The sequence below is a fragment of the Schistocerca americana genome, chromosome 5, assembly GCF_021461395.2.
Source record: "Schistocerca americana isolate TAMUIC-IGC-003095 chromosome 5, iqSchAmer2.1, whole genome shotgun sequence".
In the NCBI taxonomy this organism is placed as follows: Eukaryota; Metazoa; Arthropoda; class Insecta; order Orthoptera; family Acrididae; genus Schistocerca; species Schistocerca americana.
In genome coordinates this window covers 22,211,359-22,283,447 of record NC_060123.1, presented here as the reverse complement: position 1 = coordinate 22,283,447, position 72,089 = coordinate 22,211,359, and positions in this window count along the sequence as shown.

The following is a 72,089-nucleotide window of genomic DNA, read 5'->3' as shown; positions in this document are numbered from 1 at the left end:
TGATCTACGGTGCTGTGGAACCTCAGTGGAAATAAACTAACGTGATTACAGCTGTTTAGTTCTTATAGCCCTAACAAGCCGAAGCAACTTGCGATATCACCGTATGTACTGCGGACGGTGCGTCGAAGTGATGGTTCTCGTACTCGTCTCCGACGATCGAAGAACTCCAGCCACAAATAAACACTTTCAGACACTAGGACGGCAGAAGGTGGTCCTCTGACTAACATACTCTAATACTGCCTTGTCCTCTCTGTGTTCTACAGACAAAAAACGCGAACTCCCAGCCACAAGGACGGAGTTCAGATAACGTCTCAACGTAAGTAAAGGCAGGCGAAGTGCTCTCAACTACTGAACGCTGCGTACTCAACGACGACTTCCAATCCGGAGGTTAAGTCCAGAATCGTATAGGTTCGCAACAGTACAGTGCCTAACTGCTCTAACTATAAACTCTCCTGAGAGCAAAGACAGCAAGTCCGTCTGTACCAAAAAAGCTGATACTCAGCGACCGTCACGCACGGGCGCTCACAACGGAAGACCACGTCTCTCCAGCGCCGGCTTCCCAGCAAGGCTTGGCTCCCCACCATGGTAATTCCGAAAACGAATCATATTCCTGAAACCACGGAATATTCTCCCTCTCTACAGATTCTTCCGAACGCCGACCAACCATATTTTAGTCTTTTGTCGTCCAGCGCGGAAATTTGGGAGGAAAAACCTATACTCGTACAATCTATACTTCTGATTGAAAATCCTTGGAAATAGCCCAGCCTGCGTGGTTTCCGAGGTGCCGCTTCTGCGTTCCTCGCGCCTGCGTCCAAAATTTGCAGAGTTCGTAAGTACTATCCGGTTATCTTTCGGGCCCTACTACAATAGCGGCCGGTCGCCCCTGTATTGTGTCTTCGCACTCAGGTGACACGACGTCCGTCTAGCTACTTCCTGTGTTAAAGCAGGACCAACACACCTGTGTAGGCATTCCATCCAGGACTCAAGTTCCGCCTGCCGTTTCATCTCCACTGGCGTTCCAACCTCTGCTGGTACAGGCAACCATTCATTATGCCACTCTGATAATGAAGACACTCCGTCACCTTTCATGCAATAAGCGTTAACAATTATTTACAAGGCGTACGTGAGAATGTCAGTCTCCTTTAGGTATTTATACAGGGTGTTACAAAAAGGTACGGCCAAACTTTCAGGAAACATTCCTCACACACAAAGAAAGAAAATATGTTATGTGGACATGTGTCCGGAAACGCTTAATTTCCATGTTAGAGCTCATTTTAGTTTCGTCAGTATGTACTGTACTTCCTCGATTCACCGCCAGTTGGCCCAATTGAAGGAAGGTAATGTTGACTTCGGTGTTTGTGTTGACATGCGACTCATTGCTCTACAGTACTAGCATCAAGCACATCAGTACGTAGCATCAACAGGTTAGTGTTCATCACGAACGTCGTTTTGCAGTCAGTGCAATGTTTACAAATGCGGAGTTGGCAAATGCCCATTTGATGTATGGATTAGCACGGGGGAATAGCCGTGGCGCGGCACGTTTGTATCGAGACAGATTTCCAGAACGAAGGTGTCCAGACAGGAAGACGTTCGAAGCAATTGATCGGCGTCTTAGGGAGCACGGAACATTCCAGCCTATGACTCGCGACTGGGGAAGACCTAGAACGACGAGGACACCTGCAACGGACGAGGCAATTCTTCGTGCAGTTGACGATAACCCTAATGTCAGCGCCAGAGAAGTTGCTGCTGTACAAGGTAACGCTGACCACGTCACTGTATGGAGAGTGCTACGGGAGAACCAGTTGTTTCCGTACCATGTACAGCGTGTGCAGGCACTATCAGCAGCTGATTGGCCTCCACGTGTACACTTCTGCGAATGGTTCATCCAACAATGCGTCAATCCTCATTTCAGTGCAAATGTTCTCTTTACAGATGAGGCTTCATTCCAACGTGATCAAATTGTAAATTTTCACAATCAACATGTGTGGGCTGACGAGAATCCGCACGCAATTGTGCACTCACGTCATCAACACAGATTTTCTGTTAACGTTTGGGCAGGCATTGTTGGTGATGTCTTGATTGGGGCCCATGTTCTTCCACCTACGCTCAATGGAGCACGTTATCATGATTTCATACGGGATACTCTAGCTGTGCTGCTAGAACATGTGCCTTTACAAGTACGACACAACATGTGGTTCATGCACGATGGAGCTCCTGCACATTTCAGTCGAAGTATTCGTACGCTTCTCAACAACAGATTCGGTGACCGATGGATTGGTAGAGGCGGACCAATTCCATGGCCTCCACGCTCTCCTGACCTCAACCCTCTTGACTTTCATTTATGAGGGCATTTGAAAGCTCTTGTCTACGCAACTCCGGTACCAGATGTAGAGACTCTTCGTGCTCGTATTGTGGACGGCTGTGATACAATACGCCATTCTCCAGGGCTGCATCAGCGCATCAGGGATTCCATGCGACGGAGGGTGGATGCATGTATCCTCGCTAACGGAGAACATTTTGAACATTTCCTGTAACAAAGTGTTTGAAGTCATGCTGGTACGTTCTGTTGCTGTGTGTTACCATTCCACGATTAATGTGATTTGAAGAGAAGTAATAAAATGAGCTCTAACATGGAAAGTAAGCGTTTCCGGACACATGTCCACATAACATATTTTCATTGTTTGTGTGTGAGGAATGTTTCCTGAAATTTTGGCCGTACCTTTTTGTAACACCCAGTATATACGATGTACAACCTATGAAATGATACTTAAGTGTGTTTATAGATCACAGCAAAGTATGTGGATGGGTGGTTGTAAGGTGCGAAATTATAGCCGCCTTAAAACTATAGTGAATATATTGATACCAATACAATCGGTTCCTCGCACTTTAAGGTCAGTGGTATCTGTGTTTACCAGTGTTACTTAAGGGGTGAATCCTAGTAGTGGGGACGACTGACTGAGTCGCCCGCAGTCCAGAAGCGGCGACAAGTGACGCAGATTTGCGGCGGAGCGGCTAGCAGGCGGGTGCCGGGATTCCGGTAGCGGCGCGCGCCGGCGTCGTCTTGTTTTTGTGCGCGTAATTGCCGGGCAGCGCCTCCGCCGTAATAGCCGGCCGGCGAGCGCGCCAGCGCGGCACACTCCCCAATTGACCCCTGACCCGCGGCGCTGGGCAGGTGCCGCTGGCGGCCTGAATAGCGGGGCTGGGCCGGCCGGGGCACTGAGCGGCCGCGCCGACAGGTGCAGCGCCGAGCGCCTGCCTCCAGCCGGGACAGCTGGACACGGCGCCCGCTGGCCGACTCCAGCGTGGGCGGCGGCTGCGGCGGCGGCGCTCGGTGCGTCGGCACACGGGACGAGAAATCAGTCACCTGCACGAGGACATCGGCTGTAGCCTTGACAATGGCCTCAATGAGGCACAGAACAGAGTGTAACGTATATTTTCCTGGCAGCCCATGCGTGCTAGGCCTGTCCGCTGCGGTCCTCTCGTACGGAGGTCGTGTTGCCACACCTAAGATGGCAACGCAGATCGATATCACATACACTACTGGCCATTAAAATTGCTACACCAAGAAGAGTGCAGATGCTAAACGGGTATTCATTGGACAAATATATTATACTAGAACTGACATTTGACTACATTTTCACGTAATGCATAAATCATGAGAAATCAGTACCCAGAACAACCACCTCTGGCCGTAATAACGGCCTTGATACGCCTGGGCATTGAGTCAGACAGAGCTTGGATGGCGTGTACAGGTACAGCTGCCCATGCAGCTTCAACACGATACCACAGTTCATCAACAGTAGCGACTGGTGTATTGTGACGAGCCAGTTGCTCGGCCACCATTCGCCAGACGTTTTCAGTTGGTGAGAAATCTGGAGAATGTGTTGGCCAGGGCAGCAGTCGAACATTTTCTGTATCCAGAAAAGCTCGTACAGGACCTGCAACATGTGGTCCTGCATTATCCTGCAGAAATGTGCCATTTCGCAGGGATCGAATGAAGGGTAGATCCACAGGTCGTAACACATCTGAAATGTAACGTCCACTGTTCAAAATGCCGTCAATGCGAACAAGAGGTGACCTAGACGTGTAACCAATGGAACTCTATACCATCACGGCGGCTGATACGCCTGTATGGCGAAGACGAATACACGCTTCCAATCTGCTTTCACCACGATGTCGCCAGACACGGATGCGACCATCATGATGCTGTAAACAGAACGTGGATTCATTCGAGAAAATGACGTTTTGCCATCCGTGCACCCAGGTTCGTCGTCGAGTACACCATCGCAGGCGCTCCTGTCTGTCATGCAGCGTCAAGGGTAACCGCAGCCATGGTCTCCGAGGTGATAGTCCATGCTGCTGCAAACGTCGTCGAACTGTTCGTGCAGATGGTTGTTGTCTTGCAGACGTCCCCGTCTGTTGACTCAGGGATCGAGACGTGGCAGCACGATCCGTCACAGCCATGCGGATAAGATGCATGTCATCTCGCCTGCTAGTGATACGAGGCCGTTGGGAACCATTACGGCGTTCCGTATTACCCTCCTGAACCCACCGATTCCATATTCTGCTAACAGTCATTGGACCTCGACCAACACGAGCAGCAATGTCGATATACGATAAACCGCAATAGTGATTGGCTACAATCGGACCTTTATCAAAGTCGGAAACGTGATGGTACGCATTTCTCCTCCTTACACGAGGCATCACAACAACGTTTCACCAGGCAGAGCCGGTAAACTGCTGTTTGTGTATGAGAAATCGGTTGGAAACTTACCTCATGTCAGCACTTTGTAGGTGTCGCCAACGGCGCCAACCTTGTGTGAATGCTCTGAAAAGCTAATCATTTGCATATCACAGCGTCTTCTTCACGTCGCTTAAAATTCGCGTCTGTAGCACTTCATCTTCGTGGCGTAGCAATTTTAATGGCCAGTAGTGTATGTTTGTGAGGTCTCGCTGCAATCCGCAACGACGTAGTGTTGTTAATGTTGGACATTGTACTTCAAGACAACAGTTTCTTAATAAGTGCCACATGTCATGTTTTATCCAGTACTGGTGTGGCAAAGAACGTGGCAAAGTTAAGTAAATCTTTTATTCATTTATGAAACAATCAATAGTCCAGGATGGAATGTAACAATATAATGAAAAGGATAGTTGCTACTCACTGTTCTAAGTGAACAGTATCCTTTTCATTATATTATTTTATTCATTTATGAAATATAATGAACTACGATTTCATGTGTTCACTTGTGATGACCTTTCTCCCAGAGCAATAGAAGAACCCACAGTTGTGGCTGGACGAAAGTAGTTTCGGCTCGTCAGAACAGCTACTGTAGTCGCCTGCGCCAGGGACTCAGGGGAAGGCTACTTTTCTTCAGTCTGCAGTTGATGTGCCTATCTTTCCCAAATCCTTCTAAATGGGTTGTGGCCGGAGCCTACATGGCGGACGTACAAGAAGAGTAATATCCGCACGACGAGCATTAAGCTGCGTCACATTTATTTGATGATATTTACGGGCGGCGTACTTGCCCTACGAAAATAACAAAAACTCAAATGTGTTCTTCGAATTACCAAAAATTAATTAGAAGTCACAGAAAGGTTGGAAAAGGGAGAATCTGCAATAAAACTTCCCAGGATTGTGGGATGGTCATATGTAGTATTAAGGCCCCACACGATCAGACTTTTTGTCAAATTCGCTCTTATCTATCCACAGATTCATTCCAAAAGCCTTACACGATCCAAGATTTCCCATTTAATCTCACTTTCGAAGCTGACGCTGTTCACGTTTGCTGTATACTGACACACGTGGAAATGGCTACAAATACAGATAACGCATTTCTAGCATTGACTCTGGCACAGTGTTTAACATGAGAGGGAGATCCAGTGTAGGCAATAATTATATGATGCCAGCAAAGCTTGGTAGATATTCGAGTGCGTTAATGCGCAACCGATTTACGTTGGAAAAAAATTGGTTCCAATTTTGGCCACCAAATGCAAATCTGGTGCTGTGAATAGAAGACAGATGTATAGAAATGTTTCCATATACAATGGCTTAGGAATGTGACATAGGCAGAACTGGTCAAACAAGTGAGAAGGCGTAATGTTCGTTTTATTATTAACCTCCACTTACACAATTTCTTCAATACGACCACTGGAGACTCTGAGGTCCTGTACAGCGCCAAATATACTGATAAGCTCTGGCCATGTTTAAGACGTAGCGTAGTTGATAGCATCGTGTACTTCAAAGGGAAAGGCAGCAGGTTTCCTTCTGATCACTTATAAATTCTCTTCACCTTTTTTTTTTTCTAAAAGAGTGTGCAGCTTCTTATTAATGAAATAGGAGTATTATGTGCTATGTGGGCGCCGATGACCACGCTGTTTAGCGCCCGAAAACCTCAAACCACACACACATGTGCTATACTCTATGTTACTTATTAAAAATAATATATTTGCTGCAATTCTTGTTGCATGAGCTAATGACAGGAATGTTTCGCCATTGGTCAGAAACCTTAACGTGGCTGTTGGTCTGTAAGAAGGTAAACACAGGTCTCACACTAGAAATTTTTGCTTATAAATACCTATTTCTTGGTTACATGGGCTGCCTATTATTTGTGTCTTGCCGGTAAATAATTTCTTCAGTGGTGGTCAGCGACTTCGAAAAATATTTTCCTCCATTTGTATGAAATTACGAAACGAATCACGATCTTGAAAGCTATATGAAGTTCGTTGCTTCAGAGTGACGGTAGGCAACAGAACACTGAGGATACATATACACAGGGTGAAGCGAAATTCGCGGACTGGGGCTTCGCAGCGTGACACCTCACATGCCAGCGATAAAAAAATCTCTCACAAAATTTCGTCCGGCGAGTACATCCGACAGAGAAAGGACATTAAAGAGTGGCAATCTGGCAACACTGTAGCCACATGTCCAGTAACTACCTCTGTCACGACATATCACTTGCGTTGTACAGTTGGTGCAGTGGATAGTGTTAACCAACTCTAGGAATTTAATAGGTTAAAAGAATGAAAAGTTTTTTTTTAAATGTATCGTTGTTAATATATTTAAATAAATATATATGGTTACAAAAAAAAATATCCGTGGTACGGTATCTGGAATCTTAATCGACAACAGCGATTGCAGCGGGTCCTCTGGAAAACATACTACAATCGTAGAAATGGAAGATTGGTCAGCTTTGAAAGAAGCCCTTTCCACGTCGTGGGCTCCAATTTATTCGGACCACTTCATCTAATAGGTTCGAAACCTGTTTTCTTTCTACCTTCCTCTAACGTTCACATAGATTAGTACCACCTATTATTCTTTCCTCGTTCAGGTCCATTACATTTCGTTAGGGCCTTACGTTATCAGTAGGACTAGAACGTGCTTTGCAAATAATGTCCAAACTCGGTTACTATTCCTATGTGTTATCACCATGGTCCCATTAATTTTTTCAACTGTCTATTTCTTATTTGTCTAACCACGTATCTGTTGTTTTGAGCATTACAAAATGTTGTAAATTTACATGTGACATAAGAAACGGTATATATTACAGTATGAAATGTCAGAATGAAATTAGCGAATAAAAAAAGGCGCCTCAACCCAGCGTTTTTTTTTGTAACTATATATATTTATTTAAATTTTTAGCAACGATACTTTTTTAAAACATTTCTTTATATTAAGGTAATATTCTTACAGTTGGTCAACATTACAGTCCTTTTTTATAGGTTTTCGTTTGTATATTCTTTTCTTTTGCATTTTTCTCTTATTGTTGTTCCATGGCCAATTGTCGTCTTTTTTGTGGGTAAACCATTGCAGAACAGGCATAATACTTTATATCCAGCGTCAAAAAATTGATTATGAGTTCAAATTTGTGTATGTGATGCGCTTTGTGGTGCTACAGGCACGATGTGCATGCGGGTTTGATATCTTCCTCTAGTCAGCATTGTTAGGTGGGACAGTATGAGAGAAAACATCAGCATGGCAGATGGGGCAGAAGTCGGAGAAATTTTTGCATATACTACAAACTAAAGGCAAATTGAAGAAGAAAGCAGAAATAATGTCATATTATATAAGAGAAGCAGAGAGGAGAGTATAAATTTTATAAAGCACATAGTAAAGGAAACCTTCATTATTTTTATGTGTAGTTGCTGCTTTTCACTAAGTAGTGCTAGTATCCTAAACAATATAGTACAAATAATGAGGTATATCTGGATACCATGCGACAGCGCATAACCGAAATATCTGTAGTCTTTCTTTTTTTGTCACAAACACACGTTTAGAAGCACTGCTACTTCTATTAGACGTACTTTTGACTCTGATTTGGATGTGAGCATGACAGAGGTTTAGTGGGATGCACTTTATAACGCTGATTTCACTGAGAAGAAAAACTGAGAAGAAACACTTCAGAGATTATACTTGACTATTTTGAGACGAGAGGAGAAACACTTTCTCTTTTATGGTGTACCTATTCACTTTCACTTCACGCTTTCTTCTTGTGGTGAGTGTGGTGAGGTGGCTGGTGGCGGTGCTGAGGGTCACAGGCTTGGGAGGACTCTGTCGATTGTTGTCTGCAGTGGAATCTGCAGGAAGTTTCTGAAGTTCTCGCGGTATCGCCTGTGCTGTGGGCTGTCTTGTTCTCCTCCCAGAGTTCCATCAGGAAGGCCAGCTGGTCGGTCTGCCTCCGCGCTACGATGGCGTGTGCCGTCGTGGCGAGGATGCAGAGAGTCGCCAGTCGCTTGGGCCGTGGAAATGGGATGGAGTCTGGGGCGGTGATTGCTTCCACTGTGATGCTTCCCGGCGTCATTCTGTTGATGTGGGCCACCATCTGCTGGCACGCTTCCCATATGTTGGTGGCATTCCCGCACGTGAAACGATGCTGGAGGGTGTGGTCCATGGCACATACGTCGCAATTGTCACTTGCGACGAGTTTTACCTCCGCCTGTCTTTGGTTGGTTGGTACCGTTCTGCTTACTATTTTGTACCATGTCTCCTTTGCGTCTTTAGGCAACACGTTTTCCGAGACATTTTCCCATATTTGTTTACAATTGTACTGCGGAAGTTTGTTTTCAGTTTTGTTTTTCGCCGTTTCCCCCTGAGGACACAGTATATTCTCTTGGCTGTTCTGTGGCCAGGGTTCGCTCGACCTCCTGCGTGCTAACTCAAAACTCTGTCCACTGCACCAACTGCACAGCACAAGTAAACTGTGCTGTCAAAAGTAGTTACCCTTCATGTGGTTACAGTGTTGCCAGATTGCCACTCTTTAACGTCATTTTCCTGCCAAATGTACTCGCCGGACAAATTTTGTGACTTTTTTATGGCTGACATGTGAGGAGTCGCGTTGCGAATCCCGAAATCGCGAATTTCGGCTCACCCTGTATATTACGCGTGTGCAGACCGACACTGAACAGTATGCTTAATCTATATTCAAATGGTTCAAATGGCTCCACTATGGGACTTAACTTCTGAGGGCATCAGTCCTCTAGAACTTAGAACTAATTAAACCTAACTAACCTAAGGACATCACGCACATCCACGCCCGAGGCAGGATTCGAACCTGCGACCGTAGGGGTCGCGCGGTTCTAGACTGTGGTGCCTAGAACCACTCGGCCACCCTCATCTATATTCAATTTAAAACCGAAAATGAGATGGAGATTACATTGAGTTGGAATATCTCCTACTGGTATGTATCCCAGATCCTTGTACAGCATTATCAAGTGTTCCTCTATCAGCAGTCCGGGAGCTCAAGCCACCGACGAGTCAGGATCCTCGTCGCCGTTTTATCCGCTCTTCTTGGACAATCAGTAACAGATTCAAACGCAGTTATTTTACGTGCATCCATTTTCATAAAGTAACTGCGTGATCTGCGCGCCAGTTGTAGCAAAGAACTGCCGCTGGAGAGCGCTGCTGTCTCAAATCACGTTTAGAAGCACGTTCTGTGAGATGTAGCTGCACGATTCAGAGCATGCAGCAACCACGGCGGACACCACTCACGCCGCGCTTCGTGATGAGAAACACGTCTCATGTGAATACGGTTTTAAGTGTGGATTTCAAAATAGTCATACAGACCTAGATGTACGAGGTATGATCCAAGGATAACGGTGGCTTCATGCATCCGATTTTCAATTTTAGTTTATTGTTGACAGTTGAAAAGGTTGTACGTGTTTTCGAGTGCTCGCTTTCGAAAAAGATAGATCAAAGAATTTGCATTAAATTTTGATTGAAAAATGAAAAAAAGTGCAGCACCGCTTTCAAAAGCTGACTGTGGCTTTTAGCGAGCCTACTATGAGTGAGACAAGGGTTCAGGAATGGTATAAACGTATCAAAGCCAGCCGAGAAGACGTTGAAGACGACGGTCACCATGGATACGCTAGCATACCAATTACTGACTACAGTGTGGGGAAAGTAAAGAAAATGGTTCTGGAAAATCACTGAATCACCATCAGAGAGGTTGTTGATGATGTCGGCTCGTGTAAAGCAATTCTTTCGGATGAATTGGGTACCAAACGATCAGCAGCAAAGGTTTTTTTTTCCGAAGCTGATGAATATGGACCAAAAACGACGTCTGGTAGCCATCACCCAGGAATTGCTGAATGCAGTCGACAACTATCCATAACTTCTAAAGAAGGTTATAATATGTGACGAAACGTCGATTTAGAGATATGTCGTCGAAACAAAGACCCTATCGTACCAACGGAAACTACCTGAAGAGCCAAGACCGAAAAAAAAAAAATGAGGTTCTCGCTGTTTTCTTCGATTACAGTTGGATAGTACATCATGAGTGCCTGCCTCAATAAGTTAATAGCCGGCCGGAGTAGCCGAGCGGTTCTAGGCACTACAGTCTGGAACCGCGCTGCCGCTACAGTCGCAGGTTCGAATCCTGCCTCGTGCATGGATGTGTGTGATGTTCTTAGGTTAGTTAGGTTTAAGTAGTTCCAAGTTCTAGGGGACTGATCACCTTAGAAGTTAAGTCCCATAGTGCTCAGAGCCATTTGAACCAATAAGTTAATAAGGAATACTACCTAGAAGGTATGCGCTATTTACGCGAAGCAATTCAAAGAAAACTACCAGAAATGTGGCGGAACCACTCGTGGAAATCGCATCACGGTAATGCTCCCGCTACACCTCAATGCGTATTCGTGATATTTTTGGCAGAAAACGAAACCGTTATGCTGCCTCAGCCAGCCCTGCGAGTTCTTTCTATTCTCGTGCGTGAGAACGTCGTTTTGCCGCTACTGACGAGATGAAGTACACTACTGGCCATTAAAATTGCTACACCAAGAAGAAATGCAGATGATAAACAGATACTCTTTGGGCAAATATATTATACTAGAACTGACATGTGAGTACATTTTGCCGGCCGAAGTGGCCGTGCGGTTAAAGGCGCTGCAGTCTGGAACCGCAGGACCGCTACGGTCGCAGGTTCGAATCCTGCCTCGGGCATGGATGTTTGTGATGTCCTTAGGTTTAACTAGTTCTAAGTTCTAGGGGACTAATGACCTCAGAAGTTGAGTCCCATAGTGCTCAGAGCCATTTTTTTAGTACATTTTCACGCAGTTTGAGAGCATAGATCCTGAGAAATCAGTACGGAGAACAACCACCTCTCGCCGCAATAACGGCCTTGACACTCCTGGGCTTTCAGTCAAACAGAGCTTGGATGGCGTGTACAGGTACAGCTGCCCAAGCAGCTTCAACACGAAACCACAGTTCATCAAGAGTAGTGACTGGCCTATTGTGACGAGCCAGTTGCTCGGCCACCATTGACCAGACGTTTTCAATTGGTGAGAGATCTGGAGAATGAGCTGCCCAGGGCAGCAGTCGAACATTTTCTGGGATCCAGAAAGGCCCGTACAGGACCTGCAACATGCGATCGTGCATTATCCTGCTGAAATGTAGGTTTCACAGGCATCGAATGAAGGGTAGAGTCACGGGTCGTAACACATCTGAAATGTAACGTCCACTGTTCAAAGTGCCGTCAATGTGAACATGAGGTGACCGAGACGTGTAACCAATGGCACCCCATACCATCACGGCGGATGATACGCCAGTATGGCGATGACGAATACACGCTTCCAATGTGCGTTCACCGCGATGTCGTCAAACACGGATGCGACCATCATGATGCTGTAAACAGAACCTGGATTCATCCGAAAAAATGACGTTTTGCCATTCGTGCACCCAGGTTCGTCGTTCAGTACACCATCGCAGGCTCTCCTGTCTTTGATGCAGCGTCAAGGGTAACCGCAGCCATGGTCTCCGAGCTGATAGTTCATGCTGTTGCAAACGTCGTCAAACTGTTCGTGCAGATGGATGTTGTCCTGCAAACATCCCCATCTGTTGACTCAGGGATCGAAACGTGGCTGCGGGATCCGTTACAGGCATGCGGATAAGATGCCTGTCATCTCGACTGCTAGTGATACGAGGCCGTTGGGCTCCAGCACGGCGTTCAGCATTACCCTCCTGAACCCACCGATTCCGTATTCTGCTAACAGTCATTGGATCTCGACCAACGCGAGCAGCAATGTCGCGATACGGTAAACCACAATCGCGATAGGCTACAATCCGACCTTTATCAAAGTCGGAAACGTGATGGTACGCATTTCTCCTCAGTACGCGAGGCATCATAACAACGTTTCTCCAGGCAACGCCGGTCAACTGCTGTTTGTGTATGAGAAATGGGTTGGAAACTTTCCTCACGTCAGCACGTTGTAGGTGTTGCCACCGGCGCCAACCTTGTGTGAATGCTCTGAAAAGCTAATCATTTGCACATCACAGCATCTTCTTCCTGTCGCTTAAATTTTGCGTCTGTAGCACGTCATCTTCGTAGTGTAGCAATTTTAAGGGCCAGTAGTGTAGAACCGCTGTAGGAGCTTCCGAAACTGGAAAATGCGCAGGTCCAAGTATATTTTATCTAAGGGGTATTACTTTGAAGGGGACCCAGTTGATTTTGATGAATAAATAAAGACTCTTTAAGAAAAAGGGAACTTGACGTTAGTTTTCGATCACATGTCTCAGGTATTTGCGAAGAAGAGGCATCGACACAATCAGTTGTGGAAGGAGAATTGTAGAATTGACTCCAGACTGTACAGTCACACACGGATATGGAAGCACGGAGAGAACAGGCAAAATGCAGGCGGCACTTCAGACCGCGTGAACAGCAGAAAACGGGCAAACAACGAAACAGAAAGCAGAGCGCGCGCGCCCGTGCTCTTTGATCGGCGGCGGCCGCCAGCCAGCCAGCCAGCCAGCGCCGTTCGGCCCATTTCCGGCCGCACGCACAGAAAGGGCGTGGCCCGCCGCCCTTTGTCTCGCCAGATCCTCTCAGCGCGCCGGCGGCCGCACCGGTTTCCGATTGCAGCGGAACGAGAGTGCGGCCGCCCGCCGAAAACAGTCAGTGTTCGCCTCCTCGCCGCCACCGAGCCGTACGTGCCAAACGGAAGCCAATCTTCTGCAACAGCGGATACACCCAATACAGTAGAGTGTTCACAGATAATTGTGTGACAAGAAAAGATAAATTAAAACAATTACCTATGTCAGTCACTTTTTATTTAATCCCAGGACGCGTTTCGAATGTTTACATCCTGATCTTAAGGTGCATCACTGGATTACATTACACTTTTTGTTTGCTGGATGTGGCCTGTTGTCTGTTTTGAAATGCCACTACGATTACAAATTTTTAAACAGCAATAAACCTACGTACAATATGTTCCAGCAGCTTTAGACAACATAGAGAGTAATCTAATAATTCTTCAGAAACTAAACGAAAGTCATAAGTTGAATCTCTACAAAGAACGTTGTAAGAACTAAGCCAATTTATACTTGTAATATATATCATTAATTCACAATGTAAGCTAGTAACGAACGCTCTTTGACCTAGAAAACACTGTACCGCTACATCTGTAGAATATCTGGATTGTTTATGTTACTGGTTTGAGTTTGTGTGACATCTGGATATGAAAATGCGTATTTATCAACAGCCTTAGCTTTTTCTGCTGTAACATACAATTAGGTGACAAATGTCATGCGATGGCGATATGCCCATATGCAGATGGCGACATTATCCCGTACACAACGTAAAAACTTGCAGTGCATTGGCTGAGCTGTCCTTTGTACTCAGCTGACTGATACGAAATGGTTTCCGACGTAATTATAGCCGCACAACGGGAATTAACAGGTTTTGAACGCGGAATCGTAGTTGGAGCTAGACGCGTGCGACATTTCATTTCCGAAATCGTTAGGGACTTGAGTTTTCCGAGATCCACAGTCTCAACAGTGTACCGAGAACACGCAATTTCAGACGTTACCTCTCACCACGGACATGGCAGTGGGCGACACCCTTCACTTAACGAGTGAGAGCAGCGGCGTTTGCTTAGGGTTGTCAATGCTAACAGACAAGCAACACTGCGTGAAAAAACCGCAGAGCTCAGTGTAGGCTGTAAGATGAACGTATCTCTCAGGCTAGTGCGGCGAAATTTGGCGTTAATGGGCTATAGCAGCAGACGACGGACGCAGGTGCCTTTGTTAACAGCACGACATCGCCTGCAGCACCTCTTCTGGGCTCGTGATCATATCAGTTGGTCAATAGACGACTGGAAAACCATGGCCTTGTCAGATGGCCGGCCGGTGTGGCCGTGCGGTTCTAGGCGCTTCAGTCTGGAACCGCGTGACCGCTACGGTCGCAGGTTCGAACCCTGCCTCGGGCATGGATGTGTGTGATGTCCTTAGGTTAGTTAGGTTTAAGTAGTTCTAAGTTCTAGGGGACTGATGACCACAGATGTTAAGTCCCATAGTGCTCAGAGCCATTTGAACCATTTTTGAACCTTGTCAGATGAGTCCCGATTTCAGCCAGTAAGAGCTAATGGTAGGGTTCAAGCCTGGAGGAAACTCCTCGAAGTCACGGACCTAGGATGTCAACAAGACACTGTGCAAGCTGGTAGTGGCTCCTAATGTACGGGCTATGTTTACATGGAACGGACTCGTCCTCTAGATGTTCGGCTACTTGGAGATTATTTGCAGTTATTCAAGGACTTCATGTTCCCAAACAACAATGTAATTTTTATGGACGACAATGCACCATGGCACCGGGCCGGCGATGGGTTTGAAAAACATTCTGCACAGTTTGAGCGAATGATTTAGCCAACCAGATCGCCCAACATGAATCCCATCGAGCATTTGTGGAACATAATCGACAAGTCAGTTCATTCACAAAATCGTACACATGCAACACTCTCGTAATTATAGTCGACTATTGAAGCATCATGGCTCAATATCACTGCAGGGGACTTCCAAAGCCCATGCCTCGTAGGGAAAAAGTGGGTCCGATAGATATTAGCAGGTATCCCATGACTTTTGTCTTTTCAGTGTATTGTAAGTAGCTTTTTTATTATTTACAGTTTGTAGGCCTAGTGCCGTATTACGGAAGCAAGTATTGATTATACCTTATCTCCCGCCCAGCTAGTCGCGCAGTCTAACGCGCTGCTCTCCGACCGGGAAGGCGTGCCTGCCCGCGGCACGAATCCGCCCGGAGCATCAGTGTCGAGGCCCGGTGTGCCGGCCAGCCTGTGGATGGATTTTAAGACGGTTTTCCATCTGCCTCGACGAAAGCGGATTGGTTCCCCTTATTTCGCCTTAGTTACACCATGTCAGCGATTGCTGTGCAAACACTGTCTGCGCGTACGTAATTACTCTACCACGCAAACATCTGGGGTTGCACACGTCTGGTATGGGACGTTCCCGGGACATCCACTGGGGCCGAACCGCACAATAACCCTGGGTTCGGTGTGGGGCGGCGGTGGGGTGGGTGGACTGCTGTAACCTGTTGTGGGGCTCTGAACCACTGAGGGCTACGGCGGGACGAAGCCTCTCCGTCGTTTCTAGGTCCCCGGTTTAATACACGATACACAATATTTTTTCCGCAGCGAAATGAAACTCAAAAACAGACAGATGACTGTATCCAGCGAACAAAAAACGTAATTCACTGATCCACCGGAGAATGAGGGTGTAAGCCGTCGAAACGCGCAGTTTTGCAAGAGTTGTTGGTCGACGAGTCCCCCGACTCACTTCTCGGACCATCATATCCTTCCTATACGTACTCGAGTGTAGACGTGTCCAGAGATCGTTCTGGCCAGGGAAGTTGCTACACTTCTAGCAGAGAACTTTAGTTTCACGGGCAGTGTATGGACGAGAAATAGCCTGTTGGGCAACACATCATCCCGCTGTTGCATGAAAAGGAAAAGAACGGGTCTAAAAACATTCTGCACGTACCGAGCGCTGGTCAGCGTCCCCTCCAGAAACATCAAAGGTCACTTCTTAAGTAATAGAACCCAGTATGTTGTCCTCAACGGTGAGTGTTCATCGGAGGTGAGGGTATCATCTGGAGTGCCCCAGGGAAGTGTGGTATGTCCGCTGCTGTTTTCTATCTACATAAATGATCTTTTGGATAGGGTGGATAGCAATGTGCGGCTGTTTGCTGATGATGCTATGGTGTACGGGAAGGTGTCGTCGTTGAGTGACTGTAGGAGGAATCAAGATGACTTGGACAGGATTTGTGATCGGTGTAAAGAATGGCAGCTAACTCTAAATATAGATAAATGTAAAATTAATGCACATGAATAGGAAATAGAATCCTGTAATGTTTGAATACTCCATTAGTAGTGTAGCGCTTGACACAGTCACGTCCATTAAATATTTGGGCGTAACACTGAAGAGCGATATGAAGTGCGACAAGCATGTGATGGCAGTTGTGGGGAAGGCGGATAGTCGTCTTCGGCTCATTGGTAGAATTTTGGGAAGATGTGGTTCATGTGTAAAGGAGACCGCTTATAAAACACTATTCTTGAGTACTGCTCGAGCGTTTGGGATCCCTATTAGGTCGGATTGAGGGATGACATAGAAGCAATTCAGAGGCGAGCTGCTAGATTTGTTACTGGTAGGTTTTATCATCACGCGAGTGTTACGGAAATGCTTCAGGAACTCGGGTGGGAGTCTGTGGAGGAAAGGAGGCGTTCTTTTCGTGAATCGCTACTGAGGAAATTTAGAGAACCGGCATTTGAGGCTGACTGCAGTACAATTTCACTGCCGCCAACTTACATTTCGCGGAAAGACCACAAAGATAAGATAAGAGAGATTAGGGCTCGTATAGAGGCATATAGGCAGTCATTTTTCCCTCGTTCTGTTTGGGAGTGGAACAGGGAGAGAAGATGCTAGTTGTGGTACGAGCTACCCGCCACCGTATGGTAGATTGCGGAGTATGTATGTAGATGTAGATCAAAGATGAACGAGAGTTGTAGCTTATCGCACGCTAAACCATAAGCCTAGGTGGGGCCGATGTGTCTCGGAAGAATGCACTCTGCGAGACGGCGCTAACAATGTCTTCACTGTTGGCACAGACGACCGTCAGCAGCTTGCACCGCTGAAGACGATGCCGCGCCAATCCCTCTTCCAAGCGATCCTCTGACGGCAGCAGTCGAGCCGCACACATCGATGCTATGCCGTGAGTGGTCCCACTGCTAATAACCGGTCCGCGACAGTTCGTGTTGACACACCTGGGTTCACAAGCCTTCCTATCTATGCTGTGGTAGAAATTTTGGAAATTTGTGCTAAGGTACTACGAGACCAAACTGCTGAGGTCATCGCTCCCTAGGCTTACACACTACTTTAATCTAACTTACGCTAAGGATAACACACACAGCCATGCCCGAAGGAGGACTCGAACATCCGACAGGGGGAGCCACGCGAACCGTGACAATGCGCCCAAGATAGGGCGACTATTCCTCCTTGGCATGCTGTGGTAGTTGCAAGATTTGCCACTGGTGCCCTGGGTAGCGACTTGGCTACTTGGTTGTTCAGAACTTGTCCACAGGTGTGAGAATGTTTACATGACCCCTGCACACCTGACGCAGCACGTCAAACATGTGTGGCAGTTCTCCGAAAGGACCATCCTGCCACTCGTAATGCCACAATTTGACCCATTTCAAATCCACTGAGTTGGCCGTTAGAAGCACATGTGCGTCTCCGTGGCATGCTTGCCTACTTGCTTCACACGTTTGCACCACACTGTGTCTTCTGGCTGTGAGCATTCCCTATTAAAGGGTACGTACAGACACTGCGCTATCTGCTGGCGGACGACGTTGAAAGCATTATCAATACATCCACTGTCCCGCAGGTGGCATTCGCCGTTATCGGATCAAACGTCGTCATTCCAGGTGTACTAGTTTTCTCAAATCGTAGATGTACAGACGAGGAGGACAAAGCGAAGGCCGTGTTGAGGTAGGAGCTGGCCCCAGCAGTGATGAGACGTGACAGATTTACACACAGGGCCCCGCCTCCAGCAGGGGTTCCAGACCAGCGCCGCGCAGACCGGCAATTATTTGCGCTGCCTGCTGCGCGCCGCTGCGGATGTGGCGGCGATCACCGTAATCAGGCGCGCTCTGCTCGTTCCGCTGCCGAGGTAAGACACACGGCGGCTGCTGCTGCTGCTGCTGCTGCAAGTACACAGGGGGAAGGCGCTGGAGAGCCAGCAGCAGCTGCCGATATCACGGCACGTCGAGCCTCTGTTCTACAACACTCTGCATGAAGCCCGAGTTAAGCTCTCACTTAACATTATATCGATACTCGACAGAACTGTCTTATGAGGGGTCCACGTACATTATGACGAGGAATTCTTCCGGAACTGGAACAATACATGATGACATGCACTGGTGGATGCTCTGCAGCTTGCAGAAATTTCAAATATGTATTTGAGGTAATCTGCTTTATAATACACTACTGGCCATTAAAATTGCTACACCACGAACATGACGTGCTACAGACGCGAAATTTAACCGACAGGAAGAACATGCTGTGATATGCAAATTATTAGCTTTTCAGAGCATTCACACAAGGTTGGCACCGGTAGCGACACCTACAACGTGCTGACATTAGGAATGTTTCCATCCGATTTCTCATACACAAACAGTAGTTGACCGGCGTTGCCTGGTGAAACGTTGTTGTGATGCCTCGTGTAAGGAGGTCGGATTGTAGCCTATCGCGATTGCGGCTTATCGTATCGCGACATTGCTGCTCGCGTTAGTCGAGATCCAATGACTCTTCGCAGAATATGCATTCCGTGGGTTCAGGAGGGTAATACGGAACGCCGTGCTGGATCCCAACTGCCTCTTATCACTAGCAGTCGAGATGACAGGCATCTTATCCGCATGGCTGTAACGGGTCGTGCAGCCACGTCTCAATCGCTGAGTCAACAGATGGGGACGTTTGCAAGACAAACCTGGGTGCACGAATGGCAAAACGTCATTTTTTCGGATGAATCCATGTTCCGTTTACAGCATCATGATGGTCGCATCCGTGTTTGGCGACATCGCTGTGAACGCACATTGAAAGCGCGTATTCGTCGTCGCCGTACTGGCTTGTCACGCGGCGTGATGGTATGGGGTGCCATTGGTTACGCATCTCAGTCACCTCTTGTTCGCACTGACGACACTTTGAACAGTGGACGTTACATTTCAGATGTGTTACGACCCGTGGCTGTACCCTTCATTCGATCCCTGCGAAACCCCACATTTCAGCAGGACAATACACGATCGCATGTTGCAGGTCCTGTACGGTCCTTTCTGAATACAGAAAATGTTCGACTGCTGCCCTGGCCAGCACATTCTCCAGATCTCTCACCAATTGAAAACCTCTGGTCAGTGGTGGCCGAGCAACTGGCTCGTCACAATACGCCAGTCACTACTCTTGATGAACTGTGGTATCGTGTTGAAGCTGCATGGGCCATCCAAGCTCTGTTTGACTCAATGCCCAGGCGTATCAAGGCCGTTATTACGGCCAGATGTGGTTGTTCTGGGTACTGATTTCTCAGGATGTATGCACCCAAACTGCGTGAAAATGTAATCACATGTCAGTTCTAGTAAAATATATTTGTCCAATGAATACTCGTTTATCATCTGCATTTCTTCTTGGTGTAGCAATTTTAATGGCCAGCGGTCTAATAATTATGTATTAGAGGTAATCTGCTTTATAATAGTAATTTATCTGCATGGCTACTCTGCAAACCGCAGTGCCTGGCAGAGGGTCACGGAACCACCTTCACAATAATTCTCTATTATTCCATTCTCGAACAGAGCGCGTAATAAACGAACACCTATATCTTTCCGTGCGAGCTATGATTTCCCTTATTTCATTACGATGATCATTTCTCCCTGTGTAGGTCAGGGTCAACAAAATATTTTCGCATTCGGAGGAGAAATATAGTGATTGAAGCCGCCGCAACGAGAAACGCCTTTCTTTTAATGATTTCCATCCTAAATCCTGTATCATTTCAGTCATCCTCTCTCCCCTATTTCTCGCTAATACAAAATGTGCTGCTCTTCTTTGAACTTCGTCGATGTACTCCGTTAGTCCTATCTAGTAAGGATCCCACACCTCGAATCAGTACTCCAAAAGTGCACGAACAGGCGTAGTGTAGGCAGTCTCTTTAATAGATCTGTTGCATCTTCTAAGTATTCTCCCAGTGAAACGCAGTCTTTGATTCGCCTTCCCTACAACACTTTCTATGTGTTCTTTCCAATTTAGGTTGTTCGTAATTGTAATTCCTAGGTATGTAGTGAATTTACGGTTTTTGATTTGATTGCTTTATCGTGTAGCCGAAGTTTAACGGATTTCTTTTAGCACCCTCGTGGATGACCTCAAATATTTCATTATTTAAGTCAATTGTCAATTCTCTCACCAAACAAATATCTTATCTAATTCGTTATGCAATTGGTTTTGATCCTCCGGTGATTTTACTAGACGATAAACGACAGCATCATTTGCTAAAAACCTAAGACGGCTGCTCAGATTGTCTCCTAAATCGTTTATATTCACAAGGAACAGCAGAGGGCGTAAAACACAACTTTGGAGAACGTCAGAAATCACTTCTGTTGTGAACGGTGACTTCCGTCAATTACTACGAACTGTGGCCTCTCTGATAGGAAATCACGAATCCAGTCACATAACTGAGACGATATACCATAAGCACGCAGTTTGATTACAAACCCCTTTTGAGGTACGGTGTCAATAGCCTTTTGGAAAACTAGGAAAACTCAAATCGATTTGATGTTCCTTGTCGATGGCATTCAACATTTCGTGTGAGTAAAAATCTAGTTGTTCACAAGAATAATACTGTCTGAATTCGTGTTGACTATGTATCAATAGACCGTTCTCTTCGAGGTAGTTCATAATGTTCGAACACACTATATATTCCAAAATCCTGCTTCATATCGACGTTAATGATAAGAGCCTGAAATTTAGTGGATTACATCTATTCCCTTTATTTTATCGGACTACTTGCCCGTCATCGGCGGTATCTGTATTAAAAGAGACACATACGATTATTTCAAATAATACGTTATTTATAGTCGGTAAAGTAGTGTTTTATAAGTATTTGATTTTTCATATTATCGCAATGTGGCCTTATTTATATAATTTATATTTTAGTGTGTGCTGAACACGATGTATTGCAATAATCATATAATATTACGACTGCATGATTTATATATGCGTATATATGCAAACAACGTGAGAAATTTTTATGAAAATGCGCAGTTGTAAATACAAAGATGATTGTTTTTACATATCACAAGCTATATATAACGCTATTTCTAATTTGTATTATCTATTAACAGAATAAAGAATGTGTTTTATGCTGAGGAATATTGGTTAAATTTTCGGCGACATTTGTTTTTCAGATCGGCGTGTTCATTTAAAATACTGTTAGGATGTTTCATTACATATGTGAAAGTTTTTATTTCCTGCAATATATTTAGTAATTTCCCTTTGTCGGTAATATATTACTGAATACATTGGAGGAAACAGAAATGTTCACATACGTAATGAAACATCCTGACATTATTTTAAATGATCTAATAAACAAAAAGTTCGTCGCTAGTATTGTTTAATGTACAACACATTTCCTTGTTGTATTAACGGAAATAACACAAATGAGAATTAACGTTGTATACAGCTTATTATATGTAACAAATAACAATCACTGCATTTTCACCAATTGCCACTGACAAATCCGCATTTTCATAACATTTTCTTATGCTATTTGCTCATGTGCACATATGCAAATCGTATAATGGTAGTATTACACCATTATTACGAAACATCATCTTCGGAATAGATTAAAAAGCAGTACATATAAGGCAAGTCACATTATAACACTATGACAAATCGCATACTCATACAACACTACTACATATATATAACATAAATAACTTACTATACGACATGTATTCCTTTTGTAATATAGGCACTGCCGTTGATGGACAAACGTCATAGATTGTCTGGTAAAATAAACTACTATCAAAAAGCGGGTTGCGTCAAATACACAATTATTAATATGATATATCTGCAACTGTTCATCTTACAGAAGACATAGCTGTCATCAAAAACTGCCCAATAAATTTGGTTTGTCAAACAAGATCTGAAACGGTAATAATGAATATTATACTCGATTAGCATACCTCATACTGAAAAGTGACGCAGGTAAAAGATTACGATGATTCAGCCCAAATATCCCAGTAAACGTGGATATCATGCCAATGTGTGGTTACGCGCCGCCACTGACTTAAGTATTAAGAAATGTGCCTCTGAAAAATGATTTATGTCAAATGGACAGGTTACGGCAGATGTAGACAGTTCTTATACAGACCTGGTGTAATCAGATTGCACTGAAAAGAGAAAAAAATAGCGAAACTGCAATGACCGTACAACGAGTATATCATTGTTGTTAGGATAACAATTTTTCACCGTGAGACTAAGAAAGTTTCGATTGATCACGTTTTTATATACCAGACTGGAAAGTTAGTGACCACTGATTCATTATTCCATGTACCCATAGAGATCCCCCAAAAAATACCGCACGCAGTATTCGGAACATGATCAACTACCATTGGTGCGATATCCCTGCCAGAATTTAAGCTTCTTCTGGTGTCCATCTAGGGTGACAATGGCCAGTTCCCTTATCTCAGTCTCAGAAATACAAAACACAACCATTTAAAATATATGTATGTAATGATGTGGTGTTACATATATAATAATGCTGCAAAAATAATAATGCTGGGCAAGTGTCAGTGACGTATGAACCGCAAATAAAAGGGGAAGAAGGAAAAGAAACACGATAACTCTAGTTGATAGACATGTAAAAATCGGATTACAGATAACTGGAAGGAAGGATAAACATTAGAGTTTAATGCCCCGTCTATATAGGAGCCGTCACAGACTGTGAACTAGCTCGGTTGGACAAGGTTGTTGGAACGGACTAACCTATGGATATTCACTCGAAATTACTTAAAGAAACTAAGGAAACTTATAACGACTACCGGGGTTACTATGTCACACCCCGTGAATAACCGTATAGTACCTTAAACACCGCACCACCTTAGTCGGTTCAAGCGTAGCTCAGCTGCACACACAGATACTCGTTACATTCAGCAGAAACAGAAGTTCTGTAGAAATATACAATATTACCAAAACATTTTCGTATTGTCCTAATTCGTTCAGAGGTCATGCTTAAAAAGAAACCATTGTTGTCAAGAACGCCCATCAAGGGATGAGGGAAGGGCGGGACTTAAGCGACCTCCATAACCGTCAATAAAACCAAGATCACGCAGTAGGACAAAAATGACAGATCAATGTATACACTGATAACACTGTATTTCCTTTAAACCAACTGAAGTGCATTACACAACTGGTTAAACATCTTCATGGACTAAGAATGTCGCCACTGAAGGAGGCATATATTTCCAGATGGCGCCTCGTCAAAGCAAACAGTAGATGAGAAAAACAAGCTCAGTTTTAAATGCAGCTCTATTGTACAGTGTGTAGACAAATTCGCGAAATAGTTAAATCACTGAATTTGTCTCATCAAGAACGACTCCTCTCTGGGTATTTGTAACTTCATTATTTTTGTATTCGACTGTTCATGGAATGAAACTTACTGGCACGGTGTGAATGTATGAATACAGAGAGTATATAAGAGATGAGTGTGGAAGACTTGCCTCCTGCTAAGGTTTCTAAAACCAAACGTAATCTCCAGTGTGCTTTTTGTCAGAAGTGTTGGCGTATTTTTCACTTTCCTAATAATGTTCTCCAAAACTGGATAATATCTTTAATTTTATGGTTCAGTTATAACTTCCGCATCACCAAATAAATTTGGCACAAAATTTCAATTAACTTCAAATGTGGTTTTTCTGCAGCATCTAACATTTAATACTAAATTTCAGAAACAGTTATTATTATCATCTATAGAATTTGTTCTTTTTTATTGTGTGTGTATGCATGTGTCGAGTATAAATAAATGTGAGTTTGTGGTTCTTGCGCATTATAAAGTGTGGTATTAGTTACTTAATTGCTAATTATCGATTAATATTATTTATTGTTCGTAACTTCCAGTACTTTGTATATTACTAGTACTTGAACGAGTTAAGTATGTTTCTTAGCGTCTCACCCCTATTTTGAAGGAAGTAATAGTTCATGCTTTTACAAGAACCTTGAGCCTTGAAACCAAAGTAGGTTACTTTGTTAAGTACAGTGTCAAAACTGAGTCCATACTAGTTTATTTGCTCCTTTGGTGGAGTGTTTAGTTATGAAATTCAAGAAAATAAGTATTTCAAAAAACACATTTTTAAACCTAGTAAGAAATCTGATCGAGGACAATACCAGTATTAAAAAGAAAGCTAGAGATTCAAGCCCATGATAGCGTCCTATTAAATGTTATATAATGAATAAAAAATTACTCGGAAATGTCTCTGAGTGGATGGAAGAAGATGCTATGAGCAGATAGTGAAAGAAGAAATTGATTAGAGGTAGTGTATGAAGAGAACAAAACAGGAACTTGATGTCGGGTGGACATATAATTTCACCAGTTAAGCTGACTTATGAAATAGTAACTAACACAGACAGAAAATCGTACAAACATTCAAAGATTTACTAAAAAAGTTTTTATATTTCAAGGTATGAGTCAGAAAGACAGGGAGCCAATGAAGCAAAATAACATTTAGAAAGTAATGCTAGATGAGATTTATGGAGCCAAGCAAAGGGTGTCAAATGGCTAATGCAAACTGCTTCTGCATCAGTCCCCTAGACTTAGAACTACTTAAACCTAACTAACCCAAGGACATCACACACATCCATTCCTGAGGCAGGATTCGAACCTGCGACCGTAGCAGCAGCGCTGTTCCGGATTGAACCGCCTAGAACCGCTCGGCTACAGCGGCCGGCAGGCAATTACAATTTCTAATGTTGAAATTGTGTTATAAAGGAAGCGTTCAAAAAACTGCTGCGCGGGTGAGTTATTTCCCTTTATACCCAGACATTTAGTGAGATAAACACGGCACATTTATTCCTCAGTACGAAAGAGGAACTAAGAAATGCGTTCCTGAGTCGCGGGCGATTCAGGAAAAGTCCAAGTAGGACAGTACGTGGCTCATTATAGCATGGTTTGCAAGTAATGCGGTGGTACTGGAATTCCCAGCAACCGGAAAGGTATATAGCGTGTAGAGATATGACACACTCTCTTTTTGCTTCGCATTCTACGCCACTCGACGCAATAAAAACGTGTTTTTATTAGCCAGGAACCACTGGGGAGAGCCATATCTTGCGGCACACCCCGTCATCGCGTAACTTGTATTTGAAACCCACCGGTGTCTTCTCGTCTTACGGTTTCTTCACTGTCCTCATTCCCACATAATAATACAATTACCATCTAAGATAAACGGACAGCAATCGTCCATGGAGAGTGCTGGAATTGTTTGTATAAATTGCCCGCATATTGAGACACGGGGAAAACTCAGACACAGAGATACAACATTTTTAGAAATCGTGTCAAACAGCTGATATACAGGGTGAGGCAAAAATATTCATACGATTTTACAAGACTATATGTTCTACATGAAAGAAGTAGAAACCTGGAGTAATTTTAAAGTTTACATAGAAACTAAAAGTTTATTTTGGCACCATTTGTTAGACGCCAGATCGTGAGTTTGCCGGCAGGGGTCTCCGTTGTACAGTTATCTCGCTCGTTCACTCATTACCCAGTCTTCATAGAGTGGAGCCCGCATCTCGTGGTCGTGCGGTAGCGTTCTCGCTTCCCACGCCCGGGTTCCCGGGTTTGATTCCCGGCGGGGTCAGGGATTTTCTCTGCCTCGTGATGACTGGGTGTTGTGTGATGTCCTTAGGTTAGTTAGGTTTAAGTAGTTCTAGGTTCTAGGGGACTGATGACCATAGATGTTAAGTCCCATAGTGCTCAGAGCCATTTTTTCGTAGAGTGGAGAACAGTCGAAAACATATTCCAAAAGGACGGAGCACTATGTAACTCGTACCTACATGACAGCATTTCTTAACAGTGAAATGCGTCAAAGATACTTCACCCGTATGTCGCATTACACTTTCGGCCTCCAAGGTCACTGTGAATGACCCCGTGTATGTGCCTCGCCTTTGAACTACTTTGGGTGAACCGCGACGACGCACAGTAGCCGAACTGAATGCTGCAACTCCGGACGTGTTCGCAGAAGGTATAAGACGAATTTCACTACAGTCCAGATATTTGTCGCACGTCTGGTACAGAGCACACTGAACATTTGTGAAAGCTAAGGAATACTTTCATCCTAATCGTAAATTTTAAAACTTCCTGAATATTAAGTACATACAAGTACCCCAGGGATGTATATGCATGCATGTAACATACACTCAAACGTCATCAAAATACTGGCTTGAGACATGCATATATATCCATTTGCAACGTGTTCAGATCATAAAAAAGACTTCACAGGTCTTCTGCATTAATAAATGGTGGAACGTCCCTGTGGTGTCACCGCTAGGTGGTAGCTTTAAATCGGCCTCGGTCCATTAGTACATGTCGGACCCGCGTGTCGCCACTGTCAGTGATCGCAGACCGAGCGCCACCACACGGCAGGTCTCGAGAGACGGACTAGCACTCGCCCCAGTTGTACGGACGACTTTGCTAGCGACTACACTGACGAAGCCTTTCTCTCATTTGCCGAGAGATAGTTAGAATAGCCTTCAGCTAAGTCCATGGCTACGACCTAGCAAGGCGCCATTAGCATTATATTGCATTTATCTAGAGAAGTCTCACTTGTATCATCAAGAACGCTGTATACAAATGATGGATTAAAGTTAAGTATTCCAGAAGCTACGTACTTTTCTTTACAGCATTCATTACGTACCCTGTTTCAGACCTAACGCCCGCCTGCGTGAGTTAGCGCGTGCATCTTGGCCGCCTCTTTCAATTAGTGTGCGTAGTGTTGGCAAGTCTGCCGACACTACAGTCCCCTTGTTCGTATACACGGTTGAATCTGTTGTGGCATACCATAGATAAGATGATCTTTTCCAAATTGTCCCACTGTTCAGTGGCGATTCTGCGTAAGTCGCGCAGAGTGCTTTGTCGTAGTCAACAGTCGATTGGGGTTTATTTCCAGGGACCGGACAGACCGCACCATCCTGGTGATACTAGCATGTTGAAGGAACATGTTCACAAGAACAGCACGATGAAAACGCGAGTTGTCATCCATCAAGTTGAAATTGTCACCAAAACGTCGCCGATGCGGTCCCACTATTGGCTGCAAAATCTCGTCCCCTTAGTGGGGAGCAGTGACCTTGCCCTGAACAACCAAGAGGGGTGTACGGCGTCTCCATGTCATGCCAACCCAGAACATCACTCCATTACCACTTTGCAGCACTTGTGGGACACAGAACCGGAGGCGTTCGAGATCACTGGCTTGTCTCCAAACATCGTGTCTGCGATTATCAGGGTACAAATAGATCCGAATTTCGCCCGTGAACAACACACGACACCAATCCTGAGGCGTCCATTTTGCATGATCTATTTCCCATCTGTAGCGGAGTCCTTGGCGGTGTGGTGTACCACGTGGTGATAGCTACGATCGTCAGGAATGGAGATTCGCATCATGTAATCATTTCCCAACAGTCTGATGAGATAGGCGATGTCTTTTACCCTCTTCGAACGCCGAATTCAGTTCTAGAGCATTCAGAACGCGGTTCCTTTGACTCAAAAGTCGTAGATGCTGGTCACCCTGTGCACCTTTCGAACGTGGACGGCCTGTACGGTTAAGTCCTCGACACCATCTGTCAATTTCAACCGATTCCATGTCCGCGCCACCCAACTTTGACTCCAGTGCACACGTCCAGTAACTTTCATGGTTGACAAGCGTTCTGCGGGTAACGTGATGATACGGACGCCATGATTGGTCGGTTGGTCGCGATAGTCCTTCGTGGGATGATGGATGTTTGCTCTGTTGTTCCAAAGACGTCCCCCCTAATGCGTCGCTAATGGTGCATTACTTTGTACTAGAATGCTGCAATCTATTCGAGTGCGGTGTTCTACCAGCAGATAGCACTCCGATAACTGGGTGTACAATTACACACATTGTTAGGGGTCATCTTCCGATCAGCACAGGAACAGACACAATAAGAACATACGTGCACGACAGATCAGAGTAATGCAACATTTTTGTTGATGTGTGTACGCCTATAAAATCAGATGACACTTTTGAAAACTAGAACTACGTACGCCTATGCGTAAATTAAAATTCACTGCAAGTTTCTATCATTATTTCTGTATAGATACAGTCTTGTGAAATGGAATGAATCTTTTTGAAACACATTAGCGTCACACACTGGCAGAAGAACGCGGCGGTTGGTTTGGTTGTTTGGGGAAGGAGACCAGACAGCGTGGTCATCGGTCTCATCGGATTAGGGAAGGATGGGGAAGGATGTTGGCCGTGTCCTTTCAGAGGAACCATCCCGGCATTTGCCTGGAGTGATTTAGGGAAATCACGGAAAACCTAATTCAGGATGGCCGGACGCGGGATTGAACCGTCGTCCTCCCGAATGCGAGTCCAGTGTCTAACCACTGCGCCACCTCGCTCGGTAAACGCGGCGGAGGCTTTAATTTTGCCATATGTGTAGATACCCTAGCGTCTTTCTAGTGCGGGCATATCAGACTCGTTTAACAACATTGAATTTCTAAATTTTTAGAGAGATGTTCTGTGAAGTACGAGCTGAGCCGAATGGTATTTTGAGGCGCTGTAAGTTTCACCTTGTGAATGCTGACTTCATGTACGACTTCAGTTTCTAAGCTACCATTACAGAAGATAGAGAAAAAGTTTTCATACATTCTGTGGTATCGATAGCTACGATGCCACAACGTAGGTGCGCTCTGCTAGGTTGACACTACGACACCGACACCGACGTCAGCGCCCTCTAGCCGGCGCTGTGCAGCTCTACGAGCGCCGCTCCGGATTCTGTCCATCTGATGCCGAGCAGACGACCTAGCAACTTAGCTTCTACTTCATAGTGGGAGAGCCGCTACACATTTTGCCTGTGTAACTTTTGTGGGCTTTGATACATCCGGCTTCGCTTCTACGTGCTCCTCAGAGCAAAGTTATGTATTCGTATTCTTCATATAGTAAATGTGACTTAAGTTTACTCGCACTAACGAAGCACTTCACCTTTTTCTGCTCCTACCCACTTTCTACATTCGGCCTACGCTTCAGTCTACAGGAGCAGACCGACGTGCCGCCTACCAGGCGAGATACAAAACATTTAATGCGATCCAGCAGCAGTTTTGCATCTCCGTTCGTGACGTAACCATTAAAACCTATTAGAAGAGATGTAAAACTTGTTCCATTCGACAACTTTATGCGATTCAGTTATAAAAGAGGCATCTAAGATTCGATTACAGGGCAATAATTTTAGTAGAAATGGGGCTATATACTTATCAGGGGTAGAAGACGGGTTCTGGATGCCGAATAAGGACTGAGAACGACCGTCGGCGTCCAAAGAGTGGTAGAGATGACTGTCCCCACGCCGCCGCCTGAGCTTCGCGTTCCATGACGTCATGTGGTCCCGCGGCCGGCCGGAGTTGTGTATGTGTACGTTCACCCCACCGCCAAGGAGTTAAGGACTCTGCTGCATCGAACATGCAGGTACGAAATATTGCTATTGCCACTAGATTGCATAACAGAATTTGACACATTAGCCATGCCGTCGCGGAAGGCTCTGACGCCACATAACTGTCAACCACCAGTCCCTTATAAGTAGCTCAGAGTTAAGAAAACTGGAAAACTCTGCTGAAGTGCTAGTCATAATAAAACCTCTTTACATATTTCATATGAGCCGCTTATGGATATAATACGTGTTCCGGATAAACTTTTGTGCAATGTGGATATAGGATGTACTTACGCCTCCATGATCGTTTCTTCCAAATTCTAATTAGATTCCATATTTCCAGCAATTGAAATATAAATAAATCGAATACATTTTAAAATAGCATTGAGATTGACGCCATTCTGTTTTCCACTTCAAGATGAAGTAACGTTGCAATCAATAATGAGCATGTGGTCGCAGAAGCAAAAGCAGATCCACGCAAATTACGCAGTCATCAGGTTTCAGATGCTAATCTCATACCGGGAGAATGTCAAGGTTAAAACAAAACAAGTAGCAAAATGCGTCTCTCTCCATTTATACGATCTCTTTCTCTCGGAAGCATCAGGTGGCTCTCATAATGTACGTTCCCACATTCGTGTAAATGACCGAGGCAAAATGTATCTGCATTACAAAAGATGCGTTTTCTTCCCGACAAATAATTATAATTCTTCTTGTGATAATCGTTTCGATTGGCTACTGATAAATACACAGCTCCGCAAAACTGAAGGACGAGACAGATAAACGACCATAACATATCAACGGCATGACGGAAGTGTTGCCAGAGGTCTGTCAGTCAGTTACAGAGAGCTGGACGTCACGTGGCGTGACGTCAGTCCCAGATGGGGCTGGTCCCACAGCACGAGGCAGTGAGCGCTACACTGCGCAACGCGCGAGAAGGGACTCCGTGTCAAACAGCTGGCACAGCTGCAACCAAGTTCGACGGAGCTGCAGTGCACGCCATTTCGCAGTCCACAGCGGCTAGGCGACTGCATGAACGTGCGTTGTGTTCCCATGACACCCGCACATCGCAGCACTGTTTGCAATGGTGTCCATAGCAGGGGGAGCGGACCGGCGAGGCGTGGAGTCACCTACTCCTCTAGGATGACAGAAAATTCAGTCTGAGTAGTAATTCTGGACGCACCCTGCTATGGCGAGAAGTGGGAACATGTAATGCACCCAGGAACATTGTCGAACAGGATCGTTTTTGTCGTCCAGGTGTTATGGAGTGGGGAGGAATAATGTTGCATGTACCCACTGACCCGCAAATCTTCGAACACAATACACTCACCGGTCAACTTTATTCTGGTACTGTACTGTTACTCCACGTGCGTCTTTTCACAGGTGCTTTCGGCTCTGACTTCCTTTTTGTGAATGACAGCGCATGACCGTATCGAACAGCGCAGGTGCAGCAGCTCTTGGAATAAGAGCATATTAGGCGAATAGTTTGGCGTACTGCGAGATAACATCCCAAAGATGCTCGGGATCACATGCGGTTCGTCTTGGCTCAAACTCGTCTAGGAATTGAACTGCACGTGTCGCATTACACGCCCTAAATTAGACACTTGCGACCCCTTGGTTAAATTGTCTGGCTGATGGCAAGTTTGCGAAATACATAGTTAACATAACATATAATAACAGTAATAATAATATCGGGAACTAAATTAACGACTCATAAATAATGTAGGCCACACAGTTGCGATTTGGTTACAATAATGTTTGGTTCAAATGGTTCTGAGCACTATAGACCTAACTTCTGAGGTCATCAGTCCCCTAGAATTTAGAACTACTTAAACCTAACTAAACTAAGGACAAAATGGCTCTGAGCACTATGGGACTTAACAGCTGCGGTCATCAGTCCCCTAGAATTTAGAACTACTTAAACCTAACCAACCTAAGGACATCACACACATCCATGCCCGAGGCAGGATTCGAACCTGCGACGGTAGCAGTCGCGCTGTTCCGGACTGAGCGCCTAGAACCGTGAGACCACCGCGGCCGGCAAAACTAAGGACATCACACACATCCATACCCGACGCAGGATTCGAACCTGCGACCGTAGCGGTCCCGCGGTTCCAGACTGTAGCGCCTAGAACCACTCGGCCACCCCGGCAGACAGTATAATGTTTATTCAGAAAGCAAACTAATAGCGAAAGTGGTCGTATTTAGAGTTACTGTTACACTCGAGCGCGTATCCATTTGACACAGTTCGATCATTCACAATCTCATAGCGAAATACAAGTTATCTATACGAAAACTTAGGGTTCACACCTGGCGCGTGGCTGCTCACCGCTCAGAGACTCAGCCCAGCGATAACACACAACGTACAAAAGGGCAGTGCATTGTCGGGGCTGCCATTTGTACAAAGGTGGTTCGTGTGAAGAGGTTTCCGACGTGATATTGGCCGCAAGACTGGAATTAACAGACTTTGAACACGGAATGGTAGTTCGAGCCAGGCGCATGGGAGATTCCGTTTCGGAAATCGTCAGGAAATTCAGTATTCCGAGATCCTCTCGTGGGCTCGACGACTGGAAGACCGTCGCTTGTTCAAATGAGTCCCGATATCAGCTGCGAAGCGCTGATCCGAATGTGGCGCACACTTTATGGACCCAAGTTGTCAACAAGGCACTCTGCAAGCTGGTCGTGGCTGTACAATCGTGTGGGCTGTGTTTGCATGGGAAGGACTGGGTCTTCTGAATTTTCGTCTGGTTGTAGACCTTTTGCAGCCATTCATGGACGTCATGTTCCCAAACAACGATGGAAGTTTTATGTATGACAATGCACCATGCCACTGGACCACAGTTGGTCACGCAGTGGTCTCGCGGTTCTAGGCGCGCAGTCCGGAACCGCGCGACTGCTACGGTCGCAGGTTCGAATCCTGCCTCGGGCATGGATATGTGTCATGTCCTTAGGTTAGTTAAGTTTAAGTAGTTCTATGTTCTAGGGGACTGATGACCACAGATGTTAAGTCTCATAGTGCTCAGAGCCATTTTTGAACAGTTGGCCACGACTGGTTTGAAGAGCATTATGGACATGTCGAGTGAATGATCTGGACACCTGCATCGCTCGACATGAATCCCACCCAAGATTTATAGGACATAATCGAGAGATCATTTAGTGCAAAAAATCCTGCACCGGCAACACTTTTGCAGTTATGGACGGTTATAGGGGCAGCATGACTGAATATTCCTGCAGGGGACTTCCAGCGACTTGCTGAGTTCACGCTACGTCGAGTTGTTGCGCTACCCCGGGCCACACGAGATTCGAAACGATATTAGGAGGTGACCCACGACTTTGGTCAGCTCAGTGTACATACAGGGCGTAACAAGTATAAGCGCAGTATTTTAAGATAATCGATTGGTTTTCCTTCCGACAAACTTTTGTCTTGCTGAACTCCGCATGGTAGTTGTAAAATGGAGTATTTCTTTTTCCAACGCATTAGATTCTCGCAGTCAAAACAGCTGCTGTAGTTACGTTTGAAAACACGATCAATGATACGTCATTATTGTCACCATGTTGTTCGCGTCGCTTGACACACGTTTATTATATTAACTTCTTAAGTAATAAACCCAGCAAGTTGTCCACGACGGTGAGTTTTCATCGGACGTGAGGGTATCATCTGGAGTGTCCCAGGAAAGTGTGGTAGGTCCGCTGTTGTTTTCTACCTGCATAAATGATCTTTTGAATAGGGTGGATAGCAATGTGCGGCTGTTTGTTGACGATGCTGTGGTGTACGGGAAGGTGTCGTCGTTGAGTGACTGTAGGAGGATACAAGATGACTTGGACAGGATTTGTGATTAGTGTAAAGAATGGCAGCTAACTCTAAATATAGATAAATGTAAATTAATGCAGATGAATAGGAAAAAGAATCCCGTAATGTTTGAATACTCCATTAGTAGTGTAGCGCTTGACACAGTCACGTCGATTAAATACTTGGGCGTAACATTGCAGAGCGATATGAAGTGGTTAAGGCTCTCAGTCCGGAACCGCGCGACTGCTACGGTCGCAGGTTCGAATCCTGCCTCGGGCATGGATGTGTGTGATGTCCTTAGGTTAGTTAGGTTTAAGTAGTTCTAAGTTCTAGGGCACTGATGACCACAGAAGTCCCATAGTTCTCAGAGCCATTTGAACCATTTTTTTTATATGAAGTGGGACAAGCATGTAATGGCAGTTGTGGGGAAGGCGGATAGTCGTCTTCGGTTCATTGGTAGAATTTTGGGAAGATGTGGTTCATGTGTAAAGGAGACCGCTTATAAAACACTATTCTTGAGTACTGCTCGAGCGTTTGGGATCCCTATCAGGTCGGATTGAGGGAGGACATGGAAGCAATTCAGAGGCGGGCAGCTAGATTTGTTACTGGTAGGTTTGATCATTACGCGAGTGTTACGGAAATGCTTCAGGAACTCGGGTGGGAGTCTCTGGAGGAAAGGAGACATTCTTTTCGGGAATCGCTACTGAGGAAATTTAGAGAACCAGCATTTGAGGCTGACTGCAGTACAATTTTACTGCCGCCAACTTACATTTCGCCGAAAGACCACAAAGATAAGATAAGAGAGAATAGGGCTCGTACAGAGGCATATAGGCAGTCATTTTTCCCTCGTTTTGTTTGGGAGTGGAACAGGGAGAGAAGATGCTAGTTGTGGTACGAGGTACTCTCCGCCGCGCACCGTATGGTGGATTCCGGAGTATGTATGTAGATGTAGATGTAGATGTAATGAGCAAAACCGACGGCTAATATCGCAATTTGCACTGTATTCTAAACAATCACAGCAACTCAGTGACGTCAGCGATCTGTGATACGTAGGTCGTTCACTGTCTACATATCACCAAAAGTGCAAGATGTAATAAGTGGCACAAAAACTGGAAGCAATCTTCCCCATGAACGAGTCTGTGTTTTGTGTTGGGCTACAGCTCGCAGCGGCAAGGGCTCCAGCTGCTCGTCCGCGCAGGAGCCAGCCCAGATGATGGCCGGCCGGCGTTGGGCAAGCGGGCAGCCGCTTCTGCGGCCGCGACCTCAATTGCAGCTGAGCTGTTAAATTGGCCGCACACGCGCCTCGTTGCGTTCTACGCTGGCGCTCAAAAGAAGCGGGCGGGTCGGTTGCGCGCGCGCACGCACCTGCACGCAGGATGTTCCGCTCCGCCTGGCCGGGGGGCGGAAAGTGGCCGGCAGAAGTCTCGTCCCGCGCCTTTGAGGTCGCCGCCGCCGTCTTCGTCTCCTTCTCCAGTTCTCGATCTGCACTGCCTTCTGCACTGGTGGCGTCGGCTGCTTCGCATAGTGCTCGACGTCCCGTCGGCATGGAAATAGTTAGTGACAGAGCGTGATCCTCGTATTAGGCACGACTTGGCGATGCAGTCGGGCGCGGCCTCTTCTGAAAGACGGTCTGCGCTGCCGCGCGACATATTTTATTCTTTTTACCTGTTCGGTATCGTGCCGCTCGAGGAATGCGATAACGTCAGCGTGCCTGAACGATCGCGTCAAATCAGAGATGACGTACCATTTAAGTATCTGCGGTGGACCTGTTTTATTGTCGGGTGGGTGTTGCCTCGCGGTGGTAATGGCCTTCTGTGTCGGGACCCACAGTAGCAGCAGGCGGTAGTGTCACTACGGGAACTGGCGACCTGAGCACAATTCGATTCAAACTCCTCCCCCTCCCCCTTTCGTTGCCCCCCCCCCCTCCCAGCCTTTGGTCCTCACTGCCGACCCCCCCCCCCCCCCCACCTTTTTTGTTATCTACCATAGCCGCATAGTGTATATAGTTGTTTATTGAGATCAACTCTACTTTACTATCAAGCAAAGTGTCTAAACAATTCCTTTTTACACGATACAGTTTAAAACATATAATAATATACTCGGAAAAGCAGTGGTCGTAACGATATCGCGATTTGTTTTTCGTCGTTTCGATGTCGATCACTGTGAAGCCGTAATAAACAAAGCAGCAAACGCGAAATAAACGCTTCGCACTTTGGTTACATTGATTCATTTGGAATAGCGAGAGTGGCTGCATCTAGTAACGGAAAACAAGATTATCTGCCGTGGAAATACAGACCATATGGTGGTGTTGCTCGACAAGGCCCTATACGATCTGTTCATAATTCCCATTCACAAATTTTCGCTCTTTCCAACAGTTTTCGCATCTGACTTGAAATGGAGCCCATCCGCCCCCTGGCTACCATACGCTAGTCACACTTCTAAGGCTCTCTGTGATGCGTGAAGAATATTTTTCGCGGGCGTTCTCTAAATATTTACCTGCATTCATACGGCGCTACTATCTTTCAACTTTTTTATTTTATTTCCTCATTGGAAGATGAGTCTGTGTCGAACATATTTTGAAATGATAGTGCGGACTGTCAAGCTACGTCACGATATATAATACACTGATAAATTTATAAACGCAGTCGATGTCTTCAATACAAATTACGTAGAGATGATGAACGATAGCTGCCTCTTCCTGCATGTGACTATGCTGTTATTGTAGTAATGAGACGTTGGCGATGGCAGCATTGGAAGTCGCTTGCGGTCACCAACTTGGTGAAAAGGTAGGTGAAATGGGGATGAAGAAAGAATGAGGGTGGACCAAAGAAACGACAGCAGCCACTACAAATGCCAAGAATGAAATATATTAAATCAGATTTAGTGTTTGTATGGCGGATGAAATTATTTCGTGAAAGGAGGTAGAAACTGTAGACACGCAGTCGAGAGGCAATGTGACTTCCATATAGCTGCGAATGAAGAAATTTGTGATTAGAGACGGGAAATGATTTCCTGAATTGGAGAGGATTTGTAGGAGCTCCAGGAATGCGAGGAGTTTTGGAGTATTGGTCAGTAGGGGTAACATGTTAACTGGAAATGACAGACATAATTATGCGGAAGGTCAAATAAATTGGGTATTTCTCTTCTATTTGAAGATATTTGTAAAAGAGAGAAGAATGCATAGTCATATGAAGGACTTATTTCAGTAGTGATACAAGTCCATTTTTGTTCATATTGAGATACAGAGTCCTAAAGTTAAATGAGAGCTGAAAAATCTGCAGTTGAGATACCAGAAATATTCAAGCATATGGCTTCTAGGTAGAGATGAACCTTTCTGTTTCTTTGGCTCATTAATTTCAGAAGCATTATAGACAGGAAAGTGGAGGTAATGGACTTGTACCACATTGAAATAAGCCCTTCATATAATGTTAGTGTTTGTCAGTGTGGGGCAGGGAAGGTTTCCAAATGTAGGAGATAGCAGGTCGCTATTCTGACGAGTTCTTGTTATATGTCCACTGGTGTACGACCCACTGCACCCACTGCTTGCGTAGAAGAAACGTAGCTCCAAATCTGCGTCTTATATACTGCTCGGCTAGCATTCTGTTCAACAGCAAAACTCTGTCTATATTCAGTACTGACCAGTTCGCAAAAAAATTTTTGAACAGATTTGTCCCAAATTGCCAATATCGATCTATGAAAAAATCCCACCTATAAATGATGTAATTATGGAAGATCTTTACGCTGGAACTATGCTATTCTTCGCCATAATACGGGATGAGTCACTAACTATTGCCACCTAGAATAACTCCGAAAGTATGATAGTAGCTGAACAGTTTGCGGGACAAATGTTTCATGGGACAACGGAGCCATAATATGACATTGGTTTCTTGTTGCTAGGTGGAGACGCGTCAGAGATATGAAGATCAACTTTATTTTTTTAAATGAGATGCTATAGTTTGGTACTTATTTTCTGATAGGGACTATCGAGACGAATCCAATGGTGTGTAACAATAAGGTCTTTGAAGGTCAACGAAGGTCAAAAAGATGGCATGAACGTCCATTTACGGAAGGTGATCGAAGTGATGACCATTGGTGTCAATACGTTTCTGCAATCTTCTTATCATTGATTGAGTGGTATTACTTATCACATCGGCACTTATCGAAGCACATGCTATGACAATTCTCCCTCGCATATCATCAGGAGTCGTTGGAACATCTTTATAAACAATGTCTTTTACGAATCCTCACAAGAAAAAATCCATAGGCGTCAAGTCTGGCGAACGAGTCAACCGCGACAAATTTCCTCCGCGTCCAATCCAACGATTTGTGAATTCTCTCTGCAACCCATTTGTAGCCATCAGCGGAAAATGTGTTCTTGTCCTGAACATATGTCGTAGCGTAAGAGTGTACCGCAGGATCGGAGATCGGAGCCAGTGGTGTGGAGGGGGGGAGGGGGGAGGGGGGTGTCGCTGACTTATATTAGGTTCATGGAAGATGGTGGGAAAAACAAAGCACAGTTACTCGCAAGACGACACTAAAACTGTCGTAAAAGTGGATTTTTTTAATCACTAGAGAGGTCGCGCAGAACCACACTGAACTCGCATTCAGGGGGACGTCGGTTCAAACCTGACTTATCTGTGTAGCGGAGATCGTATTCCTTCTTCCTTGCACAACGTTAGTATGGGTGGATGGACGCTCTTGTCGGAGAATCTCTGTGGAGCTGTAGGGGCACTGACGTTTTTAGTTGGAATGCGTAGAGGGCCCGGAAAACTCTGCCTGAAAATAATAATGAGATTTTGAGCTCGAATCCCGACCTTGCAGAATTCTCTAATGGACTAGCGCCTCCAAGGAAAGTGTGAATCCACAAAGATCTTGTTATAACTCTAAAATGATAGTAATAATAATAAAGGCGCACCATGAAGTAATTGTCTGAATGGATCGAAAATCGGTAGGTCTGATGAACATTAGAAACGAACGAACTATTACAGTTTCAGCGAAAATGGACGATTTATTCAAGAAAAAGAGCTTCACCAATTGAGGTAGTCAATAACGTGTTGCTGGCCGGTGTGGCCGTGCGGTTCTAGGCGCGTCAGTCTGGAACTGCGCTGCTGCTACGGTCGCAAGTTCGAATCCTGCCTCGGGCATGGGTGTGTGTTATGTCCTTAGGTTAGTTAGGTTTAAGTAGTTGTAAGTCTAGGGGATTGATGACCTCAGAAGTTAAGTCCCATAGTGCTCAGAGCCATTTGAACCAATGACGCGTTGCTCCACCTCTAGTCCTTATGCCAGCAGTTATTCGGCTTGACACTGAATAACAGAGTTGTCGGATTCCCTCCTTAAAGATATCGTGCCAAATTGTATCCAAATGGTGCGTTACGTCATCAAAATCCCTAGATGGTCTGAGGGCCTTATCCCAAACGTTCTCAGTTGTGGAGAAATCCTGCGACCCTGCTGGCAAAGGTAGGGCTTGGCAAGCATGAAGACAGGTAGTGCAAATTCTCGCCATGTATGGGCAAGCATTATCTTGCTGCAATGTAAACAAAGGATGGCTTGAAACTTCCTGGCAGATTAAAACTGTGTGCCCGACCGAGACTCGAACTTGCCCGCGAAAGGCAAAGGTCCCGAGTTCGAGTCTCGTTCGGGCACACAGTTTTAATCTGCCAGGAAGTTTCATATCAGCGCACACTCCGCTGCAGAGTGAAAATCTCATTCAAGGATGGCTTGTCATGAAGGGCAAGAAAATAGGGCGTAGAATATCGTCGAGGTATAGCTGTGCTGTTAAGAGTGCCTCGGATGGCAAAAGGCTCCTGCTATGAAAAGAAATAGCACCCCATCCATCACTCCTGGTTGTGGGGCCGTATGGCGGACCACAATCAGGTTGGTATCCCACAGCTGTCCAGGGCGCCTCCAGACAGGTCTTCGCTGCTCATCGTGGCTCAGTTTGAAGCGGGACTCATCACTGAAGACAGTTCCAGTCGAGTCAGCGAGATTCCAAGCAGAAGAGGTGTCTGCAGACGCCCCGGACACTGGTGGGACACCAGCCTGACTCATCCGCCCTACGGCCTGACAACCAGGTGGATGGTCTGGGGCGGCACTTCTCACAGTAGGGTCCCTTTGGTAATTACTCGTGGCAACCATACAGTCGTTATTGTTCTACGCCCCGTTTCGTTGTCCTTCATGGCAAGTCATCCTGGGCTTATATTTTAGCAAGATAATACCCGCCTGAGAGTTTCTGGTGTTTGTCTTCGTGCCCGCCAAACCCCATCTTGGCCAGCAAGGTCATCAGATCTCTCCGCAAATGAGAACGTTTGGAGCATTATGGGGAAGGGTCTCAGACCAGCTCGGGATTTTGACGGCGTAACACGCCAATTGGACAGAATTTGGCACGATATCCTTCAGCAGGACGTCCATCAATCCTGCCAAGCCCAGTTAATCTCTTCCATAAGAGCCAGAGATGGACCAAAGCATTATTGACGTGCTCACTTTATGAACCACTTTCTCTTGAATAAATAATCCAGTTTTTATGAAATTATACTCGTATAAACTTTTGTGTGTCATACGTGTACATCACACCTACCGTTTTCCGTCTCATTTAAATAATTCCTTCGTGATGCGTCTCATCCCTTTTTTCACAATTGATTTTAGTCGCTGCATGTGTCAAATACATGTGCGTCTAATCCAACACATTTTTCATGAGTCACCAAGCGCATAAACTGGCCAGACAACATGCTTAACACATTAACAGATTGTCAAATCCATGAAATACTCTTATTATTAAGAATATATCAGTTACGGTAAATAAATTTACGGAACTAGCGCCGTGGGTTCCTTGGTCCTTCGAACGGGCCCGCATCTCGTGGTCGTGCGGTAGCGTTCTCGCTTCCCACGCCCGGGTTCCCGGGTTCGATTCCCGGCGGGATCAGGGATTTTCTCTGCCTCGTGATGGCTGGGTGTTGTGTGCTGTCCTTAGGTTAGTTAGGTTTAAGTAGTTCTAAGCTCTAGGGGACTGATGACCATAGATGTTAAGTCCCATAGTGCTCAGAGCCATTTGAACCTTCGAACGGTTGTAGCATAAACTGCCTAATGTGTCGAACGGTTGTTGTTGTTGTGGTCTTCATTCCGAAGGCTGGTCTGTTCTGTGCAGGCCTCTTCATCTCTCGATAAGTACTGCAACCTACGTCAATATTAAACTGTTCAGTATAATGAAGCTTTGCTCTCCCTCTAATCTTTTAGACCCTATACATCTCTCCATTAAAAAACTGACTATTCCTTGACGCCTCTGTTTGTGTCATGTCAACCTATTCCTTCTTTTAGTCAAGTTGTCCCATAAATTACTTTTACCCTCAGTTATAATCTGTGCTACATTTTTGTTACCCGATCTATCTTCTCTTCACCTTTCTTCCAAAGCACCAAATTTGAGTAAGCTCCTATTGTCTACTTGTCTGAACTGTCTGACTTCCAAATTTCTTACCTGTATGTGGCCACTGTGAGTGGTGAAATTATTATTATTACCGTATGGCGTTACAGAATATACACACATACTACATACACAATGAATTTACAGGTTAATGTTTAAATTTTACAATCAGATAGCAGCAATTGGTATCACCTCGTTCAATCTTTCAAATCTCCTCTAAAAGCAGGAACTGGGCCGTTCTCTATAACAGGTCCTATTGTATGTTTCTCCCCAGCATGGTCACTCCGCAGGACTTTCGGAGCTCCCCGCATCTTCCATACGTAGTCATATCTCCCATCTCTTGTTTGGATTTGTTTGAGTCTTTACCATTCGCGAGGGGAACACCAAACCCTGGAATGTTGGTCGTTGGGTTTTGAGTTTAGAATTAGGTGGGAGTTCGTGGTGGATATTCATTCCAGCGTAGTTTTCGCTTCTCAGTGAGCTCGAAAACGCCTGTGAGTAGAAGATCGACGCAGGACGGCTTGTATGGCTTCAGGCTTATAGCTGGTAGATTCTGGAAAGCGCTAATTCGAAATGAGTTCTCCTGCGATTCTGTTTACAACTTTTTAGCTTTCCTTCTGAGATACGGAAAGGAATTATTGTACAGACAGGCTACAACTGAATAGGAGTAGATCTGACATTGCCAGTTACGTTCATCATAGCCTCATCCAGGAGTACATCTGTCGTAGTTGTACGTGTGCTGTTTCCCCACGGAGAGGCAAGACACAAGACATTTTGCAGATGATTACGTAAATGAAATTACAGCATTCCTTGGCGTATCAGCATTTCCTCACCAATAGTTTCCGACCATTTTGTGGAGTAAATGAAGTGTCTGGCCAAGCTTCTGTGACAGGTTCGTGCAGTGCTGCTTAGAATACAGCGTCGATCAAGGGCTGCACCTACATGTTTAAGAACGTAGTTATGACATACTTCGATCCAGTGAAATAACACGTCTAAATTCCTGCGTGCTACTTACTATGGAGGTGGAACTCTGTGAGTTCTGCTTACTGAGGTTTGGTTGGAGTCTCCATTTGCCATCATACTCGTTAAGTATGATGAGGTCACTTGAGAGTTTACTTTCACAATATTTGATATCTTTGTTGCGACACATTAATGGCAGGTCATCTGCAACCTGGATTTTCTTGGAGATAATAGCTGGCATGTCTTCTTCGTCTTCTTCTTCTTCTTCTTCTTTCGTCTCTGTGTGTTATGACATGTTTCAGCTGCAGGCTCTGCACCATTTGGTGTCTGTTTTTCGCAGGGACGGATTCCTCACTGGAAATGGAGGAAAAAATGTCCTATGAACATGTGTTGGGAAATGGATTGTTGCCAAGTTAGATGGCGCTGACGAACGCCAGTTCCTCTGCACGTGCTGTGTTTTCCCTGTGTGTTGAGGCTGTGTGACTGACCCAGCATACTGTAAGCAGCAGAGTGGTCCGGTATTCTTGTCGGGACGAGCCGAGGTGGTGTTTCTGTACGGCCAAGCAGATGAAAACGGTCGAAAGGCAGCACGGCTGTACCAAAACAAGTATCCTCACAGACACCAACCACATCACACATCTCAAGCCCTTTTTGGGCTTTTGTGTGATCGCGGGTCCTTTCAGAATGACGAACGCACTGTGCGTACACATGATTTGGAACACCGGGGTCCACAGGACATTGAGCTCCAGAATAGTGGCCCGCCAACATGGTGTTGGGGTTGGGGGTTGGGTTGGTTTGGGGGAAGAGACCAAACAGCGAGGTCATCGGTCTCATCGGATTAGGGAAGGACGGAGAAGGAAGTCGGCCGTGCCCTTTCAAAGGAACCATCCCGGAATTTGCCTGGACTGATTTAGGGAAATCACCAACATGGTGTGACCAGCCGGCGTGGCCGAGCGGTTAAAGGCGCTACAGTCCGGAACCGCACGACCACTACGGTCGCAGGTTCGAATCCTGCCTCGGGCATGGATGTGTGTGATGTCCTTAGGTTAGTTAGGTTTAAGCAGTTCTAAGTTCTAGGGGACTTATGACCACAGCAGTTGAGTCCCATAGTGCTCAGAGCCATTTGAACCAACATGGTGTAAGCCAAAGTACAATTATAGGAATACTGCTTGTCAACCGCTACTGTCCTCATCACCTGTAATCCCATGCAGGCCACTTTGAACATCTGCTGTGCCGTCGATGCGCTGCAGGCCTGTACTGTGACCCAGGACGATTTTTTGTTGTTCCACGCACTCCGTCCATTCCCGGGCATATGGTCATAGGGCCTTTGTTTCTCCATTTCCAGTGACGAATCCATCCCTACAGTTTGTCGGTTTTATTAATACTCACCCTGTATGTTGAACAGCTTCGGTGACATCGATGACAGTCAGCATCCTTGCCTTACATCCCTACCAGTGCTCACCTCTTCTATCTCCTCACTCTCCGTCACTTTCTACTTTCTGTAGATCTCTTTCATTAAGCTACACTACTGGCCATTAAAATTGCTACACCACGAAGATGACGTGCTACAGACGCGAAATTTAACCGACACGAAGAAGATACTGTGATATGCAAATGATTAGCTTTTCAGAGCATTTACACAAGGTTGGCGCCGGTGGCGACACCTACAGCGTGCTGACATGAGGAGAGTTTCCAACCGATTTCTCATACACAAACACCAGTTGACCGGCGTTGTCTGGTGAAACGTTGTTGTGATGCCTCGTCTAAGGAGCAGAAATGCGTACCATCACGTTTCCGACTTCCATAAAGGTCGTATTGTAGCCTATCGCGGTTGCGGTTTATCGTATCGCTACATTGCTGCTTGCGTTGGTCGAGATGCAATGACTGCTAGCAGAATTTGGAATCGGTGGGTTCAGGAGGGTAATACGGAACGCCGTGCTGGATCCAAACGGCCTCGTATCACTAGCAGTCGAGATGACAGGCATCTTATCCGGACGTCTGTAACGCATCGTGCAGCCACGTCTCGATCCCTGAGTCAGCGGATGGGGACGTTTGCAAGACAACAACCACCTGCACGAACAGTTCGACGACGTTTGCAGCAGCACGGACTATCAGCTCGGAGACAGTTGCTGCGGTTACCCTTGACGCTGCATGACAGACAGGAGCGCCTGCGATGGTGTACTGAAAGACGAACCTGGATGCACGAATGGCAAAACGTCATTTTTTCGGATGAATCCAGGTTCTGTTTACAGCAACACGATGGTCGCATCCGTGTTTGGCGACATGGAAGTGAACACACTTTGAAAGCACGTCTCGGTAACCCGTTGTTTGCATTGACAGCACTTTGAACAGTGGACGTTACATTTCAGATGTGTTACGACCCGTGGCCCTACCATTCATTCGATCCCTGCGAAGCTCTACATTTCAGCAGGATAATGGACGACCGCATGTTGCAGATCATCTACGGGTCTTTCTGGATACAGAAAATGTTCGACTGCTGCCCTGGCCAGCACATTCTTCAGATCTATCACTAATTGAAAACGTCTGGTCAATGGCGGCCGAGCAACTGGCTCGTCACAATACGCCAGTCACTACTCTTGATGAACTGTGGTATCGTGTTGAAACTGCATGGGCAGCTGTACCTGTACAAGCCATCCAAGCTCTGTTTGACTCAATGCCCAGGCGTACGAAGGCCGTTGTTACGGCCAAAGGTGGTTGTTCTGGGTACTGATTTCTCAGGATCTATGCACCCAAATTGCGTGAAAATGTAATGACATGTCAGTTCTAGTATAATATATTTGTGCAGTGATTACCTGTTTATCATTTCTTCTTGGTGTAGCAGTTTTAGTGGCCAGTAGTGTATCTTTCTACTTCATAGACGCATCTTTTAAATTCCCAACAGTATGCTCCAGCTGACTCTAGAGACTGCGTTCTCCATGGACATAGAAATTAAACAGAATGATGGCCAGGACTGACCCTAGGCAGAAAAACTTAAAACAGTCGATCAGAGAGTTGGAACAGAAGTACGCAGTGGTAATCTGCAGGGGTGTCAGCCGTCAGCGGCGACTCCGTCGCGTATGACGGCTGTGGCTGGGTTGATCGTCACCAGACGTCAGAGGCGCCGCCGCAGCTGCTAGCGGTCCGCCCGCCCCCCAATTGCGCTCGTGGAGCGGCAGCGTCAGAGAGCAGTCGATACTAGGCGTGGCGCGGCGGGGGATGGGAGGTGGGAGGTGGGAGGTGGGAGTTAGCCGCCGCGGCACGTGGAGGCGGGCGAGGAGCCACCGGCCGACGGCGGCGCTCCGGAGGGACGGACAGCCCGCCGCGTTCCTACTGACGTTCCCAAAGGGTGCTGACACTTCGGTATCCACGTCCGAGATCTGCTAACGGCAGAGCACGGTTTTCACCATGCCGCTCCCATCCCTCCTGTTGCCCCCGCCCTTTGCTAGTAACACTCACGACTGTCGGTAATCGGTTAGCCTCCGGACGACTTTGAACTTACTTTATTTCCCCGTCATGATGAGTGGCATAGGAGAGGGTTGGTGGTGGGGGGAGTAGCTGGAAGTCGCCTGGGGGTACAGCCCAAATATAATTCAATTAAAGTAAATAAAGTCTTCTTATGACAAGAATGGTTGGAAGTCCCCGAAGGGCAGGTCCAACCGCCTAATTGGAAATGTTATCCTTCACTACGTATGAGAAGTGTAAGCCTAATAATGTCTGGTAACTGTAGGTGACTGGTATTGTGTGTGTGTGTGTGTGTGTGTGTGTGTGTGTGTGTGTGAGTGCGTGTGTGTGCTGCAGTATCGTGTTCGTGTTGGAGATGACACGACAAGAGAGACCCTAGTCTCTAGAAGAGCACCAAGCAAGTCGCCGAGTTTAACGTCCCCATCCAACGGCTGAATCACCACCGACGGTGTCGCATGCCCTTACTTTATGAGACAATGGGGATAGCTTTGGAATTTAATCCCGGAGACTGGCGCAAAGACTGATGATCAGGGACTTTACACCACCACCCCTCCTGCACCCTCTGCCGTAACGGCAAAGGGGAAAATGTCAACAGTTTGTAGTGTACCAGGACGGTCACCCATCCAAACACAGGTTACGCCCCGATTGTGCTTAATTTCGGTGATCTGACAGGAAGCGATGTATTCACCTTGGCAATGTCGTTGACGACATACGAGTAATTAAGTTCGTTAAAAGGTATAAACCATTCAGAATGCACACACAATAAGAAACACCAAAGGAACTCAGCTCTCAGATAAGCGAAAGATTAATAAGGTCGAATACGAGGTAATACACCTTTAAATAACTTGCTCCACTGGACTAAACCACTTGTATATTAAGGGGTACATACCAATATAACAGCACATTAATACCTAGTACAATAGAAGAGAATATCAATTAATCAGCGTCTCTGAATTCATTCAGACGTACAATCAAAGGGGAATTAATAAATATACGCAAACAACAACACACAGTAAAAGGAAAATACGAGAATACCCAATAAAAGATCTTACCTCAGAACCGAATTCTAAAATGCCCCGGACCAAAGCCAAGAACTCATTTGATAGTAGACAGGCAATACAAGAGAAACAAAATCCACAGTAAAACTAACTGTATGTACACTTTGCGGCATACAGAAGTTAATAACAATAAAACAATGAGATCAAAGAGCAACAGGAAATAAAAAATCATTGGGCAGAGTTCGACTAAGCACATTTTTTTCAGTTGAGTGCACTTGTGCCAACAGCGGCCTTGTAGTGTTACACACATGTAAGTAATGGGTGACTCAATTAGGACAGCCCTGTCTAAGTCGCATGCCCTAAAACCTAGCACTGGTCTCGCCAAACACGATCTCTGCTAATTGTCATGTCCGAGAACACACTACTGCATCCGACTATTCTCTCTCAGCTACACCGAGTTCCCTGGGAATGCGAAGCTGAGCGCATTGTGTTAATCCGGTGAAAAAATGGTTCAAATGGCTCTGAGCACTATGAGACTTAACATTTGAAGTCATCAGTCCCCTAGAACTTAGAACTACTTAAACCTAACCAACCTAAGGACAGCACACACATCCATGTGCGATGCAGGATTCGAACCTGTGACCATAGTAGCAGCGCAGTTCCGGACTGACGCGCCTAGGACCGCTCGGCCACAACGGCCGGCTTAACCCGGTGAGACTGTGTGAATTCAACTTCCGGTGAACTGTTACTTCATTTTCATATTATAGATCCTTTGTCCCACTTCAATACGGGGTGGGCCATATTACTGTGATTTGGCGATGTTCGCGTCAGAGGGTGGCTGGATGCCCTTCCTGTCGCCACCCCACATCCCCCAGGACAGAATTAATGTAGCCCAGCTGTCTGCGGCTAGTGTAAGCCATGATATAGTGCAAACGTTTTTCAGGCGTCTGCGAGTCATGTAACTGAAGCGGATTGTGGGGACCAGCCCAGTATTCACTTAGTGCGATGTGGAAAACCGTCTAAAAACCACTTCCAGGCTAGCCGGCACACTGACCCTCGTCGTTAATCCGCCGGGCGGATTCGACACGGGGCCGGCGCGCCTACGCGAGTCCAGGAAGCAGCGCATTAGCGCCCTCGGCTAACCTGGCGGGTTCGTGAACTGCTAATGCATGGCCCGGTTATCATTTTGCGAGATGTGCACAGGAGCAAGTTATAAGTTACCTAATTGTCTTTAGAATGCACTCTGAATTTGAATAGCATAACCCTCCATGAATGACAATATCTCTCTTGTAGCAACAACTGTCACTGAAGTATGCTGAACATCTCTGTGTTTTCTAGCACTTGTTTAACAATTATTTAATGTTCTTATTATATTATTATTTATATTATGAGACAGTGGTGCATACAATGGAGTGCAAGATTCAGAATCATAAGGTAAAATCAGTGGTTTCTTTGAAACATTACTTTCACACGTCTTCGGAGCTTATATGGCGTCACACGAAATCACTCTTACTCCTGCATCCAGAATCCATGCGAGTCATGGCGATTGTCCTACCCGTATAAAATTGGTCTAAATGAGAGTCGCTTTGACCTGTGAGATAGGGCTGAACTTGTCACTGTTCTAATGTCAGTAAAATTAGCTCTGTAGGAATTCAGCTACTTTCAGAAATACTTAGAAATCCGACCACTGGCGTGGAAAATTAACTCCGTTAACAGTTCCTACACGGCCTCCAAATAGCTGACAACAACTTCCGCCCACAATCTCCATAGAAGAAAACAGTTCAAAGTCAATATCTAGAAAGTCACACAAAATCATTCCACTCAAATTTCATCGGAACCGAAAACAACTGACTTCCTTCAAATGAGCCTTGTCAGTTCTGTGTCCTTTACTAAACACCACTTCCAGCTACCTACCACATGGCCTCTTCCAAGTGAACGAGTTCACTCTCACAGAATCGTAAAGTTTACCGACAAAAACAGCAAAGTGTCTAACCTGAATTTCACGCCTGCACACGGGAAAGCACTTTCCATTGTTCCACTGCTGTGTAGGCTCCCTGAATTGGAAACCTAACTCTTTGATCACGGAGTAGCACTAACCTCCTATTTCGAGATTAATGAACACTTTCAAACACAAACTTCCCACCCCACTAAGAGCTGCCCCTCCCCCTTCCCCCCCCCCCCCCCCCCCTCGAGCCTCGAGCCTATCACTCTATTTCAGGAGTTTCAGATCGCTCCATGAAATTATTCAAGATTCAGTCCTTTCTACAAATCAGAAGCAGAATGTAAGAATTTTAATTGGCAATTTCATGCACCGCTTATAATGGTTCTGTAAAGTACTGCTTCCTGGCAGAACTTTAAGAACTTTCTCTGCAACGGATGTTCCAAAACACTGACTGTCATGGGGGGATTACTCGATCTTGAGCTGGTATCGTTTGCCCAGTACCTTCCATTCCGTAGAAGAATTTCTGTTAATCTAATGTGTAAAATGTGGCGAACAAGAATTACTAAGTCACATATGCATGTTACAAGAAAGAAAATAAAAAACAAACTTGTAAAGGGTCAGCACATAGTCATATTTAGATATTTGTGATGTGAATATAAAATCAGTCGTTCTACATCATTACGATTTACGCGCAAGTGAGCCTTGGAACGTGAAATCAGCTAACTATCTATCAATCTAGGAGAATTAGGGAAAGATCGGTCCGTCAGTTCAAGGCTAAACAAAATTGCCTTTCCTCCCTTTCCCCACCTAACACAGAACGGTCTCGTATCGTACACAATAGAGACAGGACGAGCACACAGCAGCGGCCAGGAAGCGATATGTTACACTTTATAGCCAGGGTGTGCATATAATGCAATTTTTAGTATTAATATTTGGACACCTTGTTCTCGCTAATACAAAAATATTGAACATTGTGTCATTCGTACTTAAGGTTTCTCATCAAGCGGTAAATTAAGGAACTAATCACATAATAAGTACAAATTTAAAGAGTCATCAAATATTCTTTTCACAGAGCCTAATTAATTTATAATTACATTAACAGGCTTAACAGTTCAAATAACTTAGAACTAACTGGAGTGGGAAGTAATCAACACTTTTGAGTTCGTTATGTAGTGAAGGAATCGGAAACTTTTCGTGACCTGGGGGCCTGATTCACATACTTACTTCAGCTTAAGCTTTGAGGGATGCTTCGTCAAGTGACCCGACAACAGCACTGCTAGCGCACAGACTCAAAAGTATTCACATCGGTGGGTTAACTCACAAACATAAGAGTCACGTTAATGTTTATGGGGTAACCCACCGATGTGAATAGCACCCCGTTCCCGACACGTCACGCCAACAAAATTTGCCTCCAAACAGGCGTTTTTCAGAGTACATTCATTTTATGTTCACCCCATCTTCATATTTTACATTTGTTTTCGCGGCGTGAACACTGTTTGTTTACTTATGATGTTTGACAATAGCTGACTTAAAAACTTTCGTTGCAAAATTCTACAATGCCGTTATTAATGAAACAATGTTCACGAAACATAAATGAATGTAAAATCTGAGAATGGCATGTCAGGCACCTTGAAATATCGTAATGGAAAAATAAACGCCTATAAAACAAAGTGGCTGACGATAATTCATTATAAATTACCTTCAGTTTCAACAGTTACTGTTTTTTAATACGTACATCCGAAACGCACAAGAATTATTTATTAATGTTAATGCGAGAAAGAGCAGGAAAGTAAAATAATGCAGTGACGTAGGTAATCGCACTCAACAATCAGCTGGGAGTAAACTTCCACTTTTTGGCCGCTGACAGCTCACTCTAGTGTGTTAATATCCATTTTTAAATATTTATCCAAAAACTTTTTGGTCTCTGATCACATAGTCACCGGTTGTTCCTGTAACATTAAGTAATGAAGTTATCATTTATTTGTTTACTTTAAAGAGTTTAAAAGTCTAAATCACGGGCCGCAGTTGCTCACCCGTGGTATAGTGTTTTGTCCCTTTGGTTTTCATACTCTACACACTTCAATAATATGCAGGATTCCATCTTGAACTATACTGTAATCTCTATTTGGACGTGGTATTAACATCAAAAGGTGTTTTGTTTTGATTACATCCATGTGACTTGCTCTTAGTCTGTTAATGATAATTTCCTTCAACTTAAGAAAAGACTTAAGAAACAGAGGGACTGAGGCATGTGTTGTTGGACTGAGGCATGTGTTGTTGGACTGAGGCATGTGTTGTTGGATAGTCCAGTACCGAGCACCTTGAAGTTAATGTCCTCATTACATCACGAACACACATCGATCCCGTGACGGAACGCGCCGCTCTTCTTTGCATATTCACTGCCTCCTCTGTTAAAATCTTGAGTGGTCACTTTCGTCCGCTCCTCGAAGCTTCCCTAGCGTCGTGCGGAATTACACTCGGCGCGGTCTAAACCCACGTACTGTTGGTGATGGGCGGTGCGCGAGACAAATTGTGACGCACTGCTTCGCGGATTTAATTGGAAACGTTTATGGGTGGACCCATATTAATTGTTAGCAATTTTACACTACCAAATCGGTATAAATAAGGATCGCAACTCTCTCTTTGACCCGCGAGGCAGCTATATCTTCTCACTACTACAATGTCAGTATCAAAAGTCCTGTAGCAATCCAACTATTTTCATAAAGATTCTGAGACTGGACAACTCGACTGAAATATGTTCACCGCAAAACATCTCAAACACAGCGCTCAGACAACTTCCGTTTGTAATCTCCATACAACAAAACAGCAGTTCAGTTCAATGTTAATAAAGGAAAGTCTCACAATAACATCATATTTGTACGGCAAAAAATGAAATTTACTGGTATGAATTAATTCCAACAAAGTCCGTCACTTCCTTCCAACACTAACCCCAGCTCGCTGAGGGCTCCAAGCTCTTCTCTAAAGTCTTCCTTAACGGGTCGAGTAACAGCATGTTTGTTTCTTTATTCACGTCATCACTGTTCTTACTGGTGTGATGCCGCCCCGCCCCCCCCCCCCCCCCCCAAAGAATTTCTCTCCTACTCCTGCGCCAACCTCCTGACGTCAGAATAGCACTTGCGTGTTACGTCCTCAATTATTTGTTGTATATTTCCCAATCTCTGTCTTCCTCTACAGTCATTAACTTCTACAGCTCCACCTCGTACCATATAAGTTATTGTATGATGTCTTTGTCCTTTCATTCTGTCTCTTCAGCTCGGCGATTCTACGGTGAAACTCTTCAATCATTATCTTATCAGTCGTCCTAATTTTCCGTATTTTTCTTTAGTGTCACATTTCACACTCTTCAGCTCTCTTCTCTTCCGATTTTCTCCAAGTCCATGATTCACTGTGCTCGAAACATACAGTCTCAGAAATTTGTTCCTCAAGTTATGAGCTATGTTTGATACTAGTAGACTTCTGTTGACCAAGAGTGCCCTTAATAAAGTGAGAAATTCATTTTGGATTAGAACGCAGTTTCTTTTGATACTTCCTGGAGGATTAAAGCTGTCTAATGGACCTGTACTTGAACCTGGTCGAGCACAGAGTTTTAATCCGCCAGGAAGTTTCAGATCAGCGCACATTCCCCTGCAGAGTGTAAATTCATTCTAGAAGTTTCTTGAGCAGGTATTGATGCGACACCAGACCCAACATTTTAATGATCTTGAATCATCGAATACGTGTGATTACCCACGTCCTTGGCTCTGCGGGTATACTGCGTAGAGGGCACCAGTTTGGCGTTGCATGACCGGTATTTTCTGAATCCACCCCGCGAGCCACTGACGAAGTCGTTTCATCCTGTGCGGTCCATTCCGTTTCGAATCGGAATATAATCTGTCCTTCTGACATCGGTGTAATTGCGAACGTGCCTCTCAGATAAGATCATGGTCGGAGAAGGAATCGGCCTTGGCTTTGCTGATGAAACCATATCCGTAGTGAAGTATTTGGGGAAACAACAGGAAATCCAAATCAGGTCAGAGTAATGTGATTCTGAGTGGCGGTGCCCTTGAAGTACTATACAGCATCCTCAGCACTGCTTCACCTCACACGTCAACAGCTTCTGAGCGGCAGATCAGCAGGTGTCAGTTACCAGCCCACCTTATTTTGCCGGAGAAGCCTTCAAAAAGTGAGGTCACGTCATTGCTCTGGAAAGTAAACACGAAGACAGAAATGAAGTTTTCGAATACTATGTTGTCATCGTTACAGTCAGTCTTTACCCTCACATTTACCCGCTTATGTGGCAAAGATTTACGGTAGAACCGATCCTTCTTGCTGCTCAGATGAACATCGATAAAATTGGACCAGTAGTTTTTGATTCATTTTGAAAAATTAATTTTATTTATTAGGAATATCTTATCTATCTTCTCAAATAATTCGTCATAAATGCAAACAATACAGCTACACTGGAATCACTCCATTGGTAGTTAAGTGTCTTAGTGTTACTTATTATTTCCCAGTTTCTCTAAACTTTGTAGGTGTGACAAATCTGTGTTTGCTAGTGATGGTATGAAACAATTTTTCGTTCTGTTACCTCCATACCTTCTTCCCTGTTCATATTGTCTTTGCTTTAGAATTGTGCAATAAAGACATCGTCGATGCTGTTCTAGATACCGCCGCTATGTGAAGAGTGACTTCAGTAGTATTAGTAGTAGCAGTAATAGTTACTTGTGGTGGTAGTGTAATAGTTAGAAACGGTAGTCGTCGTAGTAGTTGTAGTAATTATAGTAGTAATATTGCAGCAATAGCAGTAGTACCGCACAGTGGTATATTTACTAGCAGTAACGCTTATCTTCAAACTCATACCTACATTGTTAATTTCTGTACTATATATATGCATGACTTAGATGAATTCATGATCGATGCACTTCTCTTTCTTATTCTGGTAACGTTTTACATAGTTCTAGTGCGAAAGAATATTGAATCAACATTTTGTCTAAACTTTATCTGTAACTGCTTTATCTCGATTTTGGTGTGTCTCTCGTGTTTTCTACGTAGGAGAGTGTTTCCTGCATTTCTTCAAAAGTGACTGAGAAAGAAATCTCCCCGTTTCTAGACACTTCCTCCCTCGCAGCGTCAGCATCAGTTTACATTTGCTGTAAAACTGGATGAGTGCTTTCGTTTCACATGTCTCATAAATATTTGTTGTCCAGTTTTCAGACATTTTACATATTACCTAGAAACATCGAACAGTAACTATCTGTACTTGCTTTAAAAATATTAAATTTTATGTCTAATATTACACTCTACAATAGCGCGATATATTAACACTACAGAAAAGAGGAATCATAAATAATAAATTACATAAATTAAATATATTTTGACCGATGTCGCACTATTTGTGTGAGTGGTTGCTGTATCTTCCACTGCTTTGGTCACTTAGTCTATTCCCCACTATGTTCATACACTATGATACTCATTGAGAAACCTCGCACACATATATGTTTACTTCGCATTAATAACTTTTATGCATAATTTACTCAAAATAGCTCCATGTTGTTCATGTCGTGTTACAGTATCATTAGTCGGCTAACTGTTTTCTACCTGCATGCAGATATTCAGTTTCCTTGCTTTACGCTGTGACTCATAATGTTTCCGATGGAGTACTACTAGAGTTCAGGCGACACGGGGAATGTGGTCCTCCATTTAAACTAAGGCTGAGGAGCAACCGGAATAGATATTTCCCCTTCTGCTGTTAGTTTTAGGTACACGGTGAGTGATACACATTTCCCGTTCCTGTGTCTCAATCAGAGTGTTCCTGTTGCAGTCTCTGCAGTTCCAGGACAGAGCCGCTTTCGATTTCCCCACTGCGTTCACAGCAGCTAAAATATTTCATACAAGACAGGCAATAAATCCCCTGACTCGCTACCCTATAACAGCTCCCATATTTCTCACTCATAGTGAAAATAATTACGAAAGAAGAGTTAAGTTCAGTGCTAAATATTGGAGTAAGTTTGTAAGTAAGTTAGGCTGTAAGTATACAAAACTACAATAAAGTGTTCTGTGCTGTATCTGCTGTTTCTTTTTTTCTCTTTTTTCTTTTTTTTAAAATACGAGGTGTAATGACAGAAGAATGAATTAAAGGTTTCTTTGTTTGAGAGAATTCACATTACCAAGATTGTTTGGTTAAATGTTTAAACGTTTATAACTCGGAAGATTTAAGCCTAGGTCGCCTCTGTCCTACTAGATACTAACACGAAGTGTACTCCGAAATACGATTTAGAAAACTCCACTTTCATGGCGAGTGTGGACGCTACTGAAACTAGTACCTGCCCCGTTGTTATTGAAATTAATAATATTAAGAACCTCTAAACAGAATGTTCAGTCCAGGAATTAATTTTCGCTCTGTATCGGTGTGTGTGCTGATTTGAAACTTCCTGGCATATTAAAACCGTGTACCAAACAGAGACTCGAACCTGGGACCTTTTCCTTCCGCGTACAAGTGGTCCACGATTGAACTATCCAAGCTCGACTCAGACCTGCTCTCATAGCTGTGAGGTAGTGAGTTATGCTTGGATAGCACAGTCGGTAGATCACTCGCCCGCAAAAGGTAAAGGTCCTACGTTCGAGTCCCTGTCTGACACACAGTTTTAGTCTGGCAGGAAGCAGTGTTGACAACAAGCAAAATTTCTGCCCACCTCGCAGCTATCGGTAAATTCGGAAATTTGTGGTAAGTTCCTATGGGACCAAATTGCTGGGGTCATCGGTCCCTAGGCTTACACACTACTTAATCGAACTTAAACAAACTTACGCTAAGGACACCACACACACCGATGCCAGAGGGAGGACTCGAACCTCCGCCGGGGCGTGGAGCCGCGCGAACCGTGGCAAGATGCCGAAGACCGCGCGGCTGCACCGGGCAGCTCGCAGCGATCGCTGTTTCAAATAACACGAGTTGTATTTAATATGGAGCACAGCCGAATCGCTAAATATTCCCTTCTGTAATGAGAATAGCCACTACAGGATGTATGCAAAACAAAATAATTATAACGTAAACGCTGTTTGCTCCTGAACAACTACTTTTTGTGATCGAGATGTAGCTCACTCGGCGTGTTTCACTCGGCGGCCGTTTTGGAAAATCACGTCAACCGTTCGGTACGTTGGCTTGCATTCTGGGGATAGGGTTGCGCCTATCCTGAAGTTTAGTCCGCTGAAATCGTACATTCTCATTTGTATTCCACAGGCTAAAACGTAGAGTCTAATCATGACCCTACTCTAATCTAATAAATAAAAATGTAAGTGTTCGTTTGTTCAAAATATTAAATCTCCGAAAGTTCTTCTACGATTGCTTTCACAACGTTGCATTCGAATAGGCATGTGTGTGTGTGTTTATATACTTACTGGAGCACCATCTACAATATATAAATGTTATAATATACAGGATGTTAGTTTTGAGACAGCTGAATATCTCGAAAGCGACGCATTTATAGGTGAAATGTTAATATCAGTAAAGGGGAGATCTGTCTGCGCTACATCTGGGCACATCCTAACAGCGCCTACTGCTTGGGCAGGGTCTACTATCTATTTTCCAATGGGAAGCCCTCCTCCCATATTTACTGCATATTCGGATTCTACGACAAAAAAGAAAAAAAAGCGTATGGTTCACTGAAATCATTGTTTTCCGCTGGCGCTGTAATCGACAAATATCAGCTGTGCCTGATTTTTCAATTAAGAATCGACGCATTTGATCCTACATTTCATTTACGGTGTGAATGTATATGTGTTCTAACATGGATGTTCAAACGATACTCGAGTGTGATTGTACAGTACAGTATGGTTAACCGTTTCATTGTTTGGTTAGAAACTACGTTTATAGTGGGCCAGGAACAACGACGTGCATTTAATAGTTTTCTATCACCATCAGCATGCTTCATATCAGTGAATTCCATTGCTTCTCACTTGTGGAGTGCTTGATTTCGAAGAGTCCACTTGCCTCTCATCATTGGATTGCTTAACTCGGCGATTATCCATGGCAAGCTGCGCCTGTCCCTATCACTTCACGGACATTTGACCCTGTTACAGTGGTTGTGGTTCGTATTCCGTCTGTAGAGGCGTAGCGACCAACGCGAGAGTTACGACGGTTGGATGGAAACACACACCCAGTTCAGGCACAGAGATGCCGGGATTCTAGGGGGACAGCGAAATTAAACATTCCGATGATTGGGGGTTCACCACAATCAACACCGTAGAAAACTACGTTACGCTTCAAGTAGCTTATGTAGTAGAAACTTCATTGTCGAGCCATATTATTTGTACTGTACAACCAGGTTTGGAACACTCGAGTAACGTTTGAACATCAGCATCATCCGTTATAACACAAAGGTGTGCATTTACGTTGTAAATGAATTGTAGAATCACATACGTCGGTTCTTAGTTGCGAAAACAGACACACTTCATATTTACAGCACGATCTACCATGAGTGAGAAACAATTGTTTGAAGAACCCGTATGTATTTGTTGGCGCAGAATCAGAATATGCACTAAAAATTAGTGTTTCCATCTGAAAATGCAAAGCTGATCCCCCCCAAGCAGGAGAGTTTGTTAGGAGGTGACCATTTGTGCCACAGACGATGCCCCCTTTGCTAGTATTAACTTCAACCTATCACCCCGTACATTCAGTTTTGAGATCTTTGTTTCTCCCGGCGTATACAGTGTGCAAGTAACTTACGGAAGTGGAGTCGGATGACGTTATTTCGCAGGAGCACACCTTGCCTTTTTCAACGCCGGTTTTGAGTACGATAGTACGGCACTAAACCATTATAAAAATCGTTTGTCTCATAGATATTGTTTCCCGTTATGTGTATTTTTAACAAAAATTGAATACACAACAATGTGCTGTTTTTTTTTCCTCGCCTTCGCTTTTCGCGGAAAACAGAAAAGTTATACTCATAGCTCATCTGCTTACGAATAGAATACTACTACGGAAACTGAGTTTGCAATACAGTAAACAAGGCTGAGGATCAGAGAAAGAGGTATAAGGAATTGGACAGACGATGATGATGATGATGATGATGTTTGGTTTGTGGGGCGCTCAAGTGCGCGGTCATCAGCGCCCGTACGAAATCCCGATTCGTACACAGACCAATTTTTACACTGTCCAATGTAGCTACTGTCACGAATGATTATGACGATAATGAAATGACGAGACGTGTTTAGAGGCAACCCAGTCAGGCTGAACGCCTTAGACACACTGTCCAGCGAGTGCAGCAACGTAGAGGTTCCCTGCTGTTTTGGGGTGGCACGATGTGGGACCGACGTACGCCGCTGGTGGCCATGGAACGCACCGAACGGCTGTACGATAGGGGAATGCCATCCTTCGACCGATAGTGCAACCCTATCGACAGCATATTGGCGAGGCATTCGTCTTCATGGACGACAATTCGCGCCCCCATAATGCGCATCAGGATAACGACATCGCACGACTAGAGTGGCCAGCATGTCCTCCAGGCATGAACCCTATCGCGTATGCCTGGGATAGATTGAAAAGGGATGTTTTTGGTCGACATGACCCACCAACCACGCCGGCCGATGTGGCCGAGCGTTTCTAGGCGCTTCGGTCTGGAACAGTACCTTGACGAACTTGTGGATAGTATGCCACGACGAATACAGGCATGCATCAATCCAAGAGGATGTGCTACTGGGTATTTGAGGTACCGGTGTCTACAACAATCTGGACCACCACCTATGAAGGTCTCGCTGTATTGTGGTACAACACGTAATGTGTGGTTTTCATGAGCAATAGAAAGAGCAGAAATGATGCGAAAGACGGGCACTTCATTCGCCATTCAGTGCTCGTATTTCATATCTCTAATCCACGCATTCTGGCACTCGGTAAAATAATAATTCAGGCAATATTAATAATTTCTATGGGTCGACTGATTTATTTGACGATTTTTACAGCATGTCTCACACTGATCTGTGAGGGGAGCTTGGCGCTAGAAATTTTCTTTTTTTATGGGCGAGGGCAGCAGTCTTCCTAGCAGCCATGATGGCTTCCCGTTTCCTATCCTTTTTCCGATGGCCAGGGTAGCACGTTGTGTCGGTTGAAAGTTCAGTAGTGGCCAAAGTTTCTCCTGTTCTCAGTTCCCCAACCTGCCTTAGCAACCTTGTAACCGCTATTTCTGCTCGCTTTTAACGTCGCGAGGTTGCCTCCCTGTGAAATTCCGGCCCTATGATTGGCCAGTTCAGGTGCGCGCCCGTTTTTCGCGGGTATGCGCCAACCACCCTCCGCGGGTGGATAGTGGACAAAGGGGCAGTGGGGCAGTTCTAGTGTGACCGTGCCGGAGACCGGAGGTGCTGCTTCCAGGAGATGAAGTTCGGTAATCATGAGCGCCGGCGTGCACTGTAGATTCGCGATCTGCGGCCCAGAGGGAACCTGATAGGTCATTGTGAATAGTTTCGCGTCTTGCAGGTTTTATTCCTCTACTACGGGAGGTTACCTAGCGATTCACGCACAGTAGCATCTTTCTTAGTCTTTAGCTGATTCCTAGCGGTGGTCGTTGCATGCCTGCAACCCCTTCCTTTAGGAAATTGGACCCCATTTGATAATACGGCGATCGTTACTAAAATTCCTTTTCTCCTGCTATCATGGCGTGTTATGAACGTACGTTAGGGCAGGCTGCTGAACTCGAATCTTTCTTCCCCCCACCCCGATTTGGTTGTATTATTGTTCGTATCTCAACAGTTTAATAAATGAGTCCGTAAATCTTAAATTCTCTCTCTTTTCTTACGTGAACTCACCCCTAGTGTAACAGAATAATGCAGAACTATGTTGCTGTTGTTGTTGTGGTCTTCAGTCCTGAGACTGGTTTGATTCAGCTCTCCATCTTCTTCATCTCCCAGTACCTACTGCAACCTACATCCTTTTGAATCTGCTTAGTGTACTGATCTCTTGGTCTCCCTCTACGATTTTTACCCTACACGCTGCCCTCCAATACTAGTTTGGTGATCCCTTGATGCCTCAGGACATGTCCTACCAACCGATCCCTTCTTCTAGTTAAGTTGTGCCACAAACTTCTCTTCTCCCAAATCCTATTCAATACCTCCTCACTACTTATGTGATCTACCCATTTAATCTTCAGCATTCTTCTGTAGCACCACATTTCGAAAGCTTCTATTCTCTTCTTGTCGAAACTGGTTATGGTCCATGTTTCACTTCCATACATGGCTACACTCCATACAAATACTTTCAGAAATGACCTCCTGACACTTAAATCTATATTTGATGTTAACAAATTTCTCTTCTTCAAGAACGCTTTCCTTGCCATTGGCAGTCTACATTTTATATCCTCTCTACTTCGACCATCATCAGTTATTTTGCTCCCCAAATAGCAGAACTCCTTTACTACTTTAAGTTTTGCAGTAAAGCTGCATGCCCTCGGGAAAAATTACGGCTGTAGTTTCCCCTTGCTTTCAGCCGTTCGCAGTACCAGCACAGCAAGGCCGTTTTGGTTAGTGTTGCAAGGCCAGATCAGTCAATCATCCAGACTGTTGCCCCTGCAACTACTGAAAAGGCTGCTGCCCCTCTTCAGGAACCACATGTTTGTCTGGCCTCTCAACAGATACCCCTCCGTTGTGGTTGCACTTACGGAACGGCTATCTGTATCGCTGAGGCACGCAAGCCTCCCCACCAACGGCAAGGTCCATGGTTCATGGGGGGAAGTGCGGAACTATAACGGTTGCTGTAAGGTCGTGCAGGTCTCGCGCCACTAAAGTATAAAGATTCAATATCGCGCGCCTGGCACGACCATTGCACGCATGCCACCGATAACAGTAGTAATCATGTTCAACTATTCCCCATTGATAAACTGGGAAGTGTTCACGGCTCAGTGTGAGTACGTGAGCACTAAATCTACTTGATGTGGTGGAAGTAGTGGCCTCTGTTTTGCCTTGCTGGTTTAGACAAAAAATATCAAAAATCACAGCCGGTACAGCAACCTGTAAAACAAAACGAGCCACCGCTTTTAGATGTTTATGTTGATCTCTATTCCAATTTTCTGTTCAGGTTCCGGAACTCTCGACACCCAGGTGATGCAGAACTTGTTTTGATGTGTGTATCAGTAAAGTCAGTATTACAGGGGATATTCGCTTGCGCAGGGACCTCTACCTATCAACGTTTGTACACGTGTAAGGGGAACCATACGCTCGGCTGAATAAAACAGTTGTCTCCGACTACCAGATGGCAGCGGTATACTGGTAGTCCGGGTCCGCACATTACGCCGGTGCAGTGGCCGCCAGGTGTTCGCGGCAGGCGGACACGACACAGCTTCATCGAGGAGTTACGAGCTGCAGGCGAGACGGCTGCGGGGGAGCTGCATTTCATTACGCGTTGCAACAAGGTTGCGGCGACAAGAGATCGGCCGCGCGATGGGGCGGCATTACGAGAGTGCCTCGCGCCGCCACCGTAAAAAAGGGCGCGCAACCGGCCTGACTGCAGCCGCTGCAAGTCCGCAAAAACGACTACAGCGGCGGCCGCTGCTGCTGCTGCTGCTACAAGGTGCGTTTTATCGCCCACCACGCTGCATCCTAACAAACGGCCGCCGCGAATGCAAAACGCGCGTTTACACCGGCCGCCTTATCTGCGGCTCGGTGGGCTTGCAGTTATACAAATTAATTCCCGGGACCACCGTGCCGTTAAGCATTCGACACCGTGTTCTCTGTGCAGTCTCGCACTTGTTTTGTCCGTGCACTGGGTACTGACGTAGTCGTGCATGCTGACACACACACACACACACACACACACACACACACACACACACACCGAGCGAGGTGGCGCAGTGGTTAGACACTGGACTCGCATTCGGAAGGAAGACGGTTCAATCCCGCGTCCGCCCATCCTGATTTAGGTTTTCCGTGATTTCCCTAAATCACTCCAGGCAAATGCCGGGATGGTTCCTCTGAAAGGGCACAGCCGACTTCCTTCCCCATCCTTCCCTAATCCGATGAGACCGATGACCACGCTGTCTGGTCTCCTTCCCCAAACCAACCAACCAACCAACCAACGCGCGGCTGGACGTGCGCACTCTTCAATCGCTCGTGGTCTCCTATGTGGGACGCCACGGACACATGCTACACTCAAACACACATTCAACTGCCTGCATAAGGTTCAAATGGTTCAAATGGCTCTGAGCACTATGGGACTTAACTTCGAAGGTCATCAGTCCCCTAGAACTTAGAACTACTTAAACCTAACTAACCTAAGGACATCACACACATCCATGCCCGAGGCAGCATTCGAACCTGCGACCGTAGCGGCCGCGCGGTTCCAGACTGTAGCGCCTTTAACCGCTTGGCCACCACGGCCGGCGCTTGCATAAGGGTCAGGGGTGGTTATTGACTAGCTCAGTTTGTGAACCTCTTACTCTTGAAGAAATCATCCCATTGCTATGGTACTGTAATCATATGTCCCTTCCCTAGCGTTTGCCCCATCGTATAGGTCCAGCTGTTTCCATTGTCTGGCACATTTATTTTATATTAATTTTGTGGCCGGATGCCCTTTTCGTCGCCACAGCCGTAAATTAACGCAAGCAACAGAAGTGCGCCATTAGTCTTCTAAATGTACAAACTCTGTGCGTGTGTTATCACATTTTAAATAACTATGTATCGTATTTGCTGACGCGAAGACAGCGATGGACACCGCCTAAAACTCACACTCAGACTGCTGTAGTATGCTAATTTGACATTATGTCACTGTCCTTGACAATGACTGACCGGGCATCCTTTGAAGAAGCCACGCTGAGAGCTTGTCCCCCCCCCCCCCCTCCTCCTCCTCCCATCACCACTTACCAACATCAGTGTGGGAGACTCCAGTGAGGACAAGATACCGGTGTAGGACGACGCTCATAAACATCGCTCTCTGTCAGTGGATAATGTAAGCGTATCACCATTCAAGACTATTTGTTACAAAAAAAAAAAAAAAGCTTTACTCTCTTTGTATGTAACTCAGCACCACAAAAGAACTTACAGCATTCAATGCTTAATTAAATAATTAAGTGTACATAGTTATTAACATGTTATTTTTTGGAAGATGACTACATTGGTTGGCCACCTCTACTGCCAACACAACGCTTAAAGTTTGATGGCCGAATGGTTCTCTTGGCAGGGATGACCGATTTCCTTCTTCATCCGAGATCGGAGCTTGTGCACCGTCTCTAATGACCTCGTCGTTGACCGAACGTTAAGCCCCAATATTACTTCACACAAAAATGGTTCAAATGGCTCTGAGCACTATGGGACTTAACATCTGTGGTCATCAGTCCCCCTAGAACGTAGAACTACTTAAACCTAACTAACCGCCGGCCACGGTGGCCGAGCGGTTCTAGGCGCTACAGTCTGGAACCGCGCGACCGCTGCGGTCGCAGGTTCGAATCCTGCCTCGGCCATGGGTGTGTGTGATGTCCTTAGGTTAGTTAGGTTTAAGTAGTTCTAAGTTCAAGGGGACGGATCACCTTAGAAGTTAAGTCCCATAGTGCTCAGAGCCATTTTTTGAACCTAACTAACCTAAGGACATCACACACATCCATGCCCGAGGCAGGATTCGAACCTGCGACCGTAGCGGTCACGCGGTTCCAGACTGAAGCGCCTAGAACCGCACGGCCACACCGGCCGGCTTACTTCACACATTCACACACAAAAAATCATAAAATATAATGTAAGAACGCAGAGTCTCGCCGGGGTAACACTGAATAAAAAGTTCTCGGGTTTCCAGCCACGTCAAACGGTTGAAGTTGCACGGGCTTACGGCGTAGCACTGCTCCATGGCCATTGTGAGGCGGTGCGACTGCCAGTTGACTGCTGGTACGCCGCTCATATACACTAGCTGCCGACTGTGACGTCACTGGTGCCCGCGGCATCCCCATATACGGGCCTATGTTGACACAGCCATCACTTACGTGTTTGTTTCGCGGGCCAAGTACGGCCCCTGTCTCACCTAGGAGGTTGTTTTTAAATGCAAGACTCACTCTACTGTACAGGAAGCCGCCAGCAGCCGCCACAGCGAGCGAGGGTGCCACCATCTCCACTGCGTGGCAGCACATACACTCTTTACACCTGTGTGGTCATATGCTCACGTGATACCGCGCACTATATACTTACCTCGCTGTCCGTCCCTCGATGGCCGAACCGACTGTTCCGTGAACGGCAGCTAACCCACCAACCAGACACGAAACGCCAGGTTAACCGCATGAGTCGGGAGACGACGACAGTCGTAGAGGAGTACAGGAACCGGGACTAGACAGACATTGCGTTCACGCTAAGCCCTGACGACGGCAGCGCCTGGAGAGTCGTCAAAAGCACCCTGCACCGCCGGCAGCGCATTCAGCCGCTATAGGTCAGCCACGACTTTATGAGCCAGACGTCAAGGCCAGCGTGCTGGCCGACGCACTCACGGACAATTTCACGCCTCCGGCAAACGTCGTCGACAAAAACATATCCGCCCTGTTAGAGAGCAACTGCCCCTTCCCAGAGCAGAGGCCGGCCGCTGGTGGCCGAGCGGCTCTAGGCGCTTCAGTCTGGAACCGCGTGGCTGCTACTGTCGCAGGTTCGAATCCTGCCTCGGGCATGGATGTGTGTGATGTCCTTAGGTTAGTTAGGTTTAAGTAGTTCTAATTTCTAGGGGACTGATGACCTGAGATGTTAAGTCCCATAGTGCTCAGAGCCATTTGAACCATTTGAACCCAGAGCAGAAGACGATGTCAAACAGCCGATTACAGAGGAAGAAGTCGCTACTCGACACCAGTCTCTGAACTCCAGGAGGACAGGACGCAGCGATGGGTCCAACAATCACCTGATGAACAACCATCCACTAGATATCCATCGGCCATTACCCGATATCTCCAATCAGATACTTTGGTCGGGCGTCCATCCCTTCGCATGGAAACATGCGGAAGTGTTACCTATCCCACAAACCGACAAGGACGCACGCCAGACAGCTACCGGCTGATCAGCTTATTCCCGTCCCTATCGAAGGTTTACGAGAGGCTGTACGTAAGCAGGCTAATGCTACACTTCACTCGAGAGTGTGCCATAACAGACGAACAGTCTGGGTTTCGGAGCGGCGACCCCACCTCTCACCAGCTGCTGTGACTGGTGGAACAGACAGTCAGGGCGCTACCAACAGGGAAGTACAGCATGTGATCAAAAGTATCCGGACACCCCCAAAAACATACTTTTTCATATTAAGTGCATTGTGCTGCCGCCTACTGCCAGGTACTACATATCAGCGGCCTCAGTAATCTTTAGACACCGTGAGACAGCAGATGGGCAGCTCTGCGGAACTCACGGACATATAACGTGGTCAGGTGATTAGGTTCCACTTGTGTCATACGCCTGTACGCCTAAACATCCATAGGTCCACTGTTCCCGATGTGATACTCAAGTGGAAACGTGAAGGGACACGTACAGCTCAAAAGCGTACAGGCTGACCTCGTCTGTTGACTAACTGAGACAGTCGACAGTTGAAGAGGATCGTAATATGTAATAGGCAGACATCTATCCAGCCCCTCACACAGGAATTCCAAACTGCATCAGGATACACCGCAAGGGCTATGACAGTTAGGCTGGAAGTGAGAAAACTTGGATTTCCTGGTCGAGCGGCTGCTCATAAGCCACACATCACGCCGGTAAATGCCAAACGATGTCTCGCTTGATGTAAGGAGCCCAAACATCGGACGAATGAACAGTGGAAAAACGTTGTGTGAAGTGACGAATCACGGTGCACAATGTGGCGATCAGATGGCCGGGGTATGGGTATGGCGAATGCCCGGTGAACGTCGTCTGCCAGAGTGTGTTGTTCCAACAGTAAGATTCGGAGGCGGTGGTGTTATGGTGAGGTCGTATTTTTCATGGAGGGAGCTTGCACCCCTTGTTGTTTTACGTGGCACTATCACAGCACAGGTCTACATTGATGTTTTAAGCACCTTCTTGTTTCCCATTCTTGAAGAGAAATTCGCGAATGGCGATTGCATCTTTCAACACGATCGAGCACCTGTTCATACGCACGGCCTGTGGCGGAGTGGATCCACGAAAATAACATACCTATATTCTATAGAACACGTATGGGATGTTTTGGAACGCCGACTTCGTGCCAGGCCTCACCGACCGACATCGATACCTCTTCTCAGCGCAGCACTCCGTGAAGAACGGGTTGCAGTTCCCCAAGACACCTTTCTGCACCTGACTGAACGTTTACCTGCGAAAGTGAAAGCTGTTATCGGGGCTAAGAGTGGGCCAACACCATATTGAAATTTCAGCATTACCGATGGAGGGCGCCACGAACTTGTAAGTCATTTTCAACCAGGTGTCCGGATACTTTTGATCACATAGTATATCTTGAGACAGGTTTCCTCGACGCTTCTAGGGCTTTTGTGGTACGACGGCCTAGCGTAAAAGCTCTTTGTGGCCGGAAATAGACGTCACATGTAGTCCTCCTTCGGCCCTGCCCTGCTTCCTGGTGAGATGCTTACAGGAGTTCTGCAGGGATGGGTGCTTGGCCCGTTGGTATACCACAGGTGGCGTGCGTAAGTATGCGCTCTTTACGCCGACAATAGAGCGCTGCTCACCTACGGCATGAACGTCGAGACCGTGAGACGCCTCTTACAAACTGGATGACGGCGCAGTGAGAGCCGGATAGCCAGGCAGTACTCTTCATCTGAAGGAAGCTGCCGCTGGATCTGCTGTATGTCAACAGCATGGGAGGCTCCAACCCACTGATGAAGACCTCGAAGTACGTCGGGGTATTCCTGACCAAAGGCTAACACGCAGATGGCGCAAAACTGAACTCTTAAACTCGCTCTGCGCCTCCCGAGGCCATATTCAACTCGTCTTCTGCACGAAGACACTGGAATTCCGCTTTTGAGGAACAGAATGCGGAAGAGTGCACTTGCCTGCTACGAAAAGTCGGGTCAGTCGCACAATCGGCCCATCACGCAACTGGGCCACCAAGCACACCACAGGCTGGCCTGACCTACCGCGAGAATAATTTTTTCGACAGCAGCTCGAGGAGAAGTATCTCCCACATTACCTGACGCCAACCAGCAAGTCAGGTAAACGTAACAACGCATCGAATGGTCCGGGGGAATAACATGTTAATGTTCAGTCTGCACACATGCCTCCAGATGAGTTACAAGCAGCCTCGCTGGCCAGTGGCGTCCCGAGCTCCGAGCCGCCAGCAGCTGCCTGCCTCTGTTCTTCTTCTCGCGGCCCTCGCCTGCCGTCCGCTGCCCGCCGTGGTGCCTGCCGCCACGCCCTCCTCCTGAGTCACGCGCCATGCTGCTCCTCGGCCAGCCGCTGCGAGCGCCCGGTTTCTCAGCGTTCACTGTGACGGCACACCAGTACATCGCCTCGTGGGGCCGTATCGGCTGCCACCTTCCTGTTCACCAAACGACTGCTTGCGAGCCCCCAGCCTCGTAGGGTTCTGTTGCTGACATACGTGCAAAAAAATGCAGCAGCGGGTCTTTATTTATAATATGTATACACGCCTAACATTTTAATAGCGTTTACTACCTTTTATTCACAGTAATCATTACGTATGGCCTGGTTGGCGACATAGTAATGACGTCACAAGTCAAATGGTTCAAATGGCTCTGAGCACTATGCGACTTAACTGCTGAGGTCATCAGTCGCCTAGAACTTAGAACTAATTAAACCTAACTAACCTAAGGACATCACGCACATCCATGCCCGGGGCAGGATTCGAACCTGCGACCGTAGCGGTCGCTCGGTTGCAGACTGTAGCGCCTAGAACCGCACGGCCACTCCGGCCGGCGTCACAAGTCACCAATGAGCTGCCTTGGATGAAAACGGAGAAGGTTTGGAAGAATACCTTAGATCATAAGTGGGAGCTCAACTCAGGATTCTATTATCTTACATGTTTTCCTGTTAACCTCGTTGCTCTAAATTTAGCATGTGCAACCATAGATGGTAGTTATGGTTCAAAATGTTTCAAATGGCTCTAAGCACTATGGGACTCAACATCTGAGATCACCAGTCCCCTAGACTTCTACTTAAACTTAAATAAACTAAGGACATCACACACATCCATGCCCGAGGCAGGTTTCGAACCTGTGACCGTAGCAGCAGCGCGGTTCCGGACTGAAACGTCTATAACCGCTCGGCCACAGCGGCCGGCGATGGCAGTTATAAATTATTGTCTACACACTGCGTATATTAGCTAAATGGGCTGCAAACTACTCAGGTACGTTCGATGGTTAGTCATTCTTGTTTCCTGAATAATACAGCCAAAACTACGTTATCCCTGAATATTTCTGTGTTGCCAATCATAAGATGCACGCGTTAGTAAAGATACCAGCTGTGTAGAGTATAAAAATATATGAATGGCGTGCGATTAGGGCACTAGTCGGAGTGCATGTTTGTTAAAATGTGTAAACAATACTTAGCTTTCATGGACGCAATAATACAAGCAACTGTAAGCGGTTTTCAAGAAGCACCGTAACTTTAAACTGTTAATACATGAACACGAAATTTAGTATTGCATCCATTGACGAAACGCTTCGTGAACTCGTAAGCACAACACGCCACCGACTTTGCTTCGCCAATGGTCACTTGGTAATAGCTTTAAGGATGGTGAAGCCAAGAAAGGGGTCACTAGCTCAGCCTAATCGTACCTTCGGTCAAAGGAGTGCACCGGCAGTGACGGACGGTGATGGCCTATAAGGTCGCACTTGTGTTGCTTTAGACGAGACTGTATTTTCGTTTGGAGTAATAGTATGGAAACAACACTTACGACAGCCATATTGGAGTTCATCTGATAAACGTTTCTGTTTTTTTTTCTGGAAATGAGAAATGCAACAATTTTACCTAAAGGTTTTGTTTGTTATTCAGAGTTTAATATTACGTGGAACACAAAATGAAGCCGTCCACGTGTAACTCTGGACGCAACTGCATAAACGTTGTGAGATTCTTGTTGGCGAGGGTCGATAAAATGTGAAGTGATACACGTATTCTAGTTACTTGGGACCATTTGCATATTAAAAGTTAGACAGCTAACAATTAAGGCGAAATGACAGATATGCTCACAAATAATTAATTGTTCATACACAGTAATGGCGACTTGAAGCAACTTCTTAGTAGACATTTAATAATGGCAACCTGCGCGAATGCAGATCTGATGAATCTAACCCTGAAGGTCTAGAGAAAAACTGAAAATAAATTGCTGAAGTACTGAGTGAATGTCGTGAAGTTGGTTACCATATAACAGAACTATTGAAGGGAATAATGCATCAGACCAGCTGGCAGATGAGGCTAAGATGATGATGGAGCAGCAGCGGTGCTCCAAGACGAGATTCGAGAAGACAAGATCTGAAGTTGACCGGCAAGTTAGAAAAAGTAGAAGTGATGTCATTCATGTTCAAGGGCGTCCAACAATGAAACCTCGCTTTGCTGCGTTTTGCTCATCGTGACTGGCTGGACTCTGCATCTTCTGAGTTCCAACCAACTGCAATGCTCGTTAGACAGTACGGGTCCCCTTCTCTGTGATACGTTTTACTTGGTTAACCAATGATTTTCTTTCTACCACTCTCCTCTATAAAAAGTCAGTCCTCGGCATTCCTGTCTCTCTCTTCAGCCAATGAAACAGCTTCTCTCGGACACTGTCACTCCGAAAAAAAGTTTTGATGAACCGATGGCTGTAGGTCTTACGTTCTTCAACTAGGTTTTTTGTAAGAGCCACATGTTTGGCATCGTGTCACGGTTTTGGAAGGCCTATTTTGGGGCTCTCTTTTGACCTGAAAGATTCCGATCTCCAGCGTCCATCCTAAAAGTCTGTTTTCTGCATTCAGCTGATAATAGTGCATTTCGCTAAAAGTTCCTCCTCACTCCACCTCGCGAAACATTTGCTACGGAACTCCCTAACTGTTGTCCACCTCCTTGGCGGCGCCGTGGGTTGTCGCAAAGGTGTGTGCTGCGTCTGGCCATGGCAATGAGTGCTCCCCTCACCGACCTTCTAAGGAGTCAGCAGGATCTCTGACTGTTCCTTCACTCGGCTCTGCGCTGGCGTCACCCAGCGTGCTTGCAACACATTACCTTGCTTCCAACTAACATGCAAATCTGTTTTAGATTATTGCTAAAACTGACAATTACTCATACATTTAACGTCAATTCACTTATCTGGCTGTAAGTAATTATTCAGGTCGACGGTGGGTCTCTACTATGGATTGATGTGAATTTGCGTATGTTGTATCGCTGTTCTGAAAACCTGTCCCGTAACAAGATGATACATTAATGAACCGGAACAATATACCACTTCCACAGTGAGACTGATGCAGCCTTGTGGTGTTCAGGGAGCGTGACACTTTAAGGGAAGTATATAAATGGAGGAGAGACAAATGGTGAATCATTTTAGCGATGGTACGGGCCGCAAATGTGGGAGTCAGCTGACATAAGTGACTTTGGTGAAGAGCAGCCTGGGCACCAGCATCTCAGAGAGGCCGAAGGTGGTTAGCTGTTCGCATGCTGCTGTCGTCAGCATTCATGGAAAGTATTCGAACGATGGTGGAACCTCGAGTAGGCGACAACGTGACGAGTGCACACTCCTCGTCGTAGAATGTGAAGTCAGATGGCTTGCCCGCGCTGTAAAGCTGGATAAGCGATGATCTTAGACACATCTGACGACAGAGTAAAATGCTGGTCCAGGCAGAAGTTTTCGAGAGCACACCACTCGGCAAACAATGTTTGTAAGTAGGCTGTTTATGTTTTCTTATTGGCAACGTTACGTAGCGCTCAATATGAAAATCACTGGCTGTGCTGTGTGCAGTCTGTGGCTGCTTTGCATTGTTGTAATACTCGCCATTGTAGTGTTAGGCAGCTGGCTGTGAACAGCGCGTAGCGTTGCGCAGTTGGAGGTGAGCCGCCAGCAGTGGTGGATGTGGGGAGAGAGATGGCGGAGGTTTGCAGTTTGTCATGAACTGATATATATATATTATGATTTGTGATGATATTAAGGTAAATACATTGTTTGCTCTCTATTAATATCTTTCATTTGCTAACTACCCCTATCAGTAGTTAGTGCCTTCAGTAGTTTGAATCTTTTATTTAGCTGGCAGTAGTGGCGCTCGCTGTATTGCAGTAGCTTGAGCAGCGAAGATTTTTGTGAGGTAAGTGATTTGTGAAAGGTATAGTTTAATGTTTGTCAGGGCCATTCTTTAGTAGGGAGTTTTGAAAGTCAGATTGCGTTGCGCTAAAAATATTGTGTGTCAGTTTAAGGACAGTCATGTATAATTGTTCTAAGGGGACGTTTCATAGTTTCTTTCTTGTCGGTCACATGGTGGAGAATTTCTCCCTGAATCGTAACTGCGCGCTGGTCCGTTGCGTCTAAAGTTATTCTGTCTCCCTTGATAGTATTTATTTTGGTTCCCATATTGTCTGTTTCTCTTATTGTCTCTGTGATAGTCATTACCACGGAGAGGTGATCTTTCCCTGTAGTTATTACTACTCTGCCAACGGTTGTCATACGGGTGGTGTCTGTTTTGGTCACGATTTGTGTTGTGAGAATAGCCTTGTCGTGTAAAGTTATTACTTCTTTCATCGCGGAATTGCGACGGATGTGACCTGTAATTGCTGTGTTCCTGGTTTCGCGTTCCGCGATTGTCAGTGTCAATTTCTAATTCTTGTAACAGTCCCTGAAATGCTTCAATGTCGTCTTTGCAACGCCCTGCCAAAATAATGTGTCGTAAATGTTCAGGTAATTTGATTAAGCAAATGCGGATGAGTTCTGAGGGGCTGTATGGGTTTGACAGGTACTGATTCTTGTGCAACATGTCTTCAAAATATTTCACAAGACTGGAAAATTCAGATTGTTCGAAATGTTTCATCATTATGATGCCATGTTTTACGCGGTCTTGTGTGGCTTGAGACCAATATGCTGAGAGGAAGGCATGGTAAAATTCTCCTTCACTGTGGCAATCGTGAATGACCGATCGCATTCTTACAGCTGGTTCATTCTCCAAGTAGCCACACATAAATTCTAATCTGTGTTCTAACGACCAGTTGGGAGGAAAACAATGAGAGAATTGATGGAGCCATGCTTGTGGATGAATGTCGTTGCCAGAATTCTTAAATGTTTTGAATTTACGTGTAGTAATGAACAGCTTATAGTCAAAATCATCATGACGGCGAGTCGCATATCGGTCATTGTTAGGTCGTGTCGGCCGTTCCATCTCAAAATTCGGTGCACATTCCCAATTTCTTTCATTACTTCCGAAATGCCCTGTGTTATTATTTTGCAGCTTTTCCGTGTTTCTAAGTCCCTCTTCCCGTGTTGGAGCGCGAGTGTCCTCTGAAATACGTAATTCTTGTATTACCTGTGTCAGCTGATCTTGTACTTCCCGGATTTCTCTTTGGTGTTGTGTATTAATTTGATTCTGATTTTGTTTGAATTTTCTTATTTGTTCATACTCTTCTGTGTCAGTGAAGGCTACGGGTCTTGTGTCATTCAGATCATCATCTACCTTTGTAGATAAGTTAGTGAATTGATCCGAAAGTTCGGCTACTTTCTCTGA